This window comes from Triturus cristatus, chromosome 4_1, assembly GCF_964204655.1.
Source record: "Triturus cristatus chromosome 4_1, aTriCri1.1, whole genome shotgun sequence".
Lineage (NCBI taxonomy): Eukaryota > Metazoa > Chordata > Amphibia > Caudata > Salamandridae > Triturus > Triturus cristatus.
In genome coordinates this window covers 384217381-384289469 of record NC_140585.1, presented here as the reverse complement: position 1 = coordinate 384289469, position 72089 = coordinate 384217381, and the positions used below count along the sequence as shown (strand labels likewise).

The 72089-nt window shown below is 45.7% G+C and overlaps 1 protein-coding gene across 1 annotated transcript; it reads left to right on the top strand.

The window, feature by feature from the left end:
• Positions 1 to 12833: 12833 nt before the first annotated feature.
• On the top strand, positions 12834 to 26865 carry LOC146854989 (uncharacterized). The gene is made up of 2 exons (XM_085651068.1): positions 12834 to 14225; positions 26402 to 26865. Exons 1-2 carry the CDS (start codon positions 12923 to 12925, stop codon positions 26863 to 26865), a joined length of 1767 nt encoding a protein of 588 aa, XP_085507194.1. The 5' UTR covers positions 12834 to 12922.
• The last annotated feature ends 45224 nt before the right edge of the window (positions 26866 to 72089 follow it).

The window sequence follows — 72089 nt, the reverse complement described above, 5'->3', positions numbered from 1 at the left end:
CAGGAAGGTTATACGGTCTAAGGTTCTAGTTCTCTTTGATGAAGTGAATTGTACATTTTCTTCCTAACTGTAGAAGGGTTAGAGCAGATCTGAATTTGATGGCAGTTTTCTTCCCTTTCTGGAGTGTGTAGATGGAAGACTAACTTATTGGTTCTTTCTTTCTTGAATTTTTTAGTCTTCAACCTGTTGATGTGGTGCTTCCCACCAGATGTGATTAGTTTCTTGGCCAGGGATGCAGAGGTGTTGAATTGGATGACCTTGTAGGTAATGCAGCTGGACCTGCAGACTTGCATACTCAGAGAAGAAGTTAATACAGTTCTTTCAGTGTTTTGGTAATCAAGTCAAATTTTTTCAAGCCCTTGCTGTGGTATGCTACAGGATTTAGATTGCATTTCAAGGGTGCCAAGGTGGTGTTCTGAAGGGTGCTGAGCACAGCGTTGCTGCTATCTAGTCAAGGACTTTAGCGTACCCTCTATCCTCAACAGGCTTTGGGAAATTTACAATATCCTCTTTAAGAGACGGCAGATCTATCTTAGGTCAAACAAGTATCATTTTCCAGTTAGGTTGATAAATTCATTGAGAGCTATGCTCTCATATATCTTCTTGTACACATACAATAGCACTTGTTAATTAACCGTGCCCAATCAGATATATGTATTTTAGAACTGCTGGCTTGGTGGGAGGGAATGGTCTGTCACATTACTCAGTACCAGTTTTTACTAAGAAAAGCGTTCCATGAAAATACAGATCATCAATTCTAGGACAAAATTACTTATGTTACATCATCATGACCATATAGGACTTGTTAGAAATTGAGTTACTGGTTGACTATGGTGTGCGCCCTGGTCAAGCAGAAACCACAATCCTAGTCAGGGTAACGCACAAGCAAACCCCAAATTAATCTGTGCTCAGCCCCCTGGCAGCTTGGTACAGAGCAGTCAGGCTTAATTTAGAGCAATGTGTAAAGTATTTCTGCATCACTTCAAACTGTAAAAATGCCACACAAAGAGTATCCAACACTGGGTTAGAAATAGAGATGAGAATTGAAAAAATAAAACAAGACCAAAACAACAGATATCTAATCAGTAGAACAAGAGTTATGGATTTCTAAAGAATAAAAAGTAAAATAGTACCTAAAAGCATAAAGCACCAACTGTGGATATATGGTTGCACTGGACCGGGTCAAAGTCAAACATTCAAGTTGACCGCGATGGATTGCGAGCCAGATGCAGTCCCAGATTAGTCCAGCGGAAGATTTACCTTCTCAAGTTTTGTGCTAAGAGTCCCATTCACATTGGAGAGGATCAGGAGGAACAAGGAGAGCGTTGCAAGCGGCAGTCGACATGGTGTGAACAGCAGGTCAGGCGTCGCGGACAGGTGGGCTGGAGCTTTGCATTGGCAGTCCCTCGCGGGCTGTCGATGCTGCTGTGTGAACGCATAGGCTGGTAGCGGATTGCCCTGGATTTTGGTGCGAGAGGCGTGGATCCAGTGCAAATGGGTCAGTTCGCAGTTGCAAAGAGCCCAAAAGCTTGATTTCAAGAGTCCATTAGCCACACCAATTGTCCAGGACCAGAGAAGCACAACTTGGGGGTCAGGAACTCGCTGAAGAAGGGCCCAGGAACTGTTGGGGAGACTTTTATGCCTCTGAGGCTCAGAACGGGAGGCCAGCAGAAAGGCCCTTTGAGTCACTCTGGGGTCCTGGGTTCAAGATGAAGTTGCAGGTCCAGTTCTTCTTCTATAGAAAGAGTACAGCAGGTTAGCACAGCAGGGCAGCAGTTCCTTTAGAGAAGCAGACCAGCAGAGTAGCAGTCCATGTCAAAGCACATCAGCCCTTCTTCTTGTCAGAGTATCCACAGGTCCAGAAGAGTTGGGATCTGAAGTCCTTCTTTATACAAAGTTGTGCCTTTGAAGTGGAGAGAAGCTTCTAGAGGTATACCTTTGAAGTGCACAGATGCCCTGCCTTCCTGGCTCCAGACTAACAAGATGGGTTTTGAAGCCCTTTTTTTGGTGGTAGGACACCGCCTACTCAGGTGTAGGTGAGGCTGGGCCCAGTTCATCCCTCACATCCTGCCAGTGATGTCCTATCCAGTCACACCCAGGGCTCCCATTGTGTGTGGCTGTCTAGGAGGAATACACAAAGCCCAACTGCCAACTACACCCAGGCATGTGACCAGAGACACGCTGCAGGCACCAAATGGCTAAGGCAATAAAATGGCTTTTTAAGAATTGTAATTTAAAATCTGACTTCACCATAAGTTAGGATTTTAGATGAGAATTTCACAGACACCAAACAACAGCTGGTTATCTCCTCCCATATGGAAATTACACTTATAACATGTAAAAAGGAAACTCCAGTGTGATCCTATGGGAAAGATAGGCCCTGCAGTAGTGAAAAATGAATTTAAGATTTTTCCACTACCAAGACATGCAAAATTTAAAAGTACACGTCCACCTTTTTTTATATACTGCACCCTGCCCTTGGGGCTTTACAGGGCCAAATCTAGGGGTGACTTATAAATTAAAAGGGAATGTTTGGGACTGGCAAAAGGTTTATTTTGCCAAGTCGATATGGCAGTTTACAACTCCACACACTGGTTCTGCAGTGGCAGGCCTGAGACATGTTAAAGGGCTACTTAAGCGGGTGGTAGAATCAGTGCTGCAGGTCCGCTAAAAAATTCCCTTGTCAGCTCTTTGCCTTTCAATAAGCTACACCCAAGCTCACAAGGGGTTATTGGGCTGCCCATTTCTTGCAGGTCCACTAGTAGCATTTAATTTACAGGCCCTGAGCACATGTAGTGCCATTCTACTATGTGCATATAAATAAATAAAATATGCCAATTGGGTATAAGCCAATGTTGCAATGTTTTAAAGAGAGAGCACAAGCACTTTAGCACTGGTTTGCAGTGGGAAAGTACACAAAATCCTCAAGCCAGCAAACACTAACTCAGCAAAAAGTAGGAGGAAGAAGGAAAAAGGTTTGGGGATGACCCTGCAGAAAGGGCAAGGTTCAAAAGGACGGACATTTCTTTCACTTATTTTTATAAATCTACGCATGGATCTTTGAAGAGATTTTCATAAGCCACACCATAAAAACATCCATTTCAATACATTTCTAGAGCTTTACTTGCATTGTATAATACTACACCACTCCATGGTGTAAACCTTTACCTACTGTAATTACCTGACAGCATTATTTTCTCTTCCTTCAGTGACGTCGCTGCCTTGCAGTACTCTGCCCCAGGGAGGTGTTCCATGGGCAGTATGCAGCACATGTAGAAACAGTAAAAAGGTTTCCCTTCCTGCACAAATACAATAGTGCCTGCCATGCAGACACCTTTTGCAAGGGTACCTGCATTGGCGCTAGGCAGCAGTTTGTGCCGAAGTGCAGGCTGAGAGCAGGAATGCATCGTATAATGTTAAATACAGCGCATTCCTGCCCTTTCTCTTTCACTCAACGCAGCAAGGTGGCTTGTTGCGTTGTGTGAATAGTTGATGAATATGCCACTATGTCTCCTATATGTCTGTTGCAATCATGCAGGTGACTAATTGAATTACAGTGAGATGCAATTACCTTCTGAAACTTTAATAGCTGAAAACAAACCCTATTAAAAGTAAAAAAAATGTTAACATTAAAAAATGATAACAATAATCCATAAAAACAACCTAGACATTACTGAAAAATAACTATACAAAGAAGAGAGGCACAAAATTTAACTGTTGTTTATCTGACCACTCATAATAAAGAAGTTAGGAAAATGGTCTGGAAGGACAAAAGGCAAGAAAAGCAAGTGCTGTGGGCAAAAGCTCTATACTCCTGCAAAAAGAGGAATTCAAGAGACTTCTGGATTTTAGTAAACAAATTAAGTAGATCCAGTAACAAATCTACTTCATCAACAGTGGCTGAATCTGAATGGGTATCGTTTATAGATATGCATTTGAATCCTACCCCCAATATGGTTAAGAATCTTACTGAAAGGATTATAAACGGAACGGAAGAAGAAAAGAATAACAACTCAATAGATATAGCAGAAAACCAAGTATGTAAATTAATAAATAATCAGAGATCCAATGGTGCCCCTGGCCCTAATGGAATTCCTGCAGCATTATATAAGAAGGAAGCTTCATACTGGTCGAGTTATTTAACACCAGTTTTAAACCATGCTCTTCAATCAAGAATAGTTCCGGATTCATGGAAGGGATCTATTATTTCACCTAAATATAAAAGTGGGGATTGGTCCCTCCCATCCAATTATAGACTAATCACGCTCCAAGATATTGAAGCTAAATTATTTGCATCGGTTCTACTTAAGGAATTAACTGACTGGGCTAATTAAAAAATGTAATTCCACCAAACCAATCGGGTTTTGTACAAGGGCTAGGTACAACAACAAATGTGATAACACTGGGAATCTTAATGGAAAAATATAAAAATAAAAACCAGCCATTATATTTATGTTTTGTTGATTTCAAGGCTGCTTTTGACTGTGTGAATAGGCAGGTTTTATGGAGGAAATTGGATCATTGTGGCATTAGCTCCAGCCTTTTAAATGCAATTCAAATGTTATATACCGACACTTGGACAAGAGTCCGGCTAGGGAATGGATCAAGGCTCTCGAGGAAAATTGAAACAACTCAAGGCCTAAAGCAAGGGTGTGTTTTAGTCCCATATTTATTTCACCTATTATTATCAGATTTCACCCTTGAAATGAATAATGAACTAGCAGACTCACCGAAGCTGGCGGAGAAACAAGTATCAAACTTATTATATGCTGATGACGTTGTTCTGCTAAGCCAAACAAGGATAGGGCTGCAGCGATTAATAAACAAAACATCAATTTATTCCATTGAGAACAAAATGATTATAAACGAAACAAAAACAAAAGTAATGGAAGTTAGCAATAAGAAAAGGAAGGACAGTCAATATAAATGGTATTATCAAAAGCGGGAACTAAAAAAAGTTCAATGTTACAAATATGTTGGTATACTACTTGATGAGAAAGGATCATTCTCATTCCATAAAAAGGAGGCGAGGAAAAGAGCTAAAAAACACCAAGGGGCCTCCCGTCTACTTCACAGCTTTTTGGGAGGTCCAACTTATACCCCATTAATAAAAGTTATAAAAGCAAAATTTCTCCCAAGCCTTACATATGGAAGTGAAATACTGTGTGGAACCGATTCTGCATTATTAAATAGTGCTATTACAAACACATTTAAATATCTATTTCCTCTTCCAACTAATGTATCACCTGCTCAAATAAGGCTAGAATTTGGCTTTTGTAATCAACAATATGCAAGAATGGGTCAGTATATTAAGACTTGGAGACAAATTAAAACAAACATTAATAATCCAATGTGCACATTCTTGTGGAAAGAAATGGAACAAAATAATAAACTGTCCTTCAATAAATATTTACAAAAAGCACTTGAAGATTTGTCAGTTACTGAAATCTGGGAAATGCCCTTGACAGAACAAAGTTTTAAGAAAATAATAAATAATTCAGTTAAACATTTATCCCTTTTAAAAGATAAAGAACTGTTTATTAAGAGATCCCATGCTTAGATGTTGGTCCAGGAATATATAAGTCTTAAGGTCCAACCATACCTAGAAATACCATGGTCTGCAGAAACAAAAAACCCATTTATGAAAGCGCGATTTGGCAACTTACCTGGCTTAAAACATGCAGTGCCCTGGTTGAGAACATCTAAACCGTCTATGTGCAGATTATGTAACTTATGGGAGGAAAGTATTCTACATCTTGTTTGTATTTGTACAGGAATGATGGCGGAAAGAAAAAAATACTTGAAAAACTGCTTTATTGACAGAGGTGTTCGTACCTGCAGACATGCCATGGTAGTCTGTTTTAGACCAACGGACATTCAAATGATTTCCAATTTTACTAAATTTTTAATACTTGCAAAAAAGAAGTTGGATGCTTGTGAGTCGGCCACAGGAAATCTGGAAGTCCAAAATAGATAAAGACTAAATTTAGGACTAAATTTACGATCTCATGCATAAGTTAGAGAAATATTAATTGACACATTTTATACTATGGTCTGAAAGATGATGGTTTGATGTAATGTTTATATATTGTATTTATGTTCAAGAAACCTGTTTTTTAACTTTTATAATTCTTTTAAAAAATTTGAATGATATTTCTAAATTGGTGCGTTTTTGCAAAGAAAGTAGTAATTGTAAGGTTTTCATTAATTATGCAAATAAAATTTACCTTACCACATATGCCGAAACCCAAAACTGTCAATGTGACTCCATCAATTGTTGTAGCTGGTTGATTTTGACCCCGAGAAGCATACATATCTTCTCAGCAATGAGAGTTTGTTATAAAAACGGGAGAATATGCAGATAGTTTATCTTATTCCCTAGCAATATTCTAGAATTAATACAGTTTATGAATAAAACTGTAGTAAGAGATAAGGGTTGCATACTTTCACTTGGCCATTGTGCATCCTAGAATACTAATGGTCTCTGAATACAGCAGTCAGAGACTGTAGATTCTACTCAGATCATAAATCTCTCATCTGAATTCCTCTCGTCCTTTGTGACAAAGATACCAGCAGAACAATGTAAACTTCTACAAAGCATTCATATGTCTAATCAAGCATCAGTTCACGTGGAAATTAAGTCCAGCCAGGATCAGCAAAGTGGTACTTATCTGAAGGCCGAGTGCCAGATCAGCAAATCTACTTTGTCATCACAAAACCTACAATTCGCTAAATCACAGGGTTTGCTATTGCAAATTGGTGTTTGGCCATGTCCATAATCACAAGACTTCTTATTCAGGCACTTAGAAACATAAAAACTGTGGCACTGCACATTATGTACAAAACAAGTCAGTATTATTTTCGTGCTCAGACTGTCTGAAATCGTGTTGCACAAAGCGTGAATGTGAACTGCCAAAATGGAGATCAGATTCTGTTTTGCCCAGTAAAAAAATCTGATATGAGCTCCTGCAGAGAGCCGCTGACCTTGTCTCCCCCACCACCCGTCTGTTTATATATGACTTTGCTGTCATATTGTCTTTTTTCATCAGAACTATCCTTCCCCCAGAAAATCGAGAAAAGGCCAACAGAGCTAGCCAAATGGCTTCTAATTCCTTCCAGTGGAAGCTCTGAATTAGGGCCCAAAAACATTGCACCTGATGAGACTCTAAACAGGCAACCCAGCCTGTTAGACTGGCATTAATTATAACTATAATGGGAGAAGACTGGGAAGTATCCCTAACAAAAAAATCTAAGAGTCCAGCCACCAGGTCATGTCCTGTTGAGCAGAACTGGGCATCAGAATTCAAGAGTGAGCTCCTGTGACATCGGACCAACAGTTCATAATTTTGTGCAGCTGAAACCTGGCCATGTGAACCAAAAAAAACTGATGCTGCTAGACCTCCTAGACCTGTAACCATGAGGCGGCTCTCAGAGCCCTCTCCTTTGCCAAAGTTAATGAACTGCCTGCCCATGCCAAACCTTGCACTAATGAAACGTCGGTCGTGCCACAGAATTAGCTTTAGTTTTTCCGAATTCAGCAGAAACCTGTGGCTCCTTAGAACAAAAAGTAGCCTTTCCATCTGCTGCTTCAACTGCCCTCTTGGACATGTCAGAATTAGTTAGTTGGCCAATTAAAGATAAAGGAAGATCCGTTCTTGATGCAGTAGAGCCACCAGTAGAGCTCACACCTTTGCGAATACTCTTGGTGCTGAATACACTCCAAAAGGTAGAACTGAGAAGTGAAAATGCTGATGCCCTACTGCAAAAATTAAAATTCTGTGATGAACTTTGTGTATCGGGATTTGCAATGAAGCACCCTGCAGATACGGTAGTCAGATAGTCCTGGGACAGAACCAAAGAAATGATGCTCTGTAGTATCACCATTTTGAAGTATAATGTCTTTAACCAACAATGGAGTCTTTTTAAATCCAGCACTGGCCTTTAAGACCTCAAAAACATTTGAAGAGGATCTCTGCCCAATCTGGTTCTGAAGGACTGGGATGATTACTGCTTTTTCCATCAAAGTCAGAATCCCCTCCTACAGAGTCTTGCTTATTTGTGACCTGGAGTAGGGAAGTCCCTGAACCTGGGTGATATTTTAGGAAGTCAATGCTATAACCTCTCTTGACGATACTTAATATGCAATGATCCCTCTTGTCCTTTTTCCAAATGTAAAAAAAACCTCTGAATCCTCAGACTGTATCTGTAAAAGCTATAGAGCAATTGTCAGAATTACATTCTGAACCATCTTGGCTGGTTGCTTGAATCATATTTTCCCCAATTTTCTAGGTTAAAACTTCTTTCACCAAGCAGACAAAGCCTTTGTATGCCTCTTATAAGAGTCAAAAGAATGCTGATCCCATGCCGTATAGCAAGCTTTTGCTTTGTATGGTAAAGTGTGCATTGTCCTTAAATTCCTTGGTTATCGTGGTGTCCAACTGATCGCCATAACCTTCCTGCCATATAAGGGAATCTCCTAGATGGATGATTTTTCAGACGCCTCAGCCTTCCATTCCATCATCCAGACGTTTCGTATAGCCAGAATCGTTGCCGAGACAGAGGTCGCTCTCAACATTTCTGATAAAACATCAGCCAGAAAATGTGCCTCCTTCACCTGCCATCTGTACTAGGAGATCCCAATAGTCAGTGCTCTCTTGGATCACCACAGAAAGACTTTTAAAGTCTTGTATGAGAGATTGTGCTTATAGGAGTTAGTACCAGCTTTGAGGCTCAAATTCACTGCTGCAAAAGCTTGCCTCAAAGCCTTATCCACTTTCTTTCATTCTAAAGACCCCGTAGGGGAGTGAACTTCTGGATTCATAACAATACGGCCATTAAAGGTGGCCGAAATTTAGCCCACCTTTAGATTATGCTGAGCACGTCTTCCGTTTCTCCCAGAGTTTTCTTCAAAATGCTTGGTGTGTTCACATAATCAGCATCCTTCCATTCGTCAAAGATCAATTTTCTGATATTTTAAAGGAGCAGGATCGCAAAGGAAATATAATGAGGTAACAATTCCTCCTCATCCTGTGAGAAAGCAAACGGGGAAAATCCCAGATTTTTTCAAATGTGGTCAACACCCCAGGCACATCCTTCCTGAAAAAATACTTCCCGGGGTAATTCAGAGTCCAAGTGAGATGAGCTAACCTGAGAAGCTATATCACTGTGTTTCAACCCCTTGGATGTTTTTGTTCTGCACTTCTTTTTCTCAGCCAATGCTTAAGAGACAGCTAGCTCAATCATTTTTTGTATTTTGCAGCCATCAATAATGGAGGAGCATTTAGAGGTACTTGCAGAGACCACTAAGTTCTACTCCTTCTAGCTAGTATTGCTTGCCCTCAGATGAAATATGCCTCCTTTTAGTTCCTCTCTTGCCCTTCATCATGACTATTACTGACCCCATGCACCAGGAAAGAGTGCTATATATCTAAAAATGGTGGCTATCTCCACATACCAATGAAGGAACATGAACCTCCGATAAAAGCCCCCACATTCATGCCACCAAACAAACAATAAGATTTAATCATAGAGACTACCTCAAAGAGCTACTTCCTTCTCCTTAGCAGTAGACCGTTCACTTATGGAGAGCCCTGCTGATCCCACACAGCACTGCTCCTTGCTTACACCCCCCAACCTAGAAGCACAGCCCCAGCAATATAGTGTCAACCAGACACCATCCTGACCTTTTTCAAAGAAGCTACATGCTGAAAACCGGTCCCACTCCTTCATTCAGCAGCACTCAGAAGAGAGGTGAATGCCTTGAAGCACCCCACCCTGACCTTATAGGAATTCCACGTGTCTCCCCAGAGGCAGGTCCACACATTGCTGCACCGGTGAGAGACCTTAAAGACAAAGAGAAAACAGTGGTGGGAAAAGGCATTATATTCACTCCCGTCAGTGATGATTGCCGTCTGTAGAGGCAGGGTTGCCTTAAAACCTAAAGAATTTAAGAGAGGGAGGGACGGACGAATGGGTAATGAAAGCTAACATGAAAACAGCAGCATATAGGGGCGGCTCCTCCGTTATGGCGGAGGAGCGGAGTCCCACTGCTGAGAAGCAGCAGAGGCAAACATGAAAAATAAAATGATAATAAAACCATTTTATTATCATTTTATATTCTCTTACCTAGCCATTGCCAGCGACGTGGCAGGGCCATCCTCACGTGGCGTCACGCCACCAGTAGCGAGGAAGAATGGTGGGCACTGTAAGTCTTAGGACTGCCAAACCGACATGCAGACTTCTATTTCTCCAACCCAGCTGTGTTGCAGAGCTGAGTGGAGAACAGGCACAGGCTCTGTCAGCCCACGCAGGCCAATCACCGCGCTGCTCTCATGCTGGTACCAGCATCAGAGCAGTGCCGAGACTGCCCCTGTGAGCCTGTGTGCACCAGCATCGGGAGAGGAGCACTGAGGTGGCGTTCGCAGCGGCAGGTAAGTGCGTTAATTTATTATTTCCCCTTCTACCCCTCTCCCACGTTCACTTTGGCTCACCACTTCTAAATTAGAGAGTAGCCGCCACTGGCAGCATAGCTATCATTGGTGCAGCAGATGCATTGGTCCTGGGGACCACAGCCCAGGGGGTCCAATAAAACCCTGATAAGTTCTGCATTTCACAACCTCGACAGCAGCCAACGGCCCATTTTCCTTGCTTCCACCAGGGCCCATGGCATCCTTGCTACGCCACTGCACCAAAATAGCAATTCGCTGTTTTAAGTTAATTATTTTCAGTCTAAAATAAAGAGCAATTTTAACAAAGTCAAATTGTCCTCAAATATTTGATACTTAAGTGGCAACAAATAACTGTAAAATAATACACCACAGCCTGCACCGAGGCTTCACAGATATATTAAACTAATCAGTTTAACAAACAGATAGGTCTCTGGCTGGGCGTATGCGCCGCATACCAAACGAGGGGACTCGAGAACAGAATACAATCCGAGGTCGGCGTAGTAGTGTTTACAGCTCACTTGTGCTTCACGCAAAGGAATAACGGTTAATGGAAAAGACGTGTCGGAGTAGGGCTTCCTGCGAGCTCACAGCGTGCGTCTAACAAGGCTCCCGTGTATTTACCAGCCTGTCGCGTGCATATGGCACAGCTGACTACAGCAGAGCATTTCATTTGTCCACTGTGGCTTCCGTCGACGTGCATCTGCACCCCTTTGCTGCATGATAACGTCCTGCGCGGCGGCGTTAATCAAAAGAAAGCAACTTTGAATAAATGAGGCGCGCTCACTCCATCTCTGCCATCTGAGGCTCCGACGTTGAGCCTGCACTAATCAGCAAATAGATCTGCCGTTTTATACAACCTCATTTGAAGATTCATGGCTGTCGGTGCCGCTTGACTCATTTGAACACCCAGAGGGATGGCCTGGTTTCCACAGACCGCTTCTTCCCTTCGGCAGGGCTGCGCAATCAACTTTGATGATCTCATGAAGGGAAAAAATGTGCTGAGACACAACACCGGGGTGGGGCTGCGGGATCTTTTGTTTTGTTTGCTTGGCGGGGGTTGCGCTGACCAGATTTTCTGCTCTACAGCCATTGTGCTTCACGTCTTCTTGAAAAGTCGACCGAACGAGTCCTAGAAAGAGACTGTTTGGTTATATTTGTCCGAAGCCACTGCCACCTAACGGCCACGCGAGGAGGTTTCAGAATTAATTGAATAAATTTGTTGGGCTTTCTGCTGCTGCTGTCAGACAAATGCTTCAGTAAAACGCGTGCATGGTTTAATAGCGTGACACAGAGGCGTCACTCTGTATGTTCTCCTCACGGTAAGCCGCAAAGAACATGTTAAAAACAAGCATTGGGAAAGTAAATGGGTCAATCCGCTTGCTGGTGCAGTGGTTATTTTTTACAGTTTTATCTGTGCCACAAAAATATTTTTTTAAAAACAGGCCACACCTTTATGTTGCCACCATATACTTACAATAAAAAAGCCAAATACATTTGAATAAACATTCACGGTCGTGTCTGTTTTACTAATGCTCCAAAAAAAAGAAAAACCTTTCCGGGCGTTGTGGCATGCACTTTACTACTGTGTTTTTCTGAAGACATCAAGAAGGAATCCTCACTCAACGAAGCACTCAAATTGCAGACTGCTACTATGTCATAAGGTCACTAAACTCCTTATAACAGCTACTTTAAAAAAACTAAATAAGATTAAACAAGCATTAGAAATGCAATAGGTCTCGCATTTGTTAAAGCTATTGTCTTTGTAATTTGCAATGTCTTTTACATATGTGTTATTGAGCGTATATGAGTATTATGTGTTAAGAAGTGTAATTTTATGGCAAGACCGGAGGCTCCTATTATGCTTTCTTTTCTTGCTTTTATTCCAACAGCAGCAAGATAAACTAACATACCCAGAAGGCTTGGTGGAAAAACTACCAGCCAATGGAAAACGAAGAAACAAAATATTGTCCAATCATAGCTCAGCTCGTAATATAAGGTCTATCCTGACTGCGAACAGCCCTCTTTTCTTGCTGCTCGCAGTCAAGATAAGTACCTTTTAATTCATTTCAACGAAAGTTATGTCTTATGCTATGGTTATGGTGTACCTTGTTTGAATGTTCTTTTGTGCGCAGCGACGTTTCATTGCTGCTTGCCTTCGCGCTCGCACGCGCGTATGCTCCTTATTTATTCCTTTTAGCCCCCCCTCGTTTCTAACGACGCTTCATCTGCTCCGCGCGCGCCTCGCTTACCGGCCTTCATTTTTCCTCAAGCCGGTGGCGCAGCGCTTCGTTTCTCCTCACGACCCGACTGCTTCTCAGAATCGTTGTCACCACGCTACTTTCCGGTTCAAAGCCCACTATTCACACGCCCCTTGTGGGAGGGGGTTTGTCCTCTTGTCACACGCCCACTTCATTTCCTTCAGTTTTAACCCTTTCCTTTCCAGTTTTGTGTCCAGTTCTCTCTAGTATTTCATTATGTATGTTTCTGAGGAAAATAATGACAATGACGGGGAAGCATTTAAAGAGGATTTGAATACCTTTATTAATACCTCTGTGGAGCATGCTGTTGAGACCTCCATGAAACGTTTTTCCAAAACTATGGAGAATTCTATTTTAAGTTTAATGACCAAAACAATGGCCCATTCTGCGGGGGATAGCAGAAAACATAAGATGGTACTCTCTAAGGTTCCTTTGGCGTCTCAAGTGGTTGGTGAGTCTTCCTCACATACGACAGAGGACGTGGTTCCTCCCAGGCCTCCTTCCAAGGAGGGGTTAAAAAGTTCAGGTGGCAAACGTAAAGCCAAACTAAATAATCCAGAGGTACCACAGAAATTGGTCATTTCAACAATTTATGATACAGATGACGATATGGGTGACGCCACTGACCTTACTGATCTTTTTGAAATTGTGGACCCTTCGTCTTCCCCTCCTAAAAAATTGAAGTTAGATGCTTTTGCATCTGAACCAGTGCTTGACCCCGAGGGTACTCCTCTCTTCGATCCTGCTTCTATTAGACACCCTAATTCAACCGAATGGTTTCCCATTGAAAACGTGGGGGAGTATATCACCGCAAGACTTCGTCTTCCACTAGACAAGACGGTTAGGGCTAAACTGAAGTCTGAGTGCCCGAAGCCTTCTCTCCCTTCCCATATCACTTCTACTCCCGCTGTAGATCAACCTCTCATTACTTTTTTCTCAAAATTTGGCAAAGATCCACGTAAAGGAGTGGATAAAGCATGGTCTTCCTGCCAAGACAAATTGCTCGATCTAGTGGGTCCCCTTGCACGTATTTTTGATATGGCAGAGGCAGCTCGCCTTGACGGCTCCGAGCTCAATCCAGAAGAAGTATCTTTGTGGGTCCAGCGAGCCTTTTGCCTTCTGGGCAATACCAACGCAGCCATGACTCATGAGCGCCGCAAGGGCCTCTTAATTAAATTGGATCCCAAACTGGCCAATCTTGCCCCTCTTGATCCTGGTGTCAAGGCCGATGGTCTTCTGTTCGGAGATTCGTTGGTGAGAGACTTGAGCAGGTTCGTCACCACCTTTGCCTCCCTGGATAAAGCACAGCAATCCATCAAGAAAGTCTTCCCATCTCGGGTTTTTGGCAGGGCCGGAAGAGGCAGGAGCCGCTCTACCGGCCGTGGTTTCCACTCCCAAGGCTTCCGTGGCTCCTTCAACTCGAATCAACAGGACTACAAGCCCCAGTTCTACCCCCAAAGAGGCCGGGGATACAGAGGCAGGGGCCAACGTGGCTTCCGCCACAACTCGTCCCAGCAAGGTAGGTGCAACAACCCCCGTTGGGGGACGTTTATCTCTTTTCCTTCACAGATGGCAGTCCCTCACTGCAGATCCTTGGGTTCTCAACACTGTCCAAGGTTATCGTATAGAGTTTTACGCTCCACCTTTTCAAGAAACTCTTCCCCCGCCGTTAGTGTTCTCCACAGAAATGTCCCTTCTGGTGTCCTCCGAAATACAAGTCCTTCTTTCCAAAAAAGCTATTCTAGCTTCCCCCTTCGATCCCTCAGGGTTTCTCAGTACTCTGTTTCTCGTTCAAAAGAAGAACAAAAAGATGAGACCTGTGATCAATCTCAAATATTTCAATCAGTTCGTGGTTTATCGCCACTTCAAAATGGAGACAATTCTACATTTACGAGACACTTTGCGTCAACACGATTGGATGATTCGTATCGATCTCCAAGACGCTTATCTAGCTGTTCCCATTCACGATTCCCACACGAAATTCCTCCAGTTTCAGTGGCAAGACGTCACCTATCGTTTTCGATCCCTGCCTTTCGGTCTTTCTTCAGCACCTTGGTGCTTCACAAAAGTGATGCGACCTGTAGTGGCTTATCTCAGATCTCTTGGGATCCGGCTCATCATTTATCTCGACGATATCCTTATCATGAATCTGGACAAACAGGCCTTATTGAACGATCTCAACATCACTCGTTCTCTATTACTCGATCTAGGCTTCCTCCTCAATTTGGAGAAGTCCTCTCTTATTCCGGCTCAGAGTATGGAGTTTCTGGGGTTTTGCATAGACTCCCCATCTGCTTCCCTTCTTCTTCCTCAGTCCAAGATCTCCAATATTCATGCGGAAATTTCTCAGGCGCTCCGCCGTCCATTAATATCTCTCAGATCCCTAGCAAGGATTGTCGGCCTTCTCTCGGCCTCCATTCAGGCAATCTTCCCGGGTCCCCTTCATTATCGGGCTCTTCAACGCCTAAAGATCAGACATATTCGGCAAGGCCTTGCATATTCCGATCAAGTAAAATTAGATCTCGAATCTCGTCAAGAACTTCATTGGTGGATGAACCATTTAGATGCTTGGAACGGTCGAACCATTTTCGCTTCCGCCCCAGATCTTGTATTAGAATCCGATGCAAGCCTGTCGGGTTGGGGCGCCCGTTGTGGACCAATATCGACTGGAGGTACATGGTCAAAAGAGGAGTCCAAATTGCACATCAACTGTTTAGAGATGCTTGCAGGCTCCTTTGCAATTCAGAGTCTGGCAAAGGACAAAGTAAGTTGTACCATCCTCCTTCGCATGGACAATGTTTCTGCGGTTCGCTATATAAACCATCTCGGTGGCACCAAGTCAAAGGTCCTGGCAGACCTAGCAAAGAGCCTTTGGGAATTCTGCCTATCCAACAATCTCTCGCTCTCTGCGGAGTATCTTCCAGGGGATCTCAACGCCGTCGCCGATTGGCATTCTCGCTATCTCCGGGATTCCAGCGATTGGAAGCTTCTTCCCTCCGTGTTTCTCTCCCTCTCTCGGTTGTGGGGTCCTTTCTCAATAGATCTCTTTGCTTCTCGACTGAATTCTCAGTTGCCCCGCTTTTACAGCTGGTGTCCGGACCCTCTGGCTCTGGCGACCGATGCCTTCCTTCAAGATTGGTCCCTCCACCTCAATTATGCGTTTCCTCCTTTCCTGTTAATCAACAGAGTCCTCTCGCAGGTACGTCGCCAGATGACGTCTCTGGTAGTGGTAACTCCCTTCTGGCAGTCCCAGATTTGGTTTCCGTCTCTCCTAGAGTTGGCGGTGGACTTTCCCGTCCTTCTTCCCCCACTTCCCGATCTTCTCTCGGACCCCCTGGGCAATCCTCACCCTCTAATTGTCGACCAATCACTGGTGCTGTCCGCATGGAAAATTTCCAGCCTTCCTCTTCTGATCTCGTCATTTCGCAGGAAGCTTCAGTCTTCATTAGTCGTGCATGGGCCCCAGGCACCTCCAAGGCTTACAAATCCGCCTGGTCTCTTTGGTCAAGCTGGTGTCTTCAAAAATCAGTCGATCCCTTTTCAGCCTCTTTAAATTTTATTGTTAACTTCCTGGCTTCTGAGGCCAGTTCTGGCAAATCTTATCGTACTATTAATCTGTACAGATCCGCCATTTCTCTCAATCATGCCCATATCGATGGAAAACCTGCGGGAGCTCATCCCTTGATCTGCAGATTGCTGAGAGGAGTTCGTTTTTCAAAACCTCCGTTGGCTAAGTATTCTACTTTATGGGATGTTAATCTGGTTTTACAGTTGTTTTCTAATTGGCCTGATAACTCTGCTCTTTCTCTGAAAATGATTTCTGCCAAACTCACTATGTTGTTATGTTTACTTTCCATTAAAAGAGTATCTGATGTGAGGGCCATGGATGTCTCTTCTCGCCAATTCACTCCTACTGGTGTGCTGTTCCATATTCACAAACGCACAAAGACTAATTTAAATACTGTGTTCTATCCTTATTTTCCCTCCAATCCCAAGTTGTGTGTAGGTCAATGCCTAAAAGTTTATGAGAGTAAAACCTCTGATCTCAGGACTTCCTCCAGCTCCCAACTTCTGATTTCCTTCCGTAAACCCTTTCACCCTGTTTCTTCTGCCACTCTGGCCCGCTGGGTTCGTTGGGTCATGTCCCTGGCCGGTATTGACGTCTCCGTTTTTGGAGCTCATTCCACTAGGGGAGCCATGGCTTCTAAAGCCTTTTGGGCTGGCTCCCGTCTGGAGGACATCCTAAAATCAGCAGATTGGTCTAATGATACAGTGTTTCGTACATTTTATTGTAAACCTGTTGTTACTGCATCTTCTTTAGTGGTAGATATGCTTTAAACAAGCATAATAGGAGCCTCCGGTCTTGCCATAAAATGTAGATTTTCCTAATATATTATGACGGAAAGTCTTAATTTTATTAAAGACACGGAGGCGAGTATTATCCCGCTGCAACACTTCTAACAATTGTTCTCCCTCCCCACAGGCACTCCAGCGCTTCCACCAGCGTCACCCTGAGGTTTCCCCGGATCCTGCCAAGATCGCTTCTTTGGTTCCATCGCCTACCATGCTTGGATCCGAACTCCTCTCCGAGTCTCCTCTACTGCTCTTTGGAAAGGAAGTCTTCACGTGGACTCTATCTTTATGCATTTTGTTATCCGTTACTCCTTTATTTTTGTATTCTCTGTAATTGCTCGCACAAGAAAGAGGGCTGTTCGCAGTCAGGATAGACCTTATATTACGAGCTGAGCTATGATTGGACAATATTTTGTTTCTTCGTTTTCCATTGGCTGGTAGTTTTTCCACCAAGCCTTCTGGGTATGTTAGTTTATCTTGCTGCTGTTGGAATAAAAGCAAGAAAAGAAAGCATAATACTCGCCTCCGTGTCTTTAATAAAATTAAGACTTTCCGTCATAATATATTAGGAAAATCTACATTATTTGGAGTAGTATTTTGTGTTGTGGAGTGTTATATAGTGGGGTTTTATTATGAGGTGTGCTGTTGAATGTTGTGGTATGAAATTGAATTATGTGTTGTGAATAGGGTTGGGCGGAATTTGCGAAATTCACTTTCGCAAATTATCGCGAAAATGTTAAAAATCTCCGCAAACACGCGGAAATATCGCGAAGATGCGGAAGTTTTTTTCCCGCCCGTTCGCGGTATTTTCTGCATGGACGCAGCTCGCCAACTTACCCATGTGGTTGCTCGCGGGCGCGGCCATCTTGTTTTCAGTTGTCTCGCGGTGCATGTTCGCGAGAAGAAAGACGTGATCGCGCGACGCATGACGTCACTGCGGGCGCGAACTGTCGCGAGACAGCGCAAATGGCTACCAACAATCCAACATCTCATGGAGAACGCGACCGGATCGGGAAAACTTGTCGGCGAACGCGGGGATTCAGGTAAAGCGATCGCGCGCACGCGAGAATGTATTATTTTACAGCGCGAGCAAGAAACAAATTATCGCTAAGCTGCGGAATGTGGAAATTTTGACATTTTCGCGCTTTCCGCGGAACGCGAAAATGTCAAATTATCGCAATTTCCGCGACCGAAACGAAATTTTAGCCCAGGCCTAGTTGTGAATTGGATATATGTAATGTGCAGTGGAATTGTGTTGTGGAGTGGAATTATGTGGTCTGGTATTGAATTATGTGGTGTGGAATGGATTTGTGTGGAGTTGAATAGTGTGGCATGGAACAGTGTGGCGTTGAGTGAAATTATGTTGAGTGGAATTATGTGGCATGGTGTGGAGTGTATTTATCTGGACTGTTGTGAGGCTTAGAGTAAATTTATGTGGGGTGGGTGTATTTATGTTGTATTGAGTCCGTGTAAGTAGGTGGAGTTAAATTATGTGGTGCTGCGTAGTATTATGTGAAGTCTAATTTTGTTGAGTGTTGTGGAATTGTGTGCATTGTGTTGAATTATGTGCAGTTGAATGCTTGTTGTCTATGTACTGCAGTGTTGAGGGAGCAGACTTTATGGGAGGTGAACCAATGTTTTTTATGTCCTCTTACCACCCTGAACTGTCATGAGTGGCATGGAGTGGAATTATGTGGTGTGGTATTGAATTTTGTGGCATGAGGTGGATGTTTGTGGTGTAGATTGGATACATGTGGTGTGTAGTGGAATTATGTGCTGTGGAATTTTGAATTGTGTGGCGTGAATCTGTGTGATGTTGAGCGAAATTATGTTGAGTGGTATAATGTGGCTTGGTGTGGTGTGTATTTATGTGGAGTGTTGATTCGTGGAATGGAGTGGATTTATATGGAGTATATTTATGTGGTATGGAGTAGAGTGTAATTATGTGGCCAAAAACATTGACAATTGTTCCACAGAAGTACAAAAGCATAAACTAAATCCGGAGTACATACTGCAAATATCGCCTTCTTAATACTTTTACTGCATGTTTAAAATGTGCAAATGGCACAATATAAGCATGTTGTATTTTCATTTAGTCAATAAATGTTTTTCTCCTTAAAGAGGATCTGATTGGAAAACCCTAAAAACTGCAACTTTTCCCACACACTCGGGGGTACTGACAGTAAATAAACATTAGTTTGCAAAAGTTTAAATGCCAGCACTGAAGCCAAAGAGTGGAAACTAAATAGAGTGTAGAGTAACCCAACCACGCTTCGCAAAATCATACAGTGTGTTTCTGATGTGCAAAAAGCATAAGATAAGCTTTTCGTTTTGTACAAGAAAAATATTTAAACCAGAGCTTAAAGAGAATGTGTGGAATATATAAATGCAACCAATGTCATTTTTTTTTTTTAAAGATAAAGCCATTGCATTAGCACTGTTTTACAAGAAACAGAAGTCTTTTCCAACAATTTTGTATAAAATAATGCAGATCTATGCTCGGATTTTTCCCTAATAAATGTAAAATGTATGAGCATGTGTTCAAATCTACTTTATCTTTTGTTTGGGGGTGCCTAGTTTAGTTTCCTAAAAGATAGGAACGTAGCTAATGAACAAAGGGCTTCAGGCTGGTAGCTTTTTGTTTTGCTTGCGTAAATGTTTTACACAATCCCAACCTGATAGCATCTCTGTGCATGTTGCACGTCAGCCTTCTTGAAGGAGCACCACCAATTAAATGATTGTGTTTCAAATTTTAATGATGATTGGCCCAAAGTTTAAAAGTCAGTATGCATGAAGCAAATAACGCATACCTACAATGTAGAAAGATACAGCCTTGATGCAAAGGAACATGGAGATATAGGGTTATAGTGAGAAAGGGGCATAGCGTGGAGGGCTGAGGGACAGCAGGCTTAGAGAAGTATAGTTTAAGATAATGGATAACAAAAAAAATGCATAGAGATCACTGAGAAACAGGCTAAAGACAAACAGACTTGTGAACAGAAATGTAAAGTGAACGGAGGGATGTGTAGTATAGATAAAGGATATATAGAGAAAGATGGGATAAAGAGTGAAAAAAAACATTTGGAAATATAATTGCTATTGGAAAGGTAAAGTGAAGAGAAAGAAACAAAGTATAAAGATAAGGAGAGAGAGAGCAGAGTAAGCCAGGCAGTTAGAGATATTTGGAGAGAGAACTGAAAGGCATAGAGAATAGAGAGAAAAACGATGAAAACAGTGAGGCTTTGAGAGAAAGAGTGAAATAATGTGAAAGAAAGAGATAAAGAAAGTGATGAGATAGAAAGATATTTGGAAAAATAAGGGAATGGCGGAGTGAACATAGACACAAATGTCACTGAGAGAAAACACAGAGATATAGAGCAAGAGTGAGATGGAGATTGAGAGAGAGAGAGAGCGAGGCAAAAAGAAAGTGAAAGAACCTGTCCAGATCCCCTAACGGCTACAAGTATTCAGTGTGTGTCTTTTATAGAAAAATATGTGTTGTAACAATGGGGACTGAAACGAGCAGGTATAAACTAGTAAAACAGATTAGTCCTTTGTGCTTTAAAAAAAACACATGGAGTGTTACCTGAACGGCATATTGCACACAGAGAGAGAGAAGGCATTCTAGTTGGTTATCACAGAAATAAGTTTGTTGTTCATATAAAGCCGTAACAAATACCAGCAGTGGGGAAACCCGATGCCTGAGGTGAAAGGTGGCTTGTGAAACATGAAGTATACTGCAGGATGGGTACAGAAAGCAACAAAACATTCTTAAAACACTGTGTCCTTAGAGGCATATGTTTGTAACACGTAAACCTCACAAGATAAGTGTCATGGTGCTGTCAATAGATAGCATTTGGCCTAACTGCTGGATCGGTTGATCTCGGAGCTGGGGAGCCAGGTTTGAGTCTCAGCAGGGAGGCTGAATATCCTGTGTTTCTGGGCAAGTCACTTAATTTCTCAGGGCCTAACAAAATGAATGTGTCAATCTGTAGCTCAACTGGTGCTCATCATGTGAAGCTTCTGATACCTTGAGGTCGAGTTTGCACAATTAAAAAAACGTTAAACTCCTACAGCACGACCCATAAAACTAAATACAAGCCAATAAATGTATGTTTTCTCTTATTTGCTAATATAAAAGCGTGAAATCCCCTTTCTAATGTAATGTGCCCGACCCCTAAAACGTCAACATTAGAAATATATTTTGTTTTATTACGAACATAACCTGCACCATAAGCACTTCCTTGTTGTAATTCACACATTAAGTGTGCCTTTTTTTAAAAACCGTAACTAATAATAGGAGCAGTGTTTTTTTTGCTTTTGTTGGAAAACAGCAGTGGTGAAACACGATTCGTGGAGTGAAAGGTTGCTTACAAAACATCAATTAAGTATACCTGAGCAGAGGCACACGAACAAACGAAACCTTCAGTGACTTTCTCTTTCTGAACACTGTGTTTTGACTGACGCTGCAGCTGCCCCGATGGGAGGAGGGGCATCACACACTGTGACCGGAGGAAAGGTAAACACAGTGTGATGGGCAACAAAAAGATTCACGTAGTTAAATCGCCTTCGAGGGAACCAAGCCCCAAAGGAGGGACAATTACAGTGAATGCCACAATAAAATGGCAGTATTTCTGAATGGCACAGCACATAACGAATGGCCATGATGGGCTTGGCAAAAGCCCACAGAGGAAAGATACAACAGTCTTGCAGACAGCGCATGCGCTGTCTAGGCTCGACCTAAAAAGTGCACATTATAAGAGCTATGTCACTGAAGAACCAGGAACTACTTTTAAGTGGATATGAACAATGTGCACATGCTTTGTAGCAGTCACTCACAGCGAAGGGAGCCAATGTGTAAAGAGGTGATATACAGTGCTTAATTTGGGCTGAGTGCTGCCAGTGCGGTGCACTAGCAAATATTTTAGGGAATAGGCTATTATTTGTCCTCATCAGACATTTTCGGAGACTAAAGGCCGATTAGGATGGCGGAAGGCCCACCACCGCCGGTCCTTCTGCCATCACTAAGTGATTTTCCCACCGCCCAATTAGAATGGCGGTAGGTACCGTGGTGGACGCAAAGTCTATCCGCCACTACACCGCTAAAGGCAATCGTACCAATTGCTTGGCGGATGGTGCAGGGTGCCTAAAATGGTGTCAGTGCCTAGCAGGCACCGTCCACCAAATTAGGATGTTGTGAGGAAAAGGCCTTTCCATGGCGGCGATACCCCCATGGAAAGGCTGGTGGGGATGGGGTTTGGGGGCCCGTTGCGGGCCCCCCTTCTTCCGGGGGGAGGTGTTGCTGCCCTGGGGCGTACCCATGGTACCCCCCTGCATTTCCCTGCACTGCAAGGCAGGCACTGTGTGGTACCTGCCACACAGTGCAGGGAAATGCAGTGCATGCCATTTTAACTTTGCGAACGGTGCCGCCATGCTGGTGGGCGCATCGTAATATGTGTGGTGGGACCGCCGCATTACTGGCAGGCAGTTCCAACCACCGCAACGATGGCGGGCGGACTCGTGTCCGTCCGCCATCGTAATGAACCCCTAAGAGAGGGAGAAACATACAAAGGGGAAAGAAGAAAAGGAAGAGAAAGACAGAAAACCGGCACAAAGAGAGAACATAGGGACCTCCTAAAGTAAGGTTAAGTAGTAAGGAGCATCTGGCAGCAAAATTAAAGAGGTGCCGTATACGCAGCTCTCATATTTAATGCACATGCATTTAATAGCACCGGTAGCGGGTTTCTGAGCAGGGCTTTGGGAACCGGCACTCATTGTTTTACAAATTTAGCATGAAGGGCGAGTCTATTGCTCTATGCTCCATTCCTCCACAGCAACTGCCATTCAAGCAGGTATATTATTTTAAAGTTGCATTTTTTTAAAGTTGCACATTAGATATTAAACTTTGGGTGTACCTTATAATCTGTTTTTGCGCCATCACAGCTTTCCGTTCCACTGCGGTCTGCCGTTTGTGTGGAGAAAGCTTGTATTTTTACTTACCCCACTTCCGGTTTGCACGAAAGCCGTGGTTTCAACAGTTTAGCTGCAAATATCCGGTAGGCTACTTAATGGCGATGACGACGCTGTTGCGTAGATAGCAAATGTCAGGCAAGTGGATACATTATTTTAAAGCTGCATTATTTTAAAGCTACACATTATATGTTAAACTTTGGGTTTACCTTATGATCTGTTTTGCACCGTCGCAGCCTTCTGTTCCACTGATGTCTGCTGTTTTTGTGAAGAAAGCTCGTATTTTTACTCACCCCACAGACGGTTTGCGTGCAGCAGGTGTGCCAATGACGCGCCTAAGGCAAGCCCGTCTGCACCCGATCTTCGCCAGGACCACTGCATCATTAACATCAGAAAGCAGGTACTCTGCCAGAATTATTTATCCTAGTGAAAAACGACACAATATTAACACGTCAGACAGAGCTGGTATCTCCTCTGGTCCCCTCCACTCTAGAAGGTCCCGTTGCTTGCAGAAAATGCAATTTCCATTGTTTCTATATTTCACTGACAGAAGTGTGTTCCTACCTCACTGACCACAAATTATTCACCCTATTCCCCTCCCCCCTCTTAGCCCCAGGACTCCCAGCATTTGGAGAGTGTCCTACGCAATGTCAGGTCTCTACCAAAGCACCTGATCGAACTTTGGGACCTGTTCTCTTCTTTGTCATCTGATGTCAGTCTGCTTACCGAAAGCTGACCAAGACCTACTGCATCTCCAGCCATTTCACTGGCTGCCACGGAAAACTATTGCATGCTAAGAGTGGATACAGCTGGCGGAACCGGAGATGGAATAGCCATTGTCTTTAAAGATACTCTTAAAGTCTCCCTAATAGAAACACTCCATGCAGATTGTGTGTCTGTCTGCATTTTTAAGCTTGAACTCTCCTCCACTGACTTTTGGAAAAGTGCCCTAGTGTATCGTCCTCCTGTTCCCAAAAAAGAGTTCAGCTAGCACCTCACAGAATATTTTGTAACGCATGTCCTGGCATCAAAACACTTTCTTCTGCATGGAGATTTTAATCTCCATGGCGAGGAGGCTGGAAAGGCAAAGGTTGTACAACTGATCTCTAATTTCGACACGCTCAGTCTATCTCAGATAGTCATTGGATCTACCCATAGGGCAGGGAACACGCTGGGCTTAATTTTCACAAACTCTGTGGGGCTGATTACGATGGCAGACAGAAAAGCCATCCACCCGCCGCGCTCACGGTAAAAACCACCTGCATGCACCGCAGCAATTCCGCCGGTCAGATTACGATGCAATACATGTAAAATCCGACCGCGGCGGACGGAATTCACAAAACAACGTCTGCCACGGTCAGAAAAGCTGCAAATCAGACCGCTGCGGACGGGGAAAGCTGTTCAATGGACTAAAAAGGCGCTACTGCTGTGGTATGACCGCACAGCTAATTGCGCTGCGGTCGCGCTTAGGCAAAATGAATGGTGGTCGGAACAAATTTCACAACAATGCTCAAAGTGTGCCTGTACTCTCTGCTGCCCTCAATCACATCCAACAAGCCCCAATGACACACCCCAAATCTTTTCTGATAATGAAAGCCATGTTCAGCACCTGGTGGTCATCACTAATGTGGACACACCCACATAGCACATGATAAAACCAATCCCTTCACTGACCATCATCCCTTGCAAGTCAGCATCAGAGAGACACAGAGAGAGAGACAGCACACCATTTTGCAGACAGAACACATCACACAGCACACCATCACACCCACCTATCTCCACACACCATCACTTCTCATCCACACACCTCACATATCTTCACCACCACCTTGCACCCTGCACTCCTCACTCATTTGCACCATGCCCCCCCCACCAAAAATGACAACATTCAGTGACACAGAGTTGAAAGGGATGGTAGATGTGATAATTAGGGTAGAACCACATTTATTTAGGAACCTGGTCCAACAGACCCCACTACTGAGGAAAAATCAAATGTGGGGAAGGATCTACAACAAAGTCAATGCAGTAGGGACCACCCTGCACACACTGCGTGACATCAAAAAGCGGTGGACTGACCTCAAGAGCAGGGTCAAGGTTCGGGCCCAGAGGAACCATGAGGCGGCTCAAAGAAATGGTGGCGGCCCTCCCATTCCACTACTAACTTTCACCGAATGGGAGGAGAAGGTGCTTGCCATACTGCATCCCAAGAGTCTCACAGTCTCACAGGAATAGATGGGGGAGTGCAGACTGGTGAGTACCAAAAATATTATCACATCACACTGCAATGTTCTGTCGTGCACAACAATTGAGCTTCAATTCCCAGACTAAATCAAACTTAGGTAGAATGCATGCTTTCAATATAAATGTCTTACATGGCTAGCATTTCCTTCCTCTGCTTCATCTTACAGGTAGGTAGTCAGCTCATACACCATGGTCTCCTTCCCTAACAGCATGGAGCACCCTCCCCACCACACAGACTTGTGGCAGCCATCTCCCTCCTTTGCTTCACCTTACAGGTAGGTAGCCATCTTACTGGGGAGTGGGTGGTTAGGACCTGAGAGCAAGACCACAACTCCCACAAGGCCCTCTGTCTTCCCTCCCAAACAGCATGGAGCACCCGCCCCACACCACAGCCACATGGCTGCCATCTCCCTCCTCTGCTTCACCTTACAGGTAGGTAGTCATTTTACTGGGGAGTGGGTGGTTGGGACCTGAGAGCAAGACCACAACTCCCACAAGGCCCTCTGGACTCCCTCCCAAACAGCATGGAGCTACATGACCACCACATCCCGCACTTGGTAGACAACTCTGTAAAGCTCCATAAGTCATAGCCAGTGCATACACAGCTAATCCCATTTAGATGTCACATGAATCATAGTATCAATGATGCAGACACATGCAACTGCAAAGCAAAGTCCAATTACGCAATGGCCAAAATGCAATGTGCAAGTCCCAGTGCCTCAAAGCATAAAGGCTCCCATCAACACAACACATGCATAGAGACTCAGTCAAAGTTCACAAACCACATGATGTCAGTACAAAACAGAACAACAGAAATCATGAAGTTGCTGCATAGCAGACAGATACTTTCTGAAAGGTCTCGAATATCCTAGCATAAACTGAAGTGGATGAGAAACAAGTTGGTACATGAGGACATGTCCTTGGAAATACAATATCTGTACATGTGAAAGTGTTGGTATCACCATGTCACATCGCTATCAAGTAATGTATGTACCTCTACATCATGTACAACTGCTGACAAACGAATGCCAAGGTCTAAAGATTGGTTATCTAAAATGAAATGTCCAAAACATGATCGTCAAAGTTGTGTTGTGTACTGAACATGCTGACAATATAACCTCTGTCCAACAGTTGATTCACTATCAACACCTGGGGATACCGAGATCAACGAGCCGAGCCAGTCTCTCCCCCAGGAAGGTGATCTCTCGGATGCTGATTCTCTCCGTTTCTCAGACGAGGAGCACCAACCTGGCCCCTCAGGAGTAGCAGGTCAAGCTCTGTCTCAGGGCCTCACTGTCCCTACCACCACGACTCCCACAACAGCAGCAACAACGCTGACCCCTGCAACAACGACCTGTGTGGCAGTCACCTCCACCATCACCACCGCTGCCTCCAACACTGTCCCTGTGGCAGTTGTCACTAATCTCACGAGGCAGCCCGGGGATGTTGGGGACAGTGTGCGGGGGCATCAACTGGCAACGCCACAGGTCAATGTCTACAGGGCAGGTGGGAGGACAACTGGGGGACAGTCACAGGAGGACACTGAGACTGACGCCTTGGCCACTGTTAACACAGTGCTTGGTGTATACCAATAAAACCAGGGACAGATGCGCCAGGTCATGGAATAACTGCGGGAGCTCCACCTGCTGCAGAGGTCCATGGACACACGTTTGGGGAAACTTGTGGAGTACATGGGCCAGCTTGTGAGTGTTCTGAGGGACATTCATGCAGCTCAAATAGCTGTCCCCCCAGTGGTCAGCGTGATGATACATGCAACACCTCAGCAGCGGCCACAGGGAGGGGTGAGTCAGAAGACACAGACTCCTCAGACACCTCTGAGCATGCAGCAGGGTCCCCCCCTGCCAAACAGCAGAAGGGACGTCCGAGAAAGCACACAGGAGAATCATGTGGAAAAGCACCTCGCAGAACCAGTTCTAGGAGCCACCGTTGATGTAACCAGTGTTGCTTAGAGCATTGACTTTGTTGTAGGTCCCAACCCACTTTGCCACATAGATGGGACTGGTCTGTTGGACTGTAGAATTACACCATTGTGTTTTCTACCCTAATGAACTATGTACCATCACTTACAACTTGAACACTCACCTCTCAGTCACGTTTCAATAAACATAAATAACACCCCTATGGCTTTGTCTCAGTACCATGTTTATCACAGTAAGTAGTATGTTAACTCACATTGCAATGTACCACAAGCTTTGAATGCGACACTCCATTGAGAGGGCGGAGGAACCTAGAACGACACAAGAAAATAACAGTGAGCTGTCATATGATGGCATGACAGCAAAAACACACCACTAGTCAACACTGTACAAGATGCATTTCAGATAACACTGACCAACACCATCAACATGGACATGAGGTAAGTTAAAAAACTAACACAGCGCTGCACAAAGTAACCCTTAGCAGTGTGCCAACAACAGCCAGCATCAAAATACATCCTCAAAGTTTGGCCCAGAACAGCAAAGCACAGAGGCACAGTCAAAGTTGCTCAATGCTAACTTACACTCAATGGAAGTAGTTGGAGATGAGCTGTTCACACAGGTCAAGACCTTCTTCGCCACTATCATCGTCTGGGCATGTGTGGGTTTGCAGCAGGGGGCTGCTGCTGCTCATCATCGTCCTGAATCAGGGGGATCTCTTTGCGCAAGGCCAGTTTGTGTAGCATTCAGCAGGTGACTACTATCTGACACACCTTCTTGGGTGAGTAGAAAAGTGCACCACCACTCTTGTCCAGACACCTGAAGCTAGACTTTAGAAGTCCAAAAGTGCGCTCCACCACACGACGTGTCCTCCCATGGGCACCATTGAAGTGGACTTCCCCTCAGTGGGGTCAGCAACCACGGACGATTGGGATACCCTGAGTCACATAGTTGTGAGAAACACAGACAAACAATAATAGTAATATCTGAGGAGAGCACCATGTCACACATACATCACACTCATTGACACATCCTACTCACCAACAAGCCAGGCACACTCTGGGTGAACATTAGCCATCAATTGTGGTATGCTACTGTTTCGCAGAATGTATGAGTCATGTGCTGAACCTGGATACTTTGCACACAAGTGTGATATGATCTGATCTGCTTGGCATACCACTTGCACATTAATGGAGTGGTAATGTTTACAGTTACGATAGATGTGTTCATATGCCTGTGGTGGAACTAGGCCAATGTGAGTACCGTCATTGTCTCCCACAACATTTGGGATGCGTCCAAGATCATAAAAATCCCCCTTCACAGCTGCCAAAAGTTTCTCCTTGGAAAATGTATATAGCTGTCCTTGTAGGTCATCAATCCTGACAGGACATCATGCAACACCATGCTGAACATAGGCTGTTACATCCCACCGGCGCTGGCCACGGTGTAGTTTAAAGACCCAGTGGCAAAGTAATACAGTTCAGCCATCACTTTTACTGTAGCAGATAATGCAGCCGGATAAGTTCTGTACGGCTTCAAATGGGGCTCCAACTGAGCACATATCTCTCTCAGTGTAAGGCAATTCAGACTGAATTTCTTGATGATTTCTATGTCCTCCATCATCGCCAGGTCTAGGACAGGGGGATAGATAGGTGGTCTCCTCCTATGTGCTCTGACAGGGGACACATGCAAAAGATGAGTAAAAGTAGAGATGTGTGAAACAGCTTAACCAAAAACTTACACAGCCACAACATTGACAGGACTCTTGAACACGTGAAATGCACAAGTGACATGCATACAGACCTTGATTTTCTTCACTCATTCGACATATTAACTACTACAACATCAAAATAAGTTGATGTGTATGACATATGGTACACTGCTACATCAAAGTGTGAGCAGCCCTGTGGTTAGATGACACAGCACATGTGGTTAACATCATCAATGCTGAGTTGCATGTATCTGCTGTCATTGCACGACCTCAAGCTTCAGTCTCACAATACACAACAACATTACGAAATTAGGCCAGTGAGTGTCAGCTGGACAACAATACATGAATATGCAGCACAGTTGACAGACAAATATGAACATTATGCGGTCATCCCATCATTACTGTGGGAAGAGTTTGCGTTACAGACATTGCCATGTTCACCAAAATGCAACACAAATACACATGGAATGTGTATACATGCACACGTGGATGGAAATGACAGGCGATGTCGGACAGACCGTTGTATTTTCACACATGTGCACTCTTATGACATGGGTGTAAAAAAATATACAGGCCATGGCAGCAAGGGACACTGTATGCCACACCATTATATGTGTTTAAAGTGCCAGAGGTTACAAGTATGTTGGATCTCTGTACAATGCCCACCTATTCATGGCAGCCACCTTCACTGTCCCTTCATAAGACAACCCATGTATAAGAAATTGAGGTGCAAATAGCAAGGGATATTCAAACAGTGTTCATAGTTGGAATGTTTCAATAGACAACATTAATACTTTGCGAGAGCCCTTTGTCCTTTTTGACTCTGAAGAACCAGGGCCTTATGGGCCTGGTGGCGCAGGGCACGCCTTAATCTCCTGAGTTCACCTGCTTTGTTGAATAGAGACACAGGACATTCTGTTGAGCGTAGAAGATCAGGTTTATTAGCTACAGCTAAGTACAGTTGTCCCAGAAGTACATTCAGTATGTTCTTAGGAGACTGCCACTTTACTCCGTGGCGCACAATCTTTTATAGCACATAGATTCACCAAGAACACTCCCAATGCATACATGGTTATCCAATGAGAAGAGTTTGAAAACAAGATATAACCAATGAGAAAGGTTTGAAAACAAGATATAACCAATGAGAAAAGTTTGAAAACAAGATATCAAGTAACCCAAATAAACCTCTCTTCCAACTGTTTTTGTCACCCCTCCCCACAAGTTAATCAGTGGTAGTGTCTACAACTCAACTTGCAGGTGGCAGAACATATTTGTATGCTTTGGTGGACAGTTGTGAAATGAGAGAATACAAGTAGAGAATAGCGAAGGCCAGAAGATAAGATAAAGTCAGGAAAGAATGGTGTGAACCGACAGACAGTTGAGACAGGGTTTAGTCAAACCAGACGAGGATTAGTGGACTCAGCCAGTCCCTGACATCAGTCTCGTAAACAGAGGCAGAAGGTTATTTGACACGTCGCAGTAAGATCAGCAGAAAAACTTCGTTCATTGTGCTGCCTGAGTGAGGGCAACACAAAATGGCGGTGGAACATAAAAAATGGTGGCTGAATACAAGCGAGATCGAAAATCGAATTTCCTCAGACCATCCTTTTGCCATAACTCAGGCAAAACACACAGATTCACGTTAATCTGAATCAATGTCAATAGCCATGAGGTCGTCAAACTGTTGCTGCAACATCATTTTAATGTTCGCTGTTTTCTGTGACTCAGGTCTTGGGACACACAGAGTGGCACAAAGACCGCAGATGGCGGGGCCACACTGCATACAGAGACAACAGGAAAAAATGATGGCCAAAACAACTCCAAGGAAGGTTAGTACCTTCCATCCCCATTTAGATAGTAATCCCCAAAACCATCCTACTAAAGACAAATCTCCTTCGTCTTGATGAATCGATTCGGAGATCATGTGTAATTTGGAGATGGCTTGGTATACCGTAGGGGCGTCGTCAGGTATATAAATACAACAGCTAGATCCGATCAATTTACAGACTCCACCACGATCTGCAAGAATAACATCCAGTGCAATCCGGTTCTGCAAAGTCATGAGACGATCCGCCTGAAATTCAGCTATGAGATTACTCAAGGCTCCCACAGTGACATCTATGGTAGTCTCAACAACACGAACTAGCTGTCTCATGTTTCTGCTGTTGGCCATTGGGCCCCAAAAAGGAAGAAATCCTTTGAGGAAATGCCTTCCCTCTTGTCCTTCCGTGTCTTTAGAATCAATAATCCCTCTGCCATATCTGTTTCTATGATGTCCCGAAGGAGCAGTGTAGGTAGGAGGGAGGAGAAAGGCTATATAGCATGTTCCTGAAAAATCCGTTGGTAGCCACGTGTAAGCTCTATCGTGGCAGACAAAATACGTGCCCTGGGATGGCACTAACGGTGGTGATTTCTGAGACGTGTAGATGTATGTATGGGAACAAAATCTTTTTCTTTGACCAGTGTCAGTAGTCTGGCCATTCATTTGTAAACCTTGATGAGGGACAGTCCAAATTGGTGGAGATTTTCCCTGTTTAGTTTTATCTGTAAGGCTAGTAACGTAACGAGTCACGTTCCAATTAGTATATGTTTGTCTCTCGTCAACAGGAACCTTAATATTCTCCACAATTTTAGTCATAGCCACCATTCCCTTTATCAGAGAATTATGACTAAAATCTGGCTTACTACCATAGGAACCAACTGGACGTCTAAATCGGCTCTGATATGCATTTGAAAATATTACAAAATAGGCCCAAGCGGAACCCTCATAAGAAAATGGAAGGACTAAATATGGCATCCCTTTATCTGTGGTATGAGGCATAAGTCCACACACCCAACAGTCGGTTGTGTTGACTACCAATTGGTGTTGGTGCAACAATTGGATAAATGAATTATTAAAATATTCTGTTCTCCTGATTAGTTCATGTTGGGGAAGTGTATATAATTGATGTGGGGAGATAGTAGAATGAAGAGGCAAGGAGATAGAATTAGAGACAACTTTTTGCTTCATAGCATGAATAACCCAACCTACACAAGCCAATAAGATACACAAAAATATAAAAACACACAATGTTACGCCACATCGACTGTACAATATTTTACAATATTTCTTTTTCATCTCTTCCTTATTATCCTTCTTTCCTAATTTAACATCCATCCTCTAAAATTGTTGCTCACGGCAATCTTCCTTACTCACTTGGCTGTGATTATTAGCCGTCCTATGACACTGCAAGTCCTGGGGGCCTAGCCACTATACAGGTCACAAACCAAGACTCCTACCGTGACCCTGCAACCTGGACAGATGATAAATGTAGCAGAAGAGATGGAAATCTCAGGTGTCCTTGACCAATCTAGGTCTTAAATTGTATCTAGCCCTTGTTGGTACAGTTTGGTCTTGAAATAGGGTCTGTGGCTCTGTAGTGTTTAGTCGGAGATGGGAAGGTACGGCTTCTTGTAGAATGTCATCATCTTCTTTCTCCGATCGAGTTCCATCCAGGTGTGCACTACTGAAAGGTATGAATCGGGGGACTTTTTCTCCTTCAGAATAACCTATACCCTTACGAACCCACTGATCAAAAGGCAAGGGCAAGGGCACTTTCTTGCAGTGCACACCGTGGATCCAGTTCTTTTTCCCTTCGACTTTTACTGCTGTGCGAGTTGTCAGAAGAACTTGTCGAGGCGCCTTCTAGCGAGGTTCCAAATTCTTTGTCCTCTGAAAATTTTTCACACAGACCCAGTCTCCAGGTTGGATAGAATGACCTGGGTCTGTGGAGGCTTCTGGTAAAGCGTTTTGAACCTGTTGGTGAAGAACACGTAATATAGTGGTGAGGTCATGTAAATAGTCAATCAGCATTGGATACTTGATATCAGAATACTTTCTAGGGCGAGGGACTCCCCATACATTAGCTGGGCGCCTGAAAACAATCTTGTATGGGCTGAGTCCCAAACGAGAATGTACAGCTGTTCTAGTGGACAGGAGAGCCAAAGGTAAAGCATCGGGCCAATTAAGACCTGTGCTGGCTTGTACTTTTGGAAGCTTAAGTTTGAGAGTGCCGTTATAGCACTCTACCAAACCCGCGGACTGAGGATGATTTGCCGCATGAAACTTCTGCCTTATACCAAGACCGGTACACACTTTTTGCATAATTTGGCCTACAAATTCACTTCCATTGTCACTCCAGACAATGCGCGGCAAACCAAACCTAGGGAAGAATTCTTTTAAAAGAACCTTGGCAGTGGACAAAGCAGTGTTGTCTTTCAGGGGGTAAGCCTCTATCCATCTGGAAAAGGCACATACCACTATCAGAACATATTTAAGATTGTTACATCGATCCATGTGAATGTAGTCAATTTGCAACAGCTCAAAAGGATATGTTGGGGGAGCAAAATGACCTGCCGGAGTTGGGGTTCCCTTTCCCGGATTGTACATCAAGCAAATGATACAATGCTTCACCACATTATCTGCACATTTTGGAATCCCTTCGTTCAGCCACACTGGAGCCAGAAGTTTACATATTCCTTTTGCACTGATGTGGGGTGGACCATGCGCCATAGTAACTACAGGCAGTACGTAGGCGTCTGGTAACAGCCAACGCTGGTATTCTGACAATTCTATCCAAAATCCTGTTGCGTCTAACATTCTTGTATTCTCTTTCCACTTTCTCAACTCTTTCTCTGTAGCATCTCCCTGAATCGATCTCACACTTTCTATTGTGTCCTCACACATCCCTTTTTCCCTGACCCAATTCGCAGGGCCCGCAACATACATGCGACTTGTAGCATCTCTGGCTGTCCTTTTTGCTATCTCATCCGCAAAAGCATTTCCACGACCAACATCATCAGTAATCTTCTTATGCGCACTACACTTCACAATTGTTATCTGGGTAGGCAAAACAAGTTACTCAAGAAGATCAGTTACCAATTGACCATGCTGTATTTTAGGACCGTGGGAGGTAAGGAATCCTCTTTCCTTCCACAAACGACCGAAGCTATGCGTTACACCGAACGCATACTGGCTGTCGGTATACACATTCACTCTCTTTCCTTTAGATAACACACACGCTCTGGTCAAAGCTATCAGTTCAGCTGCCTGAGCTGAATTATGTCTGATGCGTGCTGTCTCCACGATTGTATACAAGGTGGTAATAGCATAAGCTGAAGTTGTCTCACCATTTGGGAGTTTGAAACAAGACCCATCCACCCATAGGATCCCATCTGGATCCACTAACGGCGTATCTTTCAAATCAATCCTGCCTTTTGTCTCCTCCTCAGTATGGAGAAAACAATCATGTTGTTTCTGAATATCTTTCTCTTCTGGAAGAGGTAACAGTGCGGTTGGGTTTAAAATATTACATCGTTTGATGTGCACATGACTAGCCAAGAGCATCAGCTCATATCCAGACAATCGAGCACTTGTAAGATGTTGTGTTTTCGTCCTATTTAGCAAGGTATCCACTGCATGTGGTACCATAACAATGAGAGTATTATCTAGCACCACTCCAGCAGACTGACGAATAGAAATCGCTGCTGCTGCTGTAGCTTTAAGACAACTAGGCAATGCCTTGGCTACTGGGTCTAACATAGCTGAAAAATAGGCACATGGCCGCTGTTTGTCTCCAAATCGTTGTGTTAAGACTGACAACGCACAACCCTCTCTTTCATGGACATAGAGCGTGAAGGGCTTACTGTAATCTGGAGTACCCAACACAGGAGCAGAACACAGAGCAGCACGTAAATCAGAAAAACTCTTCTGACATTCGTCAGTCCAAGGAAGGGGTTGAGGTGTGTCTTTCAAAGTGAGTGCTAACAAAGGTTTGGCCAACAAAGAAAAATTCGGAATCCACTGTCTACAATAAGAAGTGATGCCCAGAAAGGAGCGCACCTCTCTTTGTGTAGATGGCACAGGCATTTGCGCAATTGCTTGAATTCGTTCTGGGGTTAATCGCCTTCTATAGATGACCCAAATAGGTAACCTCTCAAAGGACATATTGTAGTTTAGAAGGCGAAACCTTATGATTAAGATCAGACAAGTGACGTAACAGTGCAAAAGTCACATTCCTACAGGCATCCTCTGAATCAGCAGCAATCAACAAATCATCCATATATTGAATAAGAGTAGCACCTGGAGGCAAAGGAAAAACATCGAGCTGACATTTCAGTGCTTGACTATAAATGGAGGGGCTTTCACAATAGCCTTGGGGTGCACGCTTGAACCGGAAACTTCGGCCTCCTAGAGAGAAACCAAAAACATCCCTACTCTCTTTGGCAATGGGAATGCTGAAGAAAGCATTTTTCAGATCAATAACAGAAAACCAAGCCGCTTAGGCAGGTATCATAGTTAACGGGGCAGTGATATCTGGAACAACAGGAAACGGTGGTACAACAATTTTATTGACCTCCAGAAGATCAATCACAAAACGATAAACAGGAGGCTTAGAAGGATCAGTGCGTTTAAGAACAGGAAGAATAGGACTATTACATACATTTCCTCTCGTTTCCTCAATCACACCCTTCTGAACCAAATCATAAATGATATCCAAAAGCGCTCTTTCACCTTCATTGGAAATTCTGTATAGAGGAATGCATGGCAATTTAGCATTGGGCTTGAGAGTAACAACATAAGGCGGGATCTCAAGACAACCACCATCATTTGGACCCGTAGCCCAGAGCGTTGCAGGAAGAGAGAGAAATTCAGGTGGGAATTGATCTTTAGACAAATAGAATGGAGAAGTCAATTTCTGCCCCAAAACGAGATGTACACCAGAAGGGGAACAATATATCGTTGCATGCATTCTTTTCAATAGATCCAAACCCAACAGATTTTCGCCGCAACCAGTCGTTAAAAGAAGAGGAGCTTCCAAATCATAAGGGCCAATTGAAATAGGCAAAGGACAAGAGACCGGGCTATGAACTGGGATGCCAGAAAATCCTACGGATACGTTTGTTAAGACAGACCAAGGTGCCCCAGGGAGTTTAGAGTGAATGATAGAACTTCTCATCGCACCAGTATCTAAAAGAAATGGCTCTGAAACACCCATTTAGCGGCATTGACATAAGGCCCATCCTGATTTACTGGAATCAATACAACTCCCTCACTTTGTCTATGGCTGTCCTAGTTAGCGTGAAGGCTTTCATTCTCACCTTCAACATGATAACATCATTGTAATACTGTGTAGACTGAGTATTCTGCTGATCGAAGTAGTTCGTAGAATTTGGAGGGGGTAAGGAACGCTGTTCTTGAGGCATCACACCTCGACCTCTACCCCTGTATATTATCTGGAAACCACCACGGCCTCGTGGAGCAGATAGTTCTCCCTTACGCTGCAATAAAACCGGGCAGCTATTCTTAAAATGACCTTCCTCTCTACAATAGGCACATTGGTTAGGACCTAATAAAGGTCGCGGAATAAAGGGCTCAGGCTTTTGATACACCCTCTGAAACTGTGGAGGCTGTTGAAACTGACGCTGAGTATAACGAGGAGGATAAGCTTGTTGCAGAAGAACCTTCGTTTTTAATTCTTTCGTCTTCTTCTCTTGCTTATCTTTCTCCTCTTTATCCCTGTTCTCATAATATTGAGCAGTAGCCAATATCTGGGCAGAAGAAGAAACAGCCCATGAACTCTCGGAGTCTTTCAACTTATGTGACAGTTCGGGAAGCAAATTAAATACAAATGTATCTACAAATAATCGCTGTCCGCCCTCTGTAGTCATATCCTGACCACTGTGATCAATAAACGTTTCCTCAAAACGAGTGAAGAAATCAGAGACACTCTCATCTTTCTTCTGCTTACACGCAGCTAATTTATCCCAATTAACTCGTAAGGCGGGCATCATTTTTTTCATTAAAGTAAAAATCCAACAGGGAGTTCTGAAATCAAAGCATCAGGCTTAGCACCACCCACTTGGGCTGCATCCGCGGCAGTTATAGCAGCCCAATCGCCACCCAATGCTTGGGCGTGATCCTCTTTACGAATCAGAGCCCATAATGCTAGTGGGACTACATTTCCCATCAACATATCAATATCAGCTAAATTCATAATACAGGCATCAACAGTTTGGGAAAACTCCTTATAATAGCCAGCAGGGTTTTTACGGGGATCAAGTAGAGACTGTTTAAGAGCCAAAACTTCAGATCTCTTCCAGGGGACATGTACCCATATACGCTAGAAGTGAGCGGGAACAGCTGGATTAGCAGCTGCTTGTGCAAACGCTTCTCTCCACACTGGAGGAACCTCTCTCATGGGATAATGTTTCGATGTCAGCCTAACAGCAGGATCGGAATCGAAAAAAATCTGTGAGGAAAATAAGGACCTAAAAGTGACAAGTGTCCTTACGGCATCCTCAACCTCAGAACCCACAATGAGTCCCTGATCGAAATTAGCCTGAACATCTAACAAACCCTGAGGAACTGAACCCAAATCCATATCCTCCCATCCTTTAACAAGAATATCACACATAACATTAAAAACATATCTTTGCGTGGGCGCATCCCGTTGAAAAAAGGTAGTCATGATATGATACGCACTATACTGGGGACCTTTCTCGATCCATTTATGAGCAAGAGAATCCAACATTACCCGTTCGTCGGAAGCTGGAAGCTGACTACGAGACTGTCTTCGGGAAAAAGACGGAGACATATTCAAAGTCTCAAAGAAAGGAGACAGAAACCCAGAGACAGTATCTGTGACTCGTTTGCGCACAGTAGGAGAATTAGACATAAGAACAGGGGACAAGGTATTAGGTGAACTAACAGAAGAATTAACAGTTATAAGGGGAGCCGAAGGCAAAGGAGATTGATGTTCAGGAAACGGAGGCAAAGAAGTCGGTGGCGGAATAGGTGGGGGTGGCACTACTGGAAGGGGCAAATGCGGAAGAGCCGGAGCTGGCGGAGGCGCAACTAATGGCTGAACTGGTTGTAACAATGGGGGGTGCATTAGCACCTTGTACATAGGGAGGAGGCAATCTCAATAAGTGAGACATCAAAGGGTCTAAATCCGGATCCTTACTTTTATCAGAAGGGGAAATAGGCAACAGCGGATAGCATTTATCTATCGCCATACGATGCTGTCTCGCTGAAATTTCCATTTCATGATTAATCTCATTATATTTAAACTGCTGGGCAGCCTGTATAATTGTCATACTTTGTGTTTTCTTATCTCGTTTTGCCTGTTTAATTTCTCTCTGTTTGGCTTCCTTACGCCAGAGGCGGAAAGAGTCAAACATTGCCGGCCGGGCTTTTCTTTTAAACAAAATTGCTTCCAAATGATCTAATATGTCAGGCTCAAAGCTACCATTCTGTGGCCACTGTAGAACACCATCATTCTTCGTGTATCGGATCCATGCCTCATTAAAGGCAATGGGGCCAACACCATGTTTAGGATAAAGCTCATAAGTGAGAGTTCCAACCGGACGAATTGGACAAGAGTCCTCTAGCCAGGAATCCCTATTACAACCAAAACAACAAAACTTTCTAAACTTACTCAGACCAGGCATCGTTATTTCACTGGACTGTTCACAAACATCAAGGGGTTAAATCAAATAATACAGCACAAACGTACTCACCCCTCGGCTTCGGCTTTTGCAATAGCCGAATCAAAGACCCAAATCAAAACAAAATAGTGGGAGCTTCCCACCAATACTTAACTAAGTGTCTTCTTACGCCAACAGAGGCCCGTCTAACGTCTCGCGATACTATACATCACCAAAAGGGGCCAAAGCAAGGCGGCAGTCAGGGCAGCAGTCGTCAGCAGCCGTCAGGAAGGAGAAACCGCGCTGAAAAAGACCTTCAGGCCACTTCGACATACAGGGGTCGCTTGACGTGGGTCGCGATTCCTCCAGAATTTTCTTGCGGGGCTCCTCACGATCCTCGGGCAGAACTGCTACCTCTGAATCTGCCTCACAGAGGGCACCAATTGAAGAACCAGGGCCTTATGGGCCTGGCGGCGCAGGGCACGCCTTAATCTCCTGAGTTCACCTGCTTTGTTGAACAGAGACACAGGACATTCTGTTGAGCGTAGAAGATCAGGTTTATTAGCTGCAGCTAAGTACAGTTGTCCCAGAAGTACATTCAGTATGTTCTTAGGAGACTGCCACTTTACTCCGTGGCACACAATCTTTTATCGCACATAGATTCACCAAGAACACTCCCAATGCATACATGGTTATCCAATGAGAAGAGTTTGAAAACAAGATATAACCAATGAGAAAGGTTTGAAAACAAGATATAACCAATGAGAAAAGTTTGAAAACAAGATATCAAGTAACCCAAATAAACCTCTCTTCCAACTGTTTTTGTCACCCCTCCCCACAAGTTAATCAGTGGTAGTGTCTACAACTCAACTTGCAGGTGGCAGGACATATTTGTATGCTTTGGAGGACAGTTGTGAAATGAGAGAATACAAGTAGAGAATAGCGAAGGCCAGAAGATAAGATAAAGTCAGGAAAGAATGGTGTGAAGCGACAGACAGTTGAGACAGGGTTTAGTCGAACCAGACGAGGATTAGTGGACTCAGCCAGTCCCTGACATCAGTCTCGTAAACAGAGGCAGAAGGTTATTTGACACGTCGCAGTAAGATCAGCAGAAAAACTTCGTTCATTGTGCTGCCTGAGTGAGGGCAACACAAAATGGCAGTGGAACATAAAAAATGGTGGCTGAGTACAAGCGAGATCGAAAATCGAATTTCCTCAACTCCATAACTTATTTCCTTTATTTCTGGCCACAAGACATGACAAAGAATGTTATTTGCCCCTCCTTGTCTTGTACATAACATGTGTGTGAAGACTTAAGCCAAAGGTCACACTCTATAATCCCTTTACAGGGTGCACAAATCACTTTACGCAAATGTGTTGGGATGAGTGATGCAATTAGAAAAGTGAGAATGGAAATGCAGAATGTGTTTACATGCACGGTAGCTGGCATCCACTGAGGGGCCCGGCATTGGCCCCAATTGAATGGTGCAGGATTGCGGTAGCTGCTTCCTGACCGCCGCTGTGCGTCACTGCCTATGAGAATTAGCCATCAGCCAATGGGAACCTCCAGCGCACTAGTGGCTTACATGTTTTGAATGTCATGGTAGGCGTGCTCTGCCACTGCGGAGTCCGGCATTGGCCCCAATTGAATGGTGCAGGATTGCGGTAGCTGCTTCTTGACTGCCACTGTGCTCACCACCTATGAGAATTGGCCATCAGCCAATGGGAACCGCCAGCGCGCTAGTGGCTTACATGTTTTGAATGTTGCGGTAGGCGTGCTCCGCCACTGCGGAGTCCGGCATTGGCCACAATTGCATAATGCTAACCAGGTTGGCCAATGGTATCAGCAGAGCAACACAGGAACGAGCCTAGGGGTCTATATATACACGTCTGTGAAATTTCCACACCTGTCACTTGCCTAGAGACACTGCTGCCTGCCATTCCTCACCACAAACTGCTGCTGTACCTCATCTCTGGAACCAGTCATGGCTCGTACTGAGAACCTGAGGGCCCGTCCCTTCACCACAGAGGAGCTGTAGGTCCTTGTGGACGAGGTCCTTGGACTGTACGGCCAGCTCTATGGTGCTCCAGAGGTACTGGAAAGTGAAACTTTCTTTGAATGTTCTGAAGGCTCACAATATGTTACTGTACAGTGGTATGTGCCTCAGACTGCAAGCCAATATTCGTGCATTGTGATTTTTGATGTCTGCATATACCATACATGACGTACAAGTTGATGCACTTGAGTATGTGGGGAGAATGGCACACTTGTCAATGTTGCAGCTCCCTTGATGGCAAACATCATACATGTGAATCTCTGATTGGAAAATGTACATGTGTGAGACTCTGCCAAATGATTTCAAGTTCATGGTGTAGACCCTTATTCCCCCTGATCCCTGAGTGCATGCAATGATGAACTTGCCATTACGTAGTTTATCAGTAGTACAGTTACACTGGTGACTACATTGGATTCTTTTTTTGTACACACATTCTCTGTGCCATGTCCTCTAACAGTTAATTAAGTGTACATATCAACATTAGTGAGATGGTACCAGTCGATTGTGCAGAGGGTACTGATTAAGGGGTGTACTGATTCGACATGGATACTATGGAGATGAGCCCAGTATGCACAAGAGAATAAGGCCTGTAACTGTCTAGATCAGTCTGCAATTACCTCTCACATTTGATAAATGTACAGTGGACATGCCATCCTTCTTTTGGTGTCATTATGTGTAGACTCGCTCATGTTTATGCACTGTGTTCTGACACACAATGCACCACAACAAAGTGTTAAAAAGGTCTCCTCTTGTCTCCCATGCCTCCAGCTCAAGGTCCATCAGCGGAAGGCAATATGGAGGGCCATCGCCCACAAGGTGCAGGCCCTAGGAGTTTCTAACTGGCTACATAACCACTGCCACAAGAAGTGGGATGACATCTGCCGCCTCAAGCAAAAATGTCGCAGAAATTACGCTAGGCCTGGTTCCTTGAAGTGGCCGTTTGGCACACCGAAGCATGACCCCACTATTGGCACCATCTTGGCAGTGACACAGCCAGAGCTGGATAGACATGTGAGGGCCCAACAGCAGCAAGTTGGGTGTGAGTATAGCACAAAGTGTGATGTTTCACATGAAAGACTGCACAAACCCCAGCCCTGAGCAAGGCAGGAACCTCTGAGTTGTCTCTAGTGTGGTGTAAGAGCTTATAAGTTGCCTCAGTGGTGAGTGCAGATATTTTATGCCTGTACAACGTCTGCATTGTCACGTGGCCAGGTAACATCAGCATAAGTGTCAGTCACTGAGGCATCAACTGGAAGTGAACATCAGTGAGCATCTTCTCACAGTGCATTTCGACATTGATGTTGTGCACTTCCATGTAATTGATACATCTACAGATTGCTTACCAATGTTCAACTGTAGTTGTGTTACAGTACCTACATTAGTGGATGTAAAGATGTCATGTCACTTAACAATAGTTTACTTTAACTTTCTAACTGTGGGGTTCTGTGACCTCATAGTTCAAGTGGACACACAGAGTAAATTTCGATGTGTAGGTCTCTTAGCTGAAGGCATGTAGGTGTGCCTGCAGACAATAGGATGTGATGTTGAGATATCGACACATGCACAGCAATTTGGCAGTGTGAATGCAACATGGAGCATGACTGTCCAATAAGCATGTTTCCATGCATTGCTGATCATTTAAATAATTGGACTTATGCAGACGTGCTAATCGGAGCTTCACACTTGCCGTGAGGGGAACGGCTTTGCTAAAAATCATACCGCCATGAGGGGAACGGCTCTGCATCCACTTTCACCGCTGTGAGGGGAACGTACTACTCCTCCCAGCAGCCCCTGGCCGGCGCGAGAAAGCAGTGTCATCCTTGCACTCGGAGCTTCCCCAAAAGCACTGCTGCCCTTCAGCAGCGCGGGACGCGCTAATCGGAGCTTTACTATTGCCGTGAGGGGAACTGCTCTGCTAAAAATCATACTGCCGTGAGGGGAACGGCTCTGCATCCACTTTCACCACCGTGAGGGGAGCGGACTCCTCCTCCCAGCAGCCCCTGGCCGGCGCAAGAGAGCAGAGTCATCCTCGCATCCAGAGCTTCCCCAAAAGCACTGCTGCCCTTCCGCAGCGGAGGATGCGCGCGGGCACCGCCCAGGCCAAGGGCGGGCCCATCCTTGCCTGACATTGACATGAATAGGCAGGGCAGGGCCACCCTCCTAACCCCCAGGTCTGAGGATTTTACCCAGCATCAGGAGCCAATTGAAAGGTACTGTGAGCCCCATTCTTGATTGTTTAACCATTCGTAGCCATCCTAACCTTGATTTAATCAACCTGTACTCCATGTGGTCGAGTCGATTGGAAATAATTTAAAAATAAAAAATAAACCTTTGTTAATTAGCTTGGACTGAACGGTCGTGCTATCCGGCTTCTCTCACTGCGGGAACTTAGGTTGTTTGTGCTGTGGGCTACTGCTCTGACTCTCTGCCAGCGGGACTTACCGGTGTACGGACTATAGCCCTTGCGAGACCCTGGTGGGACTCGGTGTCTCAGGGTGCACATCATTGCCCCATTCTCATCAGCTGCTGTGCGGCTAGGCGCGATTTTCGCACTATAAAGCCCGTAAGAGACCGGGTTGGGCTACCTTTCCAAGAACCTGGTTATGGGGTTTTGTTTGTTTGGGAATAGTACTGTATTTCCTGGATGATATAAGAGTGTACACATATTCGGTTAATATGAGTATGCCTACTAAGTCCAGTGTAGGTAAGGGTGTAGTAGGGACCTTAGATGCTTTTCTATTAAGGGCAGAATCAGCCCTCATTAATGAGATAAAGCTTACTGAGCGAAGGCTATCCCTTGAGCCCCCACTCTCGCAGAGTAGACTTTCCCTCACTCCTGCAATTCCTGAATCTTTGGTGGTGTCAAACCATGAAGTATCTCCATCCAGGATTAGTGAGTCTCCACATGTTATTTTGGATTCAGTGACAGATATTGTCTCCTTCTCATCTACTGACCTAGAATCTAGCCTTGTTAGACCTAAAGTTACGACCAGAGGGCAGAAAGCCAATCTTAGGACGGATCATATTAACGAACCCCTCCCTAAAAAAAGGAAGAGTCGAGGAATACTGAAACAAAGTAAACATGCCCAGAGAATAATGGGGAAGAAAGTACTACCCACTAATACTGTAAGTGAACCTATCGAGGGCCTCCCTAACCTCACAGTTCACATGGTGCCGATAGCAACAAAAACAAAAGGAGGGGAACTTCTGGGGGCAGACTTGAAACCATGATGTCAACTTTACTGGAACCTATCCTGCAAAAAATAAGTCTTGTAGAAGTCAGATTAACAAAGATGGAGGAGATGGTTAGCTGCAAACCCCCGGCTATATTGGCAGCTAGTTTCAAGTTTGGCGTAGATCCATCAAATATCATGGGGACAGGTACGGGGGTGGGCATATCTGTTAGCTCTATTGCAAACAGACAGGCATCAGAAAAGAGTAGTTCCAATAACGCTGCGCCTAGTAGTGATGACATTCCAGCCTGTACTGATCAGTCCCCCGTAAGAACAGGTTTTTCTGTGCCTCCAAGGGTTGGGAGGTTGGAGAAAAGGGAGATACAGCCAACGAGTCTCCCAGTAACAGACCTGCCGCCGGAATCTACTCCTTATGTAGTGGTTTTGGGGAGTGTTCCTTCCCTCTCCCGAGGGGCTAGTGAAGACTTCGGTAGCTGAAAAATAAATTAATTCATTGGTTTGCACATAACACCGTTCTGGGTGCCCGTGTGGCTAAAAATATTCTTATGGCCCGCAGGGTGAGCTGGATTGGGAGTTCGCGTAAAACTGGCACCGGTGACTGTGTCATTGTAAACTTTGATAACCCCCATACTGCGGGCAGGATCTTATCCAGGGACACGTCATGCTCCTTTTAACTGTGGATCTATGATCAGGGCCTTCCCATTGGGTTTCTTTTATAAACCCGTTTCTTCTAGAGGAATGTATCACAACGCCCCTATGGTAGCTCCTCGAGGTGGGTGGTCAAATAGACCAGTACCTAGGCAACAGTCTATTCCCATGGTTTACCCATCACTCGTACCAGATGGTCAGCCTGGCGCCTGCCCTTCGATGGAACTAAATAATAGATTTTCTGCTTTATCAGGGCTGGTGGAGTGTGATTGACTAAGGAGCCCCACACTCTCAGATAATGAGCTTGTTGCACATACTCAGCTCCCGATAGAGGTAGATGAGAGGACCATTGGTGAAACATCCAATGATTTTATTTCTTGGCACATTGCAGGGTTGGTAAATAAGCTGCGAGACCCATTATGGGTGCAATTTGTGAAGCAATTCCCTGTAATTAGCCTCCAAAAAACATGGTCGGTGGATTGTGATCTATTTTTGGAAGGTTACAAGGCTTTCTTTGTCCCAGATACTCCTTCGGTGAGTGGAAGACCCAAGGGTTGTATATATATGTTTGGCGGTCGATGGTCAGATTCAGGTTGTGTCGACCACAAATCCAGGAATACTGGCACTAATAGCGAAAAAGGGAGATATTAGATGGGGACTTATTAATTTCTATAACTCTGTGACCTGTCCATTTGGTGCCTGTAACATCACCACCGTGGGCACATTTATTTCGCCTTCCCATACTTGGTAGGAGCGTCGAGAGAGAAAGGACGATAGCCATTTCAGCGCTCTGTCTTTGACCCCGATATTCTCCAGACGTTGCGTTAAGACCTGGTGGCCGGCCTTTGACACGGTCAGCCACCAGGTCTTAACGCAACGTCTGGAGAATATCGGGGTCAAAGACAGAGCGCTGAAATGGCTATCGTCCTTTCTCTCTCGACGCTCCTACCAAGTATGGGAAGGCGAAAGCCGCTCCCCCTCCATCCCCCTCCAGTGCGGCGTGCCTCAGGGCTCATCCCTGAGCCCCACGTTGTTTAACGTTTACATGGCCCCACTGGAGGAACTCGTCTCTCCCTTCGGAGTCACTATCGTCAGCTATGCTGACGACACACAATTGGTGGTGACACTCTCCCACCCCAAGCTAGAGCCCTCTAATCTCCACGACTGTCTCTCCAACGTACATCAGTGGATGAGTGACTCTGCTTTGAAATTAAACGGCTCCAAAACGGAGATCCTGCTCCTAGGACATAAAACCACGAACCTCCTTTCTAACATCTGGCCTGCCTGCATGGGTGAACCCCCCACTCCCAAGAAGGAGGTCAAGAGTCTCGGAGTGTGGCTGGAGACCGATCTTACCTTCAGGACACAGGCAAGAAAGACGGCCGGCATATGCTACGGTCTACTTAAATCCTGCAGGAAGGTACTCCCGCTACTACCTTTCCAGCCGCGTCTCATGCTGATCCAGGGCCTAATTTTATCCAGGCTGGACTACAGCAATGCCATTTACCTGGGCTCTCCAGAATCCACTCTTCAGACTCTGCAAAAAGCTCAAAACGCCGCAGCCCGACTCCTAACGAACACCCCGGCTAGATCATCTGCCAAACCCGCACTTAGGAGGCTGCACTGGCTCCCTATCAGGGAAAGGGTCACTTTCAAGGCCCTTTGTCTCGCCCACAAGGTATTACACAACACCGGCCCTCCCATACTCAACAACTGGATCACCCCCTATAGACCCACCAGAGCGCTCCGCTCGGAGCACGGAAACCTCATTACGATTCCCAAGGTGAAAAAGGCCCGCATAGGTGGCCGCCGTTTCTCGGTCAATACAGGAAATAAATGGAATGCACTCCCTCTGAGCCTCAGAGCGGAACCCAACCTCCTTCGGTTCAGAAAATCCCTCAAAACCCTACTCTTCCCCTAAGCTGTCACTTCTACTGACCAAACCCCCTTTGCGAGTAAAAAAGGTTCAGCGCTGGGATACCCACTGGGTGACTACGCGCTTTATAAAACCATAAATAAATAAATAAATAAATATTAGACAGTTCTTTGGTTCTATTGTACATAACCGTTTGATTTTTGGTGATTTTAACATCCATCCATGTGGAAATCCAATGTTATCTTGTATATCTGAGTTGGGTTGGCCCCACATGAAGGGGTTTAAATTTGAACATCATGCCCAGGGAGAATCGCTGAATGATTTGTTAAATGAATTGGATATGATGGCCTTGATGTCCTTATCTGCCCCGCACACCATATTTACTGTGCCAACTTTTAAAGGGAATGGTAGGGGGTCGTTTATAGATTTCATTTCAATTTCTTCTTCCCCACAATCCTTATTTCATGGTTTTAACTAACCCTGGGCGTAGTTCGCGAAGTAGCGCTACGCGTAGCTACGCAAAGTGCACTTCGCACTACGCGAGCTACGCGTAGCACTTCGCGAACTGCGTAGTACCCTGTTCGCACTGTGCCAGATGCCGTTTTCAATGATTGCACAGTGCGGACAAGCATCCGGCACTGTGCTATCATTGAAAACGGCATCTTGCACAGTGCGAGCTATAGTTTTCTGCCGCTCGAGTAGATTTTTACTTGAGCGCAGCTTTCTCAACGCGAACTGGTAGTTTCTCATCGCGAGCGGTCACGAGCATACGCGACCACTCGCAATTAGAAACCTGACCTCCCCGTGTTGAGAATCTCGCCAGGAGGTTTATTTTCCACGCTCGAGATCGCCAACTTGATGTTGCAGATCGCGAACGAGGAAAAAGTCTCGTCGGGATGTCATTTTGCTTGCTCGCGGTCACCAACTTGACATTGAGGACCGTGAGCAAGCAAAAAATGACCGCTGCACTACGCAACGCTATGCTACGCGTGTTTGCACTGTGCTACGTGGAATTCGCGAAGTAGCGCAAACTTTGCAAACTACGCGAGCGTAGCGTAGTGCTTTGCCCAGGCTTAGTTTTAACATTGCTGAGAACGAATATAGTGACCATAACCCACTTTGTGTCTTTATGCAGGGCCCATTATCAGCACGAATTGGCGAGGTAACAAGCAGGGGTTCACTTAGACCAACCGATGGCAAACAACGACTCCCCAGGCAAGTTTTATAGTGAAGTAAATGTTTCCTGTGCTCCTGAGCTAGTACTTTGCATTTCTGCAGTCTCTTCTCCCAGGGAAGTTATTGGCGCGTACGAATCCATAGCGCGTAAAGTCGGTGAAATCCTAAGTGTCCCGGCTGGTAGAACGGCTGCTTCTGGCCCCAGATGGTTTGACTCTCATTGCTCTCGGGTGGCGAAAAAGCAGAGGGAAGCTCTGTCAGCCAAACCAAGAAATCAAATCGAGGTACGTGTATGCCGTAAAGAATATAAATCAGCCCTGGTTAGCCGGAAGGGTGCCCTGAAGGAGGAGGCTTGGAGGGAGCTGATTGATTCTAGTACTCTCGGAACAGCTGAATCGCCCCGTTTTGGGTCAGGAAGGGGGGGGGGGGGCTTTAGACTCGTATATCACTGACGAGGAATGGGTGCTTCATTTTGAATCTATGTTTGACAGCCCTACGGAGCACATCTGCCAAGAAGGGCGGGATATTGATGCCCCTGTAATGATTTTTGAACAGGGTGAGGTTGTGGCAGGCATTGCAGGGCTATCCACCAATATCCACCAATAAAGCGCCTCGCCCAGACGGTATCCCTCCGGAACCTGTTTAAATCGGACCCTTCGTTCTGGGCTCCGGTACTGGAGGCTGTGTTTAACGCAGCTGCAAAGAACGGTTGTCCTCAGTCTTGGGCCTCTTCCACCATAGTCCCTGTTTTTAAGAAGGGCGACAGGAATAGCACCCACTGTTACAGGCCAATCTCCCTCCTTGACTCAGTGGTTAAGGTTGTAGGACGAGTTCTCTTGCAGAGATTATCTACTTGGGCGGAGGAGCATAAGATCCTGTCGGATGTCCAGTTTGGTTTTCTGTTGGGACGTTCAACTGTTGCTCAGTGTCTCAAATTATATATGTCACTGAGCAAATATATGGTTGCCCGCCCCGGCACTGTCTCCCTTGCCTTCATGGACTTGTCCTCTGCATTTGACTGTGTCAACAGGGTTAAATTGTGGCAGTCCATGAGGGCAATGGGGGTGGATAACAGTATTGTTAACTTTTTAGAGGATTTGCACAAGTCAACCAAGGCTAACGTCAGGTTTTCTCAGGATCTTCGGGTCACCAGGGACCTGAAGATAAAGTGGGGAGTACGGCAAGGTTGTATCCTGGCCCCATTCCTGTTTAACCTCTACATTAATGATTTGGATATTGCTTTAAGAACCACCGGGGTAGACTACCCGTGTGGAGGGCGGCGTGGCATCCCCGTCTTGCTTTATGCGGACGATGCCGTCCTTATATCCAGAACTGCACTAGATTTGCAATCTTTATTAAAGGCATATTCTAAATTTATGATGGATCGGGACTTGGCAATAAATAATTCTAAATCTTATATAATGCAAGTAGGGCACCGACCCAAAAAAAGTTTCCAATTTAACGTTTGCCCTGCACTAAGGTTTTTTCCTATTTAGGGGTTCTCTTTGATGATCTTCTAAAATGGGGTCCATTAATTTTGAGGAAATGGGGATCTGGCTCGGGCGAACACGGCAATATTTAATTTCGCCTCAAAATTAGGGAAGAAACCTATTGGAGCCATGTTGAAAGTTTATCAAGCCAACAGCATGGCCATAGCTACCTATGGAAGTGAAAGTTGGGGTCATATTGCTGCGGATTCCCTCCAGGTAGCTGAGAACGATTTTTTGAAGAGCCTGTTGTGTGTTCTGTACGGAATATCTAACCTAACAGCCCATGAGGAATTGGGGGTCGCCTACCTAAGTGATGTCTTGGCCTTGCACCCTCTTGTGTTTTGGTTGAAGTGCTGGCTGAATAAGGAGTTAACTCTTAATCATTTAATCTTAAGAGAGTGTATGTCCCTAGATAATGCATCCCGAATTACTCGGCTTAATTACATTAAAAGTAGCCTTGAAGGCGTAGGGCGTGCTGATTTATTCTGTAAGCCCGAATCCATTGTTAAAAAAGATGTGGAACTAATCAGGGTGGCCTTCTTAACCTCAAGGAAAATGGCCAGGGAGGAGAAGGAGATGTCGAAACCAAGTGTACGTATGTTTTTAATACTCAAAACACTCCGACAACGGAACCTTATCTTTTGGGGTTTTTATCAACCCCATGAGAGGTTCTTTTTAACTAGGTTTCGGATGCACATTTTTCACCTTCTATTAGCTAGGCCTATCGGATGCAGAAGAGGTCAAGTGTTAGCTCCCTGTGGCTGCGACGGAGAGTCTCCACAGGATCTGCTGCATTTTATGTTTTTATGTATTTTTATGAAATCCCTCGAAGGCATTTCCTGGTTCCCATCTTAAAAAGAACGAATTTTATTCAGGCCCATCCTGCCCTTATGTACCTTCAACTGTTGAAAGAGGATTGTATTATTTTTATAGTGTGGTTATTAAAATCTACTGTGAAATCTACGACCTGTATGGATGCTTAGATATTGGATGATCTATGTAGGATCTATTAGTTCTGAAGGTTTATCTTGCACCATAAAGTAAATATAATAGGAAGATGTGTTATCCTGGCACATCACACTTTATGGTTACTGATTAATTTCGGAGGCTGGGTTCTATTTATAAATTGTGTATGGGGTTTTACTTTTTAAATCATGTTTTAACCTATTTTTGTTTTTATGCATATTCAATTTTTGTAACTTTTATGGTTCTCCAATGTGAAACCGAATAAAGTTTATTTGATTTGATTTGACTTATGCAGACAGTACATGGAGAGTTATTGTTATTGTTAATTGTGACTTATAGAGCGCTTAATACCTGCAGGTCTCTAAGCTAAGCCTGGGCAAAGCACTACGCTACGCACGCGTAGTTTGCGAAGTTCGCGCTACTTCGCATTACGCGAACTGCACGTAGCACAGTGCGAACACGCGTAGCGTAGTGTTGCGGTCATTTTTTGCTTGCTCGCGGTCCTCAACGTCAAGTTGGCGACCGCGAGCAAGCAAAATGACATCCCGGTGAGACTTTTTCCTTGTTCGCGATCAGCAACATCAAGTTGGCGATCGCGAGCATGGAAAATAAACCTCCCGGCGAGATTTCCAATGCGAGGAGGTCAGGTTTCTCATTGCGAGTGGTCGCGTATGCTCGCGACCGCTCGCGATGAGAAACTACCAGTTCGCGTTGAGAAAGCTGCCGCTCGAGTAAAAATCTACTCGAGCAGCAGAAAACTACAGCTCGCACTGTGCTAGATGCCATTTTCAATGATTGCACAGTGCCGGTTGCTTGTCCGCACTCTGCAATCATTGAAAACGACATCTGGCACAGTGCAAACAAGGTACTACGCAGTTCGCGAAGTGCTACGCGTAGCTCGCGTAGTGCGAACTGCACTTTGCGTAGCTTCGCGAAGTGCTACTTGGCGAACTACGCCCAGGGTTACTCTAAGCGCTGCAAGAAGATCAGCTAAAGTCCCAGAGTGAGTGCTGTCTAAAGTGTTATGTACTATGCCCAGGCTTCTGTGAAGAGTAGCATCTTCAGTTTCTTCCAGACGCTCTTTCGGAGCGAAGCTGGCCTGGCAGCCTATTCCACAGTTGTGGGATGAGGACCGAGAAGGCTCGGCCACCTTTGGTGGTGTAGTTAAACCGTGATCTCAAGAAAGAGGAACCGTCGCACTCCTGGGTAGTACGTGAGTTGAATTTTCTGCAAAAAGATTCAAAAGTTTATGTGCTAGAGATGCTCTGCTCCTGTTCGTAGAGGTGAGGTGAGGGACTGCAAAGCAAAAGGAATAACCTTCCCGGGAAGGGTCAATCTGAAACACTCCAAAACGATGAAAATCGTTTACGTAAATTCCACTGAGAACAATAAAGTTTTCAAAACGGTGATGTTTATTCCAATATAATTTCATTCATATTACGTCATATGAATTTATCGTAGTTAATTATTTGTGCACAATTAGAGCAATCCAAAGTTGGTAACAGCAACTTGGTGAACGTCAAGAAGATTTAAAGGGGTCAATCATTAATAAAAGTATCGCCGATGCATTTCGAGCGAAGCTCTTCCTCAGGGGAAATTTTCTGTAAAATAAGGAAATGAAAAGGAGGGTGTATTTGGGAATCCAAGAACACAGCGAAATACAATGTGCAAACGGGGAGAGCTGTGCAAGTTCTGGGTGAAACTGGTATAACCAGAAGTTAGTCAAATAGCCCAGCGCGTAAATACTCAAGCTGGTGATTTGAAAGAACCTCAAAGCAGTAAGTGCATACCGAAATATAGTAACCGGAAATGGAGAAAAGTGCAAGTGACTGGTCGATATATAGAGCAGAGTGAACGTCTTAAAAGAGTGAAAGTACGATTGTCTATTACGTACTGGCAAGTGCCGAACCAGTGAAAAAACGAAATTAATGACTAGAACGAAAAATAGACGGTGCCGATGTGATCTGGTGAGAAAATAATCCAAATTAGTAGACAAAGTGCAAGAAAACAACTTGTGAAGGAAGCATACCTGTGTAATGAAGACCTGTGATATCTAAATAAATGTCGGTGTAGGTTAACGCCGTCTGATGCATGGCGTGCGAAGATGCCGGCCTCAGGAAGAAGTATAGCGTGAACCCGGAAGTGCTACCCGGGATGTGAAAATAATAAACAGAAAAGACATACTTCGGACGAAAGCGGAAAATGTGTAGAAGAGGGATAAAGATGTGTAAAACGAGTAAAAATAGAAATAAATGAAAAGTAAATGAAACGGAAAAAATAATTAATAATCAGGCACAGTACAGGAAACGTGCACTAATGTGAAAGTAAACTGGAAAGTGGATGAGTGATAAAAACTGATGGCTGTGTGGGTGTAAGGCGTAAAAAGCAAAGAGGGGAGAAACTGTGAAAATTGTGAAAATTATGTATAGGTCAATATAAATAAGGAAAAATAATGTATTGAAAGAAATTTCAGGAAAAGTTGTGACAAAATCTACAGAAATTAGAGTACCTGGGTGCTAGGCAACAGCATTATTTACAAATAAAGAGAGAAAAATCGTTAGATACATAGTAACATGTGTGCGTTATAAATGGCAACTAAATTCCAGTCTTTCGCTGAGCCCTTTAGGATGACGGGCGTTCAATCTATGTATCCAATAAAGTTCACGCTGTAATAAAAATTTCTTGTTGTCTCTTCCTTCAATATTCTTGATGATTTCGAGTACCATGAATCGAATTTGGCTAACGTTGTGATTCATTTCGGAAAAATGAGCTGCTACACAGGATTTCATATTTTTAGTTTGTATGTTACTTCTGTGTTCAGTTAATCTGGTTTTAATCTTTCTTTCCGTTTTACCCACATATGGTAATCCACATGGGCATTTCAATAAGTAGACAACGTGGGTGGAATCACGTAGCATTTACTTTTAATTTGATAGGGATACCTTGAGTAGGATGAGTTACAATGTTACCTTTGATAATGCTGTTGCAGTTTCCACAATTGTAGCATGGGAGTGTTCCTTTAAAGACAGTGTAAGAAGATTGTATAGTTTTATTAAGGAGTTGTTTAAGATTCTTGGTTCATTGATACGCAAATATGGGGTAATCCTGAAAGATATTGTTAAAATCATGTTCTGTTTGAAGTAGTTGCCAGTGTTTGCAAATGGTGTTTTTGATTTTAGTACTTTGGGTAGAATATTTAGACACAAACACCATTCGTTCCTCTTTGGTATTCAATGGAGGTTTAGCAATGAGTAATTGAGATCTGTCTTTAGTTTTCACTCGATTTTCTGCGGATTCTATGATGGAAAGAGGATAGCTTCTTTGTAGAAATTTGGTTTACATTTTCTGACTGTCTGCTTCATACTCCATGTTGAAAGATGCAATATGTTTAACTCTTAATAACTGTGAGTAAGGCAAGTGTTTTTTTAAACTCATTTGGTGGAAACTGTGAAAGTGCAGGTAGTTGTTTCGGTCTGTCGCTTTAGTGTAAACCGAGGTCACTAGAACATTGTTTGCAATTTTTATGTTGACATCCAGAAATGCTATTTGAGTCTTACTTATATTGTGGGTAAATTGGATTCTCTCATTTACTTGGTTTAAATCCCTGATCGCCGTGAGTAATTGGATTTCCAGTCCTTTCCAGATTAGAAACATGTTGTCGATGTATCTGTAATATACAATGAGGTTGTTTTGCCACTGTGGGTTGGATAAGATGTGGTCTAATTCAAATTTATGCATAAACAAGTTCGCATACGCTGGGGCAGCACAGTTGCCCATGGCTACTCCGGATAGTTGGATACAGAATTTCTCTTGGCAGGTAAAATAACTGTGATGTAGGGTAAATTGCATGAGTTCTATCAGGCTTACTTGTAAATCCAGATTTTTACCGCTGTTAACCAAAAACGGCTCCATGGCTTCTAGTCCCAGATTAAGGGGAATTGAAGTATAAAGCGAGTTTACGTCGATGGTGCAGAGAAAACATTGTTGGTCTTTTTCGAGATTAATACTGGTAATTTTTCTCAAAAAGTCAGTGGTATCTTGAATGTATGTGGTCATTTTCTGAATACTCGGTTGAAGATGTTTATCGATATATTTACCAATGGGTTCATGTATAGAGTTCTGTGTACTAACAATGGGTCTGAACGGGGGCCTGGTAGGGTGTTTGTGGATTTTAGGTACCATATAAAGATATGGTGTTCGTTGATCAGGAACTTTTTGTCTCGTTCAGTGATGACTCCCTTTTGGAGAGCTTGATTGAGAATGGTATCTAACACTTTGTTAAATTCCATGGTAGGGTTGGAAGGTAATTCCTTGTATTGTACATCGTCATTAATATGTGTCATCAAGTTGTCTTGGTAGAAGGTTGTGTCTAGAATTACCAGAGCTCCTCCTTTATCCGCCTTACAAAGGGTGATTTGATCGTTACCTGCTAGTTGGGCAATGGCATGTTTCTCTTGAGTAGTCAAATTGCATTTTTAAACCGTGGACATTTTAATAGGCCCTCCCTGGCCGACCTTAGGGTGCGGCCGGGGACGTATTTCACCAGACGTTCTTTAATATATTTTGGTGCCTGACCATACAGGGCCTTGTGGGTGATAAGTCAAATGTGTGACATGCCTCCACATTGCCTACATCACATTCTTCACCCTTCAAGAGCCCTCCCATCCCAAAACCGGATCCCCAATCTGCACAGGAACTTGCCCTGGCTGCCGTGGACCTGGTGCCTGCCACAACTGCCCCCCTCCACTTCAGAGGACCGTTGTGCCCAAGACTTCCACTTCCACTCCCACCCCCACCTCCACTAGGAAGCATGGACAGAAAAGCAGTGGGGTAGTAGTAGCTCCAAAACAGGAGAGGAAGGGTAAAAGCACCTGCTCCACTGTCTGGGAAGAAGGAAGCTGCTGTGGTCACCTCACCTATCCCTTGCATCAAAGACACTTGGGGGCTATCATATCTTCATGCAAGTGAGGCCCAGCTCTCCACATGCAACATCAGCCAGTGAGCCTCCCCACTGCATTTCACCACCTCCCCGTGCAACAACTCCACCAGGTCCAGCAAACCCCTTAAGGCTCCCACATCCAGGGATCCCTCCTCCTCAACAAGTTCTCCCCCTCCTAGATCCAGTCCTCCGACTGGCCCAGACAGACATCCTCCTCCCAGTTCTCCACTCAATTGAGGCCGAATCCCCATTCATGCCCCATGTCTCCCTGAGTGGTGCCTGACCTGCCCATTTGCTGGTCCTCTCCTGGTGAGATTCCCATGGCAGTGGACTGTGTTGCAATTATCTATGCAATATTTCAAAGCACACATGTGCAGACTTGAGTTTGGGCTGGCCGTTGCCCTTAATGTTTTGCACTTTTAATGCTGATACAGAGTTTATGTAATAAAAATAATATATTTATGTTCTGAGCATTGTCGCTGTAGGAGAGTAGGGTCTGCAATCCTATGATCACCCAGATTTTTTGCTTTTGCTTCATTGGTTTACGACTTTCCCCGGCTGTGGGCCTGCCAATCAGACCCACAGCCTCGCTGTTCTCTCTCGAAATTAACACACATGTACATTAGGTGCATCCACCAATTGGAACTGGGCCGCCTTGTCAGTCCCTGTCTCAGCATACCACAGGTATCCAGGGCATCGGTGTACCCAGGGCCTACCCGGGGCTGCAGCATGTATTATGCCACCCCTGGAATGGCCGCCCAAATCTGACACAACTGGCTGCACGACAGCTGGGGCAACGCGGTGTAATCACCCGTTGCTGTAGGTGTAGTATTCCTACACCTAACCCTAAAATGGACACATGGATTCCTATCAGTCACTCCTATGGCAGGCCTTATCAATCCTGAAGGCAGAGTGCAGGGAATCATGTGGGACGGTGCTCTGGCGCGAGCTGAGCCCGTCGACGGCTTGCGGAACCAAGTCCTAATAGCCGTTCCATGGTGACGCGGGCCAACTACTTTTAAATGCATTATAATCCTTGCGGTTATTTGCTAACTTTGGCATCGCATCACCTACACATGTCGAGTAAGGTGTCATACGAATTGGAATACGAACCCCTCGCCAGTTCTGGCGACGGGGTTAGCGTTCCCCCCTTTTAGAGGGGCACGACATGGAAGTAACCTTGAACCCCGGTTAAAGTTGACTCAAGCCTCAGCATCACAAAATGGATGCTGCCACCAGACACAAGTCTGACCTCCTGCTGCTGGGAGACCTTCCAGCGAGGGGAGCTTGGACAAAGGGTTTCCTGTCGAGGGCGGTGTTAGCACCATCCCAGACAGGGTTTATGTATCCCAGGTAGGCAGGGCTGAAAGGAAGGTGATTGCCAGTGGCACCCCGGTGCTCATTGTGCATAGCCCGGCTCAAACCAGTTTCGGGGGCACACCAGCCCCTGAGCTGGGGCGAAGCCGGACAAAGGAGAGGGGTGTAACCACCCCCCTCCTGGCTCCACCCATAGGTAGAACCTAGTCACGGGCCAGCCCCTTTTCTTAGAATAAAGGTAGGAGCGAGTCCCCTTCCCAAATTGGATAATTCTGAATCTTGAACTACTTTCCACGAAAGGAACTCTTGACTATTTCTGAAGACTCTCCCTTGTGGCTAAGGAGTAGCCACCCTGCACCAGCAGGCACCACCTAAGCGCTTGCGGTTTGCTGTAAGTCTCTCCTACGGATCAAGACTGCCCAGCTCGACGAGACCCGAGTTCCCTGCCATCTCTGACCTTTTACCTCCCTCATCAGCCCAGCTGAGAGTCGTAGGTGTGACGAGACTTGCGGGACCGGTCATCTTCAGAACCTGCACGACGCTTATCTAGCACGCCCACCGAGGGACCCTCGAGTGAGTGCACCTAGGGTTTGAGAAGCCCTAACCTTGAGCAGCTCCAGCACCGAAGTCTGCCTCCCCAGCATCCACGAGATCTGCGTGGGGGCCCTTCCGCTCCTTGCTGTTCACCGCGTTGTTCGACCACTTGCCGACCGGCGTGTGGCCCTCTTCACGACGCACCACGATTGTTTCATCACTAGTCTGGTTGCTCCAGACTGGCTCTTGCTCCCCTTCAACAGAGGAGTACCACGGACCCTCCTGGTCCACTCCAGACGCCATCTTGACTCCACCGCGTGGGTTTGCCACTGCCAAGATCCGCCGCGACATTGGATGGTTCTCGGAGTAGAAACTGCGGCTGAGCAAGTTCAGACTTTGACCAGGGAAATAGCCGCCCTCAAACAAGAAATTGCAGGGGATTCAACCTTGACCAATGCTAAAAGTGCTCTTGAGAATCTCACAAAATCACTCAAAGACTTTGAAACCACTACGCAGAATAAAAAACTGGATAAACTCTCCAAAGACATCAGGTTCTATGAGAAAAAGAACACATATCCCTATCTCAACGAAGACTACTACAAACAGGATACCTCTGGCCGCTTCACAGGCAGAGGACGAGGAGCCTTCAGAGGAAGAAGGAACTACACCACTTTTTCCGATTCTACGGTTAGTTCTGATAGTGATCCGGAGGCTCCTGGCCCCAGCTACGAGTATAATTACCGAGACAACTGGTACAACCCACCCCAAGGTTATTTCCCTTTTTTAGGGGAAGGCCAATGGAGACCACCGCGAGGACGAGGTGGCAACTGGCCAAGAGGGCCTCCGAGAGGCCAGCAGAACCCACCGAGCGCCAATTGGGACAGAGGCCGAGGTACAACCCCGAAACAAGTTCGGTTCCAGCCAGAGAACCACGGAGAGATATCGACGAGGCGCAAAGTCTACAGATGGTAGAGCCCAGTGACAGTCCAGTGGTCAACATCTCTACATACAACCTCAACGCCGACGAACAGGCGGTACTTTGCAAGGGCCTATCTTTTGTCCCAACTGCCCATCCGAACACATTCAACCTAAAAACTGAACTCCAAGGGTTTTTCCGTAAGATCCGTCTCAGGTATTTTTTTAAAAACAAGGAAGACATCCTACCCAAGTCGGTCACTGGATTAAGGCCTCCATCGAAGTTTTTTCCACCGGCTAATGCTATGAGTAGCAGGATTTTGGCTTACGAGAGCATGGTTCTGAACGATGTTGGCACTTTACTCTCAACATACAAACACACCATACCGAATACCAGTAAGTCTGAGAAAGCGGCTCTCCAAACCCTCCGAAATAACAGAGATATTGTGATCAAGTCTGCCGACAAAGGCGGGGCTATAGTGGTGCAAGATACGACTGCATACAGATCGGAGATTCTACGGCAATTACAAGACGGTGTTAGTTACTCACTGTTGAGGTCTGACCCAACGAAGGACCTGATGGAGGAAATCCATTTAATAACTCTGGATGCTTTAAACTGTGGTTTTTTAAGCAAATTGGAATATGAGTATCTGAATCAACAACATCCACGACTACCCACCATCTATACGTTACCCAAGATACATAAGGATATCCTACATCCACCAGGTCGTCCCATTGTATCCGGCTGCGGATCACTTTTGGAACCTCTATGTAAGTACATAGACATTTTCTTGAAACCATTGGCAGAAGAAACAGAAACATACCTCCGAGACACCATGCAAGTTATTGCAATGATTGATCAACAACCCTTCAACCCATGCGAGCAGTTACTTGTCACTTGCGACATAGTCTCACTATATACTAGCATCCCGCAGGAGCCTGCATTGACAGTTATGCGAGAAGCACTGGATCTAAGACCAGCACCAACAAGGGTACCTACAGACTTTATCATAGCTCTTTTGACCATCGCTATGAAAAAGAATTTCTTTTACTTCCAAGGGAAGTACTATGTACAAACAAAAGGAGTCGCGATGGGGGCTGCCTTCGCACCAGATCTAGCGATCCTTTATATGGACAACTTTGAGAAGCGGTTTGTCCTCACCAACAACCCTTTTTTGGCACATGTCAACACTTGGAAGAGATATATTGACGATATATTGATGATTTGGAATGGTGAGACTATCCAACTCAATTTGTTCCACCAATGGCTAAACCAGTGCGACCCTAACATTCAGTTCACTATGCAGTCCAGCACACAGGAGATACCTTTCCTCGATTTAAAAATCTTCCACGAAGATGATAAACTTCTTACTACCCTGTATAGGAAGCCAACGGAAAGGAATTCTCTACTGAGATACAGTAGCCACCATCCGCGCGGCTTGCGCGACAATCTACCAGTGGGACAGTTCCTGCGGATCCGCAGGAACTGCACGAAACGATCTGACTACACTACAGAGTCTGAGAACCTAACAGCCAGGTTAATACTAAGAGGTTACCCAAAACGCCTGGTTAAGAGGGCCCGGAAGAGGGCATGGTACAACCCACGGGACATTCTGCTTTCGCCTAAACAACGCGATACATCAAGTCAAAATAACAAAATGATTTGTGTTACAACATTCTCCACGCGCAGTAATGCAGTGAAAAAGATCATCAATAAACACTGGAACATTATATCCACGGAGATTGACCAACCTGACCCACCGATGCACTCTTTTAAGAAAGCAATGAGCATCAAGGACCACGTGGTACATTCCTTCCTTGAGGACCCGGTTGAACCAACGATTCTATCACTCTGGAGTTTACCACCCATCATAGGTCACTTCAAGTGCGGCTCGTGTAAAGCATGCCCCACAACTATGCAATCAAAGAAATTCGAATACCAGCATCAGACCATTATTTTACAATCACAAACCAACTGCAATTCTAGCAACGTCATCTATGGGATCCTGTGTCCATGTGACCGACTATATATTGGCCAGACACAACAGAAAGTCAAGGCAAGAATCCTTCAACATCAAAGTCGAATCAGATGTAATGTGACAGGTGCACCCTTAGTTGATCACTATCACCAACTGGGACACCATCCCGAAGAAATGAAATGGATCGTCTTGGAAAAGACAGAACTGGGACCTCGGGGAGGTAATATATCCTCCATCCTGCTCATTAGAGAGTCAAAAATGATGATCCGTTTTGACACTATCCTAACTGGTTTAAATGAGCAAGACCCGAGTAATGCCCAATTAGCTACCCTCGGTAGCACCTGAACTAGGTTCTCTTTTGCTCTGTTCTCCCCAGCCCTTTCTCCAACCTGTGGTTAATGTTATTTCTTAGACACTGTATGATGCGGACCATGAGCTTTTTCGACCAAATGTACGTATTATGCACATGCATTGTTTTTCACTCACAGGAACCATAGTCTGTCTTATCCAGCAAGCTTGTATCCATTGACAAGTAGTAACATTACTTGTTGATGTCATTTTTCTAATGTAACCTCTTTTTACTTTCTCATCTGTAACTGCTGACCGAAATGAGCACATATGTCTGTCTGTTTTAAACAACCACTGTTCCCCCTATGTTTCGTTAATATATTATGCCGGTTCTCATCCCTGAGACGTTTTGAACCAAATGCATTCATTTTACAATTGTTTTTTCTTTTATGTGATTACTTAATTGATCAAGAGCCTCACTGTATATATTATGCAATGTTGCAATCCCAAAGTGTACAATCGATTCTCTCTTTTTATCCCCTACGTATACTTTCCTTTGATTAAGGTTGTTCCCCCGGGCCCTGACGATGCCCTTTCAGTTTTGTATTTTCCGTGTACACATTTAATTTGAAATTTTTCTATTTACTCTATTTATTTAGTGTGGGACTTTATTTACCCACCTTCTTTTTCCTAACTTTGCAAATGACCGACTCGGATGGTCTTTCTTCTAATCTCCCGTTGTTGGCAGCATCCAGCTGCTGCACCCGGTTGAACGTCACGCGGTTTCAGCGTTCTCCTTATCTGGGAGCCGCTCCGCGTCCTCAGTTAGCTGTTAGAATCGAGCGAGCTCAGTCTGGTACGCTGTCTCTAGGTAAGGGAACCTGTCGGACGACACTCCGTTTACTTGGATCATTTGACCTAGAATTTCTGTCTCTGTTCATTTCTTTAGTCCCCCTCTATCACTCACAGTTAATTTCGGACTCATATATTGTTTTTATTATGTGCACCATATGATTAATCGCCTTTTTGGTTTACCTTTGGGTATAAGCATTTCCTGCTGGTTTCGACTTATACATTTTCCCAGTTTTGTTTTTCACTGGACTTTTTAGTCCCGTTTCATGACATCTCAGTCTACGGATGATAATGTGGGTTACCTGGTCCGGTTAGCTCTGTATTTCTCTAGTTTAGGACCACCTTCTGTTTCACTCATTTATAGAGCGCTCTCTCCATTTGTTTTTAGAGGCTGTTTCTTTGGTGATTCGTCTCACCCCACATACCGATTATACAGCGGTGTGTTTCCGATGGAGTATTCGTTTCCTCCTTTTTTCAAATAATACACGTGAGTCTAGATTTACTTGGAGTCATCACCCACCTCCCGTTTTTCTAGCCATTTGCACTTTTGACCTTACTGTCGCTTTTAAATTAACTTGTAGGTGACTTTCACTCCCACCTGACCTTTGAGCCTCTGTGCCCAGATGCCAAGCTGTCACTGACTTGATGCCTTCTCTTTCTCTGGTAATTATGGCAGTCATATCCTTATCTAGTCCTACAGTTGAATGTCCGCCTGGCACTATTCCCTTTTTAATCTTCACCTATATCTTTGCATAGGTGCCTACCTTCCCCGGTTCACCATCCTCTTCCGTCCTGAGGAAGACCCCACCTGTAAGGAATTAATTTACCTACCTTTGAAGAGGGGTCGAAACGTCGACATCCCATCATGCCAGTACCCTCAATAGTGCGTTGAGCACTGTGAACTCTCATTTGTATATGGCTTCCTGGCAATAATATTTGATTTTGTTCATGAATGACTTTTGAACCTTTGGCACGCCACTAAGGTGCCCAACAATTGATTTGTACCATTGTTTTGAAATTGTTTATGTCACTTACTCAAATACCCTACCCATTCCTTCACTCCCTTCCCACCCCCGTGGCACCCTGCACATCTGTAAATAGTGTGATTTACTGTATGCATTTATTTGCCTGTTCCTAGTGTGATTAAATAACACTATGGTTTTGCCTTATAATTGTTGCAATTTTTGTTGATCTTTCTTAAATCTCCATTTATACTCTGGGACCACTTCTATTCCACCATTCCTGGGCCCAGCATCATCGACAGCAGATACCTTCGTGGGACAGCTCGCCCTCCATCCTGGTCGCCGCCGCGCCTCCTGGTCCGAGGAACAGCCGAGTCCGACGTCATCCACTCACCTGGTCGAGGTGACTTCAGCCGGTACCCTCCTGGTGCCCACACGATCGCTGGCTAGCGGTTGAGAACTGAGTCCCCTCTGCTTTCAGGTTTCCTTCAACACCGATCCAGGCTTGGATCTCGCTGAACATCGACACTGGTCGCCTGCCAGCAACTCTTCTTTCAGGCTCCTGAGACTACAACGAGGACTTCCGACATCTTGCCGAACCTTCCACCGCCGCAGCCTCTGGGCTAGGTAACTCGAGCATTTCGGTGCCCCATCGCAGGTTCGCTTTACAAGTGTGCAGTTCCTTTTTCGTTTAGTCCCACTGATCGGATCACTCCGGAATCAGTAACTTTAGACGTTCTAACTCTCCCCTTCCACTTGCAGTGTAATGGTTTCGTGCCCTCGGGCATTTGTGTAAATTGTGCAACCAGAAGTATTTTCCTAAGAGTTTTGTATTGTGCTTAGCTCCCTGACTCATAAAGAGCCAGGGTAGTCTTGTTATAAATAAATATCCTTTATTTTCATAACAACTTGTGTGGTGTCCTTTCACTTGGTGTTCAAGGGGTATATGTGATGGTAAACAGCTGGCTTAACACGCCCTCTAGAGTTTAGCCTAAGACTGCTCGTATCCACGCTACTAGGATAGCTGGTCTATAAGGTTGACTTACAACCAATCATCAATAAGGGTTGTTTGGAATGATACACAGTGATCACTAGAATAGTGAGCACTACATATCAGGCCAACTTCTCACATTGGTGAGCAGCGGTTGGGATTTGAGCTTGCTGTTGTTTTACCACACACGTATCCTAAGAATATCGCAGTGAAAGATCACATAAGTACCCAGGTACATATAACTTAACTTAGAATACTCCGAGTTCTACTGAACCGGCTGTTGTAGTGTAACAGGGCTTAGCACACCCTGACTACAACTCTTAGCAAGGGATCAGTAGGTAAACACATAGTGTAGGTAGGTGCATCACTTACACCTCACTAGAAAAGCATGTCGGTCCACGGAGAGTCTTCGCAGACTCCCTTAGTGGTCAGTGACCCTCCACAGGTTGTGTCACGATATGCAGCTCTTAGCTTCAAGGAGATGAGACAACTGTGTGCCTCCAGGAAGCTAAACCAGGGTTCTAACCCTACCATCGCATTTCTGATAGGTCTCTTAGAGACATACGATGCCAGGAGGTCCTCTAACACAGGTCCCCCCGATGCTGATGGGAACATGCCTCCCTTAGAGGGAACCCTCGGTGACCCAGACCTCGACCTCCACACAGAGGAGGAGGACGAGGAGGAGTTATCAGGAGACGAGGCGGACAAAGGTCCAGTGGTAGTCGGCAGGCTTACAAGGACCAACTTAAGCAGGCATGAGAGTGGAACTGGGGGAGCCCCGGGCCCACGCTCAAGCAGGCCTAACCTTGGGAACGGACGAGCTAGGTCTCTCTCCAGAGGCTCTGGCAGATCGGTTCATACACATGTCTCTCAGGCATCTTCTCAGAGAGGAATGACGTCCCCTCAGAGAAGGGAGCATGAAGCGAAGATGAGGGAAGTCAATCTGAGGATCGAGCGGGAAGAACTTGCCCTCACCAAAGAAAGACTTGCCCTGGCCCGAGAGCAGAAATTAAGTGGGTTAGATCCCACTGGTGGCAGCATTCTCAATAGAGAGAAAGACAGGGGTATAGACACTAGACACCTGAGTAAAATAGTGCCCCCCTTTAAACAAGGGGACGACATCCACAAGTGGATAACTGCCTTGGAGAGGGCCTGCACTGTCCAGTGCGTCCCCCCAAGTCAGTGGGCAGCTATACTGTGGCTTTCCTTCGAAGGTAAAGGAAGGGACAAGCTCCTCACTACTAGAGCTGAGGATGCTAACAACTACCAAGTCCTGAAGAACACACTGATTGATGGGTTCGGCTTAACCACGGAACAGTACCGGGTGCTGTTCCGGGACACCCAGAAAATTCAGTCTCAGGATTGGACTGACTTTGTCGATTGTGCCACTAAGGCTTTGGAAGGCTGGTTGCTGGGTAGCAAGGTTACTGATTACACAGGATTGTACAATCTTATCATGCGAGAACAGATTTTAAACAACTGTCAGAACCAATTGTTGCATCAGCACCTTGTCGACTCGGATCTGGCCTCTCCCCAAGAATTGGGAAAGAAGGCAGACCGATGGGTCAGAACAAGGGTCAAGCAGAACCAGAACCAGAACCAGAACCAGGGTGGTCAGAAGAAAGCAGACCAAAAGGGTAGTAACAAGAACGAACAAAATGACCAGAAGTCTTCGACAGGTCCCCAACAAACCAAAGAGGGTGGGGGTCAGGCTTCACAGAAGAAGAAGACTCAAGAAGGCCAGTCAAAAAGGTGGTGCCAATACTGTAAAAGTAAGACTCACTGGTTTAGTGAGTGCACCAAGAAAGGAGGGCAAACTCCTGCCGCTGCAGCCCCTAAGGCACCTGCACCCCCTAGTACAGTCAGCAGTGGTAGTGCGCCTCCCAAGGCATTAGTTGGGTTAACCTTGGGAACCGAGGGGAGTGACGACTTAGTCAGTACGCTCACTCAGGCCGTCCTTGTCTGTACAGGGGATATGGATATGTCCCCTGATGCCAGTCCCAATACTTTGGGCAAATACAGACAGATACCTTTGATCAATGGAAAAGTGGCTCAGGCCTACAGGGACACTTGTGCCAGTGTCACCATGGTGACGCCTAACTTTGTGGACCCTGGACAGATCATGCTAGGTACCGATTACCTAGTGACCAATGCCAGCAACGTCACTACCAATCACAGTATGGCAGTTGTTGATTTCTCCTGGGGAGGGGTAAGTGGCCCGAAAAAGGTTGTGGTTAGTTCAGACCTCCCCGTAGAATGTCTGTTGGGCAATGATTTGGAAACGTCACAATGGTCAGAAGTGGAGCAGAGGACTCACATGGAAATGTTAGGCTTGCCAGCACATGTCCTTGCTGTGACCAGGTCACAGGCCAAAAGAGGCCCCACTGAACAGGTGCTGGATCCTGGAAGAACGGACCAGACACCTTCCAAGAAAAGGAGCAGTAAGGGTAAGGCTTCGCCTTCCCCCTTGCCCCAGGTCGTGGATCAAGTCTCTGAGGAGGCTGACCTTAAAGAACTGAGGGAAACTGAGCCGCAAGAGCTTGAACCTGGTCAGGTTGAGTTTCTGGGCTCAGGGGGACCCTCCAGGGAAGACCTGGGGAAGGCGCAGTTAGACTGCCCCTCACTTGAACCCCTCAGACAGCAGGCTGCTGCTGAGGCTGCAGGGAACGCCACAGGTACCCACAAAGTGTACTGGGACGATGGACTCCTGTACTCCGAGGCAAGAGACCCCAAACCTGGCGCGACCAGGAGGCTGGTCATCCCCTTGTCTCTGAGAGGTTTCCTTCTTACCTTGGCCCACGAGATTCCCCTTGCAGGTCACTTAGGCCAGAATAAGACTTGGGACAGAATTGTTCCACACTTTCACTGGCCCCACATGTCCGAAGATACGAAGGAGTTTTGCCGCTCCTGTGTCACTTGCCAAGCCAGTGGTAAGTCAGGTGGCACGACAAAGACCCCCCTCATACCACTACCGGTGGTGGGGGTACCCTTTGAACGAGTGGGGATCGACATTGTCGGACCAATGGAACCCCAGACAGCATCAGGGCACAAGTTTATACTGGTGGTGGTGGACCACGCCACTAGGTATCCTGAAGCTATTCCACTTAGGACCACTACAGCACCTGTGGTGGCACGGGCCCTACTTGGAGTGTTCTCCAGAGTGGGCTTCCCTAAGGAGGTCGTCTCAGACAGAGGTGCAAACTTCATGTCGGGATATCTGACTGCAATGTGGAAGGAGTGTGGTGTCAACTACAAGTTCACCACACCCTATCACCCACAATGCAATGGGCTTGTTGAGAGATTCAACAGGACCCTAAAAGGGATGATTCACGGACTACCTGAAAAGCTTCGGCGGAGATGGGATGTCCTGATACCCTGCCTCTTGTTCGCCTACAGAGAGGTCCCGCAGAAGGGGGTTGGCTACAGCCCTTTTGAGCTTCTGTTCGGACATCCTGTAAGGGGACCCCTTTGTTTGGTAAAGGAAGGATGGGAGAGACCTCTCAGAAAGCCGGCATCGAACATTGTGGACTATGTACTCGGTCTCCGCTCGCGGATGGCGGAGTACATGGAAAAGGCGTCTAAAAACCTTGAGGCGAGCCAAGAATTACAGAAAGCTTGGCACGACCAAAAGGCTGTCCTGACTGTGTACCAGCCTGGACGGAAGGTGTGGGTGCTGGAGCCAGTGGCCCCAGCAGCACTCAAAGACAAATGGTCTGGGCCCCACACGATCATTGAGCAAAAGGGAGAGGTCACCTACTTGGTAGACCTGGGAACTCCCCGGAGCCCCCACAGGGTGCTCCATGTAAACAGGCTCAAGGCATATGTCGACAGGGAGGGCATGGGCTTGCTCATGGCCACAGATGAGGGACAGGAGGAGGAGAGTGATCCTCTCCCGGACCTGCTCTCTCAGAACCCTGACGATGGGTCAGTAGATGGTGTTGTCTTTTGTGGCAGCCTCTCTGGACATCAACAAAAGGATTGTAAACAGGTTCTTCAATCCTTTCGACATATGTTCTCTCTGACGCCCAGTCAGACCAATTGGTGTACCCATGAGGTCGACACTGGGGACAGTCTGCCCGTAAAGAGTAAAATCTATCGGCAACCTGATCATGTCAGAGACTGCATCAAGACGGAGGTGCAGAAAATGTTGGAGCTGGGAGTCATTGAACCCTCGGACAGCCCCTGGGCTAGTCCCGTAGTTCTCGTGCCGAAACCTCACACCCAGGGCGGTAAGAAAGAGATGAGGTTTTGCGTGGACTACAGAGGTCTCAATGCAGTCACTAAGAATGACGCCCACCCAATACCAAGAGCAGACGAACTTATAGACCGGTTGGCTTCGGCCAGCTACTTAAGTACGTTTGACCTGACAGCTGGGTATTGGCAAATCAGGTTAGCTGAGGAGGCCAAGCCCAAAACAGCATTTTCTACCCCGGGTGGGCATTATCAGTTCGTGGTAATGCCCTTTGGTTTGAAAAATGCACCTGCCACCTTCCAAAGGCTGGTGAATCGAGTTCTCACTGGGTTGGACGACTTCTGTGCGGCGTATCTGGACGATATCGCTGTCTTTAGCCCCACCTGGGAGGATCACCTGGTCCACCTGAGGAAAGTGTTGGAGGCCCTGCAAAAGGCAGGCCTCACTATCAAGGCCACTAAGTGCCAGATAGGGCAGACACAGGTTGTATACCTGGGCCACCTTGTAGGTGGAGGCCAGGTTCAACCATTGGAGAGCAAAATACAGGCCATCCAGGACTGGGCTCCTCCAACCACCCAGACTCAGGTTCGAGCTTTCTTGGGCCTGACTGGTTATTACCGGAAATTTGTCAGAAATTACGGATCCATTGTTACCCCGCTAAATGACCTGACAAGTAAAAAGATGCCAAAAAAGGTTCAGTGGACAGCAAGCTGTCAGAAGGCATTCGATGACCTAAAGCAGGCCATGTGCACAGCGCCTATCCTAAAGAGTCCAGACTACTCCAGACCATTCATTGTCCAAACAGACGCTTCGGAGCTGGGTGTGGGAGCTGTTCTATCTCAACTGAATTTTGATGGTCATGACCAGCCCATAGCTTTTATTAGCAGGAGGCTGACCCCCAGAGAGAAGAATTGGTCAGCTATTGAGAGGGAGGCCTTTGCTGTGGTTTGGGCCCTGAAGAAGTTGAGGCCATACTTGTTTGGCACTCACTTCAAGATTCAGACCGACCATAAGCCCCTCTTGTGGCTAAATCAAATGAAGGGTGAAAACCCCAAACTACTTAGGTGGTCCATTTCCCTACAGGGGATGGACTTCACAGTGGAACATAGACCTGGCACTGATCATAGCAATGCAGATGGGCTCTCCAGGTATTTCCACTTAGAGCAAGAAGACTCACCTGGTCAAGGTTAGCTTATTGTCCCAAAGTTTGGGGGGGTCATGTAGGAGAGTAGGGTCTGCAATCCTATGATCACCCAGATTTTTTGCTTTTGCTTCATTGGTTTACGACTTTCCCCGGCTGTGGGCCTGCCAATCAGACCCACAGCCTCGCTGTTCTCTCTCGAAATTAACACACATGTACATTAGGTGCATCCACCAATTGGAACTGGGCCGCCTTGTCAGTCCCTGTCTCAGCATACCACAGGTATCCAGGGCATCGGTGTACCCAGGGCCTACCCGGGGCTGCAGCATGTATTATGCCACCCCTGGAATGGCCGCCCAAATCTGACACAACTGGCTGCACGACAGCTGGGGCAACGTGGTGTAATCACCAGTTGCTGTAGGTGTAGTATTCCTACACCTAACCCTAAAATGGACACATGGATTCCTATCAGTCACTCCTATGGCAGGCCTTATCAATCCTGAAGGCAGAGTGCAGGGAATCATGTGGGACGGTGCTCTGGCGCGAGCTGAGCCCGTCGACGGCTTGCGGAACCAAGTCCTAATAGCCGTTCCATGGTGACGCGGGCCAACTACTTTTAAATGCATTATAATCCTTGCGGTTATTTGCTAACTTTGGCATCGCATCACCTACACATGTCGAGTAAGGTGTCATACGAATTGGAATACGAACCCCTCGCCAGTTCTGGCGACGGGGTTAGCGTTCCCCCCTTTTAGAGGGGCACGACATGGAAGTAACCTTGAACCCCGGTTAAAGTTGACTCAAGCCTCAGCATCACAAAATGGATGCTGCCACCAGACACAAGTCTGACCTCCTGCTGCTGGGAGACCTTCCAGCGAGGGGAGCTTGGACAAAGGGTTTCCTGTCGAGGGCGGTGTTAGCACCATCCCAGACAGGGTTTGTGTATCCCAGGTAGGCAGGGCTGAAAGGAAGGTGATTGCCAGTGGCACCCCGGTGCTCACTGTGCATAGCCCGGCTCAAACCAGTTTCGGGGGTACACCAGCCCCTGAGCTGGGGCGAAGCCGGACAAAGGAGAGGGGTGTAACCACCCCCCTCCTGGCTCCACCCATAGGTAGAACCTAGTCACGGGCCAGCCCCTTTTCTTAGAATAAAGGTAGGAGCGAGTCCCCTTCCCAAATTGGATAATTCTGAATCTTGAACTACTTTCCACGATAGGAACTCTTGACTATTTCTGAAGACTCTCCCTTGTGGCTAAGGAGTAGCCACCCTGCACCAGCAGGCACCACCTAAGCGCTTGCGGTTTGCTGTAAGTCTCTCCTACGGATCAAGACTGCCCAGCTCGACGAGACCCGAGTTCCCTGCCATCTCTGACCTTTTACCTCCCTCATCAGCCCAGCTGAGAGTCGTAGGTGTGACGAGACTTGCGGGACCGGTCATCTTCAGAACCTGCACGACGCTTATCTAGCACGCCCACCGAGGGACCCTCGAGTGAGTGCACCTAGGGTTTGAGAAGCCCTAACCTTGAGCAGCTCCAGCACCGAAGTCTGCCTCCCCAGCATCCACGAGATCTGCGTGGGGGCCCTTCCGCTCCTTGCTGTTCACCGCGTTGTTCGACCACTTGCCGACCGGCGTGTGGCCCTCTTCACGACGCACCACGATTGTTTCATCACTAGTCTGGTTGCTCCAGACTGGCTCTTGCTCCCCTTCAACAGAGGAGTACCACGGACCCTCCTGGTCCACTCCAGACGCCATCTTGACTCCACCGCGTGGGTTTGCCACTGCCAAGATCCGCTGCCCCATTCCTGGGCCCAGCATCATCGACAGCAGATACCTTCGTGGGACAGCTCGCCCTCCATCCTGGTCGCCGCCGCGCCTCCTGGTCCGAGGAACAGCCGAGTCCGACGTCATCCACTCACCTGGTCGAGGTGACTTCAGCCGGTACCCTCCTGGTGCCCAAACGATCGCTGGCTAGCGGTTGAGAACTGAGTCCCCTCTGCTTTCAGGTTTCCTTCAACACCGATCCAGGCTTGGATCTCGCTGAACATCGACACTGGTCGCCTGCCAGCAACTCTTCTTTCAGGCTCCTGAGACTACAACGAGGACTTCCGACATCTTGCCGAACCTTCCACCGCCGCAGCCTCTGGGCTAGGTAACTCGAGCATTTCGGTGCCCCATCGCAGGTTCGCTTTACAAGTGTCCAGTTCCTTTTTCGTTTAGTCCCACTGATCGGATCACTCCGGAATCAGTAACTTTAGACGTTCTAACTCTCCCCTTCCACTTGCAGTGTAATGGTTTCGTGCCCTCGGGCATTTGTGTAAATTGTGCAACCAGAAGTATTTTCCTAAGAGTTTTGTATTGTGCTTAGCTCCCTGACTCATAAAGAGCCAGGGTAGTCTTGTTATAAATAAATATCCTTTATTTTCATAACAACTTGTGTGGTGTCCTTTCACTTGGTGTTCAAGGGGTATATGTGATGGTAAACAGCTGGCTTAACATGCCCTCTAGAGTTTAGCCTAAGACTGCTCGTATCCATGCTACTAGGATAGCTGGTCTATAAGGTTGACTTACAACCAATCATCAATAAGGGTTGTTTGGAATGATACACAGTGATCACTAGAATAGTGAGCACTACATATCAGGCCAACTTCTCACAGTCGCTTGCCTTGCTAATAATGCAGTACAATGTATGTGTATATGTTTATCGGTTCCATGCTCTGAATGCAACATTCCCATTGTCATCTACTTAATTTACTATTGCAGGTTTTCCCAGAGGTTCCGGCAAATAATGTTCTCTTTTGACTCTCAGGGTTGATGTGGTAAAGCTGCTTGTCTGTGATGGTCTACTCTGGTGCTGTTCATTATGTTGGCTGTCCTCTACTTTTTAACACATATCATATTAGTTTAATATCCATCAAAAGCAGTGTTAGAAATGGGATTTTAGGTCGGCTAGGACATGTACCAAAGTCGGGCAGAAACCACCAATCTAGTCAGGATAAGGGAGTTACACTCCTAAAATAACCCCTGCTCACCCCCTTGGTAGCTTGGCACGAGCAGTCAGGCTTATCTTAGAGGCAGTGTGTAAAGCATTTGCACATGACCAACAATAATACAGTGTAAGCACTACAAAAGGACACCACACCACACCAGTTTAGAATAATATCCCATATTTTTTATATTTAAGAGTAAGACAAGACCAAAACCGATAAAAATCCACAATACAGTATTTAGAAATCTTCAATTATCAAAATATGCTTGAAAAACAGTTCCTTGATGTCGATAGCTCCATCCGGGGCTATTGCGGCGTCATGAACAAACAAAGCCAAAAAGTTCTGGCTGACCGCAGCGTTGCGGGCCAGCTGCGGTGTCAGGAAGTTGCGCAAACAGTACCTTTTAGAAACGAAGGGCGTCGGTGATCTCTCGTTGAGCTTCCGAAAGCACGGCGTCCGCATGCGTCGGTTCTGGAGGTCGGTGCAGGAGTCGTCGGGCCCTTGAAGTCACACGCGTTGTAGATCGAACTCCTCTCTGATGAAGTCAGGAGCGCTGGTGTCGGCAGGCGTCGAGTGCTGTGGTGCCCTCAGGTTGCGGTGTGAGCAGTGGCTCGGTGGCGGCATCCGATGGCGTTGTCGGTGAGACCAGGTTCGCGGTGTGGAATAAATGCGGTGCTCGTCACGGTGCTGGCAGGTCGCGTGCAAGCAACGGCGTCGTCGTTGCTGAAGCGCTGTCGTTGGCTGACAAACTGCAGTCGATGTCGCCGATGTCAGTAGGCCAAGGCTGCGGTGCAGGATGAGGGCGGTGCGTCATGTAACTTTACGAGCGGTGCCCTCGAAACACGGTGCAAGCAGCGGCGTCGATTTTGGCATGAAGCAGCGTCGTCAGGGATACCAAGGCGTCATCGTGAAGTGAGGCGGTGCGGAGTGCGGTGCCCACAGGTTGCGGTGCAAGCAGCGGCTCGGTGGCAGCGTAAGCAGGCGTCGTCGTTGAGACCAGGGTCGCGGTGCGTCGTTGCGGCTGTGCCCTATTTTGCATGCATGATTCAGACACTTTGGAGAAGACCTTTTCCAGACACAGAGCAGAGCTGATCTTGTGATGTGATTCACCTAAGCTGATATTTACGGTATGGGGTTCCCCATTCAAGCCTAGAGACCTTCTATTAGTTTCATAAAACTAGCTTACTAGCGAAGGGAGG

Coding starts and splice junctions, on each gene's coding strand:
- LOC146854989 (XM_085651068.1), top strand. CDS start 12,923: ATGTATGTTTCTGAGGAAAATAATGACAATGACGGGGAAGCATTTAAA. Junction 14,226..26,401: donor CCACAACTCGTCCCAGCAAG/GTAGGTGCAACA, acceptor TCTGTCCAACAG/TTGATTCACTATCAACACCT.